Below are 60,289 nucleotides of genomic sequence, written 5' to 3'. Positions count from 1 at the left end.
AAACAGTGGAGGAAACTAGCTTTGCTAGCTTAAGTTAGTGAACAGCTAGCTAACGTTAGCAACTTTAAAATATGAAGACATTTTAACGAACAGTTAGCTCCATAGTTTAAGACCTGCATTTAAGTTATCTGTTCCGTTTCCTCCCGGTGTACCTAACTTACCTGTTGAAATGAATAAATTGACATGAATATTAAAACTCTGTAGCTTGACCCCAGCTAGTTGACATTTCAGTAAGTAACGTTACCTCTTTGACGTGTTTGCGCGAGATTGAACCACTCATTAGTAACAACTTTATTTATTAGCATATTTAAAGTAACAGTAACAGTACGGTAGCTATACTTTTTATAAAAAATAGTGTTTGTAGCTAAATGTTTGCAATGTAAAAATGTAAGCAGGCCAACTATGACAGATGTTTACTGTGAATTATTTTCATTATTCGTTGAGTGTTTTGTGTTTGAAACACGGGAGGATGTGAGTAACGGAACAACAAAGACCTGTGACAAGACTGTCAACTGCCATGGGGGCATAGTGGTAACATCTCTGCTGTGTTGGCAGACAATTCATCTCTGCGCGTCAATGACAGGTTTACAGAGTAAAAACTAAATGTTTTCTATAAAACACAAATAGTAACTGAAGTTTCAATGTATCTGTATCAATTAAAACGGCGATAACCCGCCATCTACCTAAATACAATCTGCTACTCAAAGGAGATGGTCATTAACTCAGTTTTTTTATGCCTCCTATCTGGAATGAACCATTTCAAATCTTTCAGGGGGGACATGGAGCCGACTCGTAACATTACGCGACGATATCATACGAGTCAGTAATTTGCGTAACCTTTCAACTATATATTTTATAAAAACATTTCACAATCAAACGCAATCATTGGCGGAAGTCTTTGTTTTGTTACGGTATAGCCAGTTGTATGTACGGTTACCCTTACTAAATAAATGATCTGTCCCACACCAGACCACCACGGAAAATGGCGACTGTGAAATAGATGGAAGACGAAAGTAAGAAATTATTCAATGCAGCGTTTAAATTGTGCCCTGTCTTCATCCGCACCGCTCAGAGGTAACATTTGTTGGTTTTTCATCATGTTATTGATGTCTGTGTAGTGAGTAGCGAGGGACGATTGTCATGAGCTATAGTTTAGCCTCACGAATAGGTTTTGCTATGGAACAGTCTTATGGAATGATCTGCAAGCAGCATCCAACAACACAGCGTGACATGAACCCCGAAGATATGCAATGGTACCGTTACAGGACATGGTATAAATGATCGAATATGCTCTGTATGTAGGCACGTTTTGAAACGCATCCCAACTGCTGTGGGTTGGTATATAACTGAACTACTGTGTTGAAAGTTGTAACTCTGTACAAAATCCACCACCGCTCATCAAAAACCATTGACGAGGTCTATTTCTTTGCAGTTGTTGTTGCTGCTGTGTAAATGCTATAAACACCTCTCTCTGCCACGGGAGCATTCACTTGGTATGACACTTTTATTGCCCTTCAAATCCCAGACCTCTCACACTTGCGACCTTGTAGTGTTGTAAATGGCCACAATTAATTATCTTAGCAAAGTGTCAAGTGTGTATTATATTTAGCCATATTTATTTAGTATTCAATGAATGCTGTATGAGTCCGGAAGATAACGCTGGAGACATTGCAAGTGACTAGACAATTTAGTTTTACATTATAAAAGCACATTATAACAACTAAGAACTACCTATTGGGAACTGTAGCTCGTAGGTAACATTCTATATTGGACTTATGAAAGCCCAACTATAAATGGTATGCCTGTGACATATGCTAAAGCATGCTAAAAGTTTTAATTATAATCTAATCAGATGGTTGATGGTTGATTAATCTGCCAATTGTTTTGTTATGAAATATCAGAGAACAGTGAAATATATCCCTTGTAATTTCCTTGAATGTGCTAAATTCCAAATTATGAGCATATCTATGATTGAGGGATTGCCTCCACACGGCTCTCAACATGGTGGCAGCTGAGCCAGCGCTAGCAGCTAACAGTGCTAACCGCCCAAACACTCTAAGCAACAGCAACAGTGCTGACAGAGCTAGCAGTAGCCCCTTTCACACTGAGATTCTGCAACACTGCTGTAAAGAACGTCCGCCGTTAATCCGGGTTTGCTTTTTCACATTGGACCAAACAACGGCGGCACAATGCCACCTCAGTGGATGATGCACCCTGGCATCGCGGGAGCAAAAGAGGCGCAACGTTTAACACAACAGTGTCAGCACTCCGCGCACCTGCTGTCCCTTTTCACACAGATGTCGGCTCAGCTCTGTGACTACCCCCGCTGCTGGCTCATCGGCAGAACAACTCCGTCCCCTCAATCTGCTTTCGTACCTTTCATACTGAACAGTGAGTCCCACCATGGGTTGGGACTGCATTATTTAGGGGTTGCCGCTGTTTTAGCTATCCAGTGGGGCACACACTCTAGGACGTGCATGCACACACATGGCCTGACCAAGCCCCCAGGAAGAGCGCCAGGCTTTGAAGCTAATTCCGCATGGTGGACAAACGTTAAAATTACAATTTCCAGGTCCAACAACAAAGAAAAAGCCACGGCAATGTACCCATTCGATTATAAGATATCGTGTGTCCAAAGTTGACATTTCCGGGTGGCGATATAGGGTCATGGAGTGTCAAATATTTTGAGATTTTCTTAAAGGCCCCATTGAGATCGACTTGAGGGCCAATTCATTCCTTTGAATGGAGCCAGTCCGTTGACATAGAGGGTTCCAGCAAAACAACGCAGGGTTATGCAACAAGCCTCTGTGGTAACCAATCAAATGCATGCAAGTACACATACCTGCTAGATTACTTTGTAACACAAACACTGTTTGTCTACTGTTTGTCTCACAATCATTTGTGCCTTCATGACACATTTTTTTGAGTTGTACAACCCTGAAACTATCAAGGCAAAATTCCAAAGGCACAAGAATATTACAAAGGCGATAATTTGACTTTTATAATTTGAACATGGAAAAGCAACAACCTTACCCAGATCTGTTATTGCGCAGAGATCACCTATCTCTGATCGGCTATGCCTTAAATTATAAAGGTTTACGTTTAACTCTTGGGATACAGTGATAACTGTTGGTTTTGTAGTCAAACACGTTTGGGTTAGGGATTATCTAAGAAGGATCTACTTTTGTTTTTCAGGCCATGGCAGCTGAAATGTCATGTCTGACAGGTGTTGATGAAGACGACAAAGATGCAGATCCTGAGATCAATGCCCTCACACTCCTGCAAGAGCCAGTGAGAATGGCACAAGATTCAGCCTGTTGCACCAATTCTTTCGGCAAACCTCTGAAACAAAACAGTGTTCTAGATGTTCTGTCAAACACAGACATGTTGTCCCCGGTTGGCCTGGGAAATGGACCGTCTTCGCATCAGGCTACACAAGCCCATGAACTCAACAACATCTCCACAGAGAAAGAGGAGGCAAAGAGCATCACCCCACTAAAAACTGTGCAGGAAATTGATACTGCAGGAATTTGGGGTTTTGATGTAGACTCACCTGAGAACTCATTGGATAATTTTAGTAGCACCAGTGACCTTCATTGGGACCCTCACAGAGAGTTTATGCAGTTTCTGTGGGAGAACCATGGCGATTCACCTGGTGAGGAGCCTAAAGATGAAGTCTCTTCTGCCAACAGCCAAAGGAGAAGGAAGCGGAAAATGGACATGGTTGTCATGGTGGATCCCTCAGAAGACCTTTATCCTGAACTGAGCCACAAGTCATCTGAGGAATTGTCTGATGCTGAAGACCAAGTAGACTCCATTCCTGTCAGAAATTCAAGAAACTTCTCCCAGTCACAGTCGTCACCAACAGGGAAAGTTTCCACGTATCCCAATGGAACTGTAAAGGCCATCAAGGAAATTCTTTACAATGCACCTGCAAGAAATTCTCATGAGAACAGTATAGGTCATGGGCTTTCACCACTGAAGGGGAGGCTCACCATAAACTCTCGTTCAGAGGAGAAGCCATCATGTTATCCTTGCTCAAAATGTAAGCTAATTTTCAAGAAAGAGCATCATTTGCATCGTCATATGAAGTCTCATGTTGACTCTCCAAATATCTCGCCAAAGCCTTTTATATGCCGAGAATGTGGACAGTCCTTCAGACAAAGTGTTTCACTTATCGAGCACATGTCCATCCACAAAGACAAAACGGCAACATTTACTGAGATTAAAGGCGGGAATGAAAAGAAGAAAGAGGAAAAAAAGAAGCTGTTCTGCCCTCAGTGCACGTTTGTTACAAACTGCCCAAACACATTTGTGCAACATGCGAAAACACATGAGAAGGACAAGAGAAAGTTTAGATGTGACAAATGTAGCTTCAGGACACTGAGTGAGACGGATCTTAGTAGACATAGCCTTATGCCGCATATTACTGTTAGAAAGCAAATCCAGAAGGCTGATGATGACTCTGAAATCTTCTCCTGTAACATTTGTTCTTATAGAGCTTTTAGCAAAGGTGTTTTTCAGAATCACCTTCTGCGCCGTCATCAACAAACTTTAGAGGAAAATGAAGCCGAACAGCATAGTGAGAAAAACGCACAACCATCTAAGGAGCAACACGTGCCTACTACTACAACTTCTGTAGAAGATGCAGAGATTACATCTAAAATCTCTATAAAAAACCAGATCCCCTCCAAAAGAGCTTGTTCACCAAGCGACTCCAATGACATTTCAGACTTATTCAAAAATAGCAAGATTAAGAGAGGTCTCAAGTCTCAACTAACAGAGTCAAAGCTGGACAAATCCATAAATGTTCTCCTGTCCCGACAAAGACATGGAAAGAAAACTCCAGAACAGAGGAAGGAAAGCAATAATCTCATTACATCTGTTCAGGATTCCAAAGGTGACAACGATGACTCTGATCAGCTGCCAGGAACATTGACTATTAAGGTTGAAGATTCAGCTTCATCTCCAAATGGCCATAGGATGTCATCCAATGCTGCCGAAATAGATCAGTCAACAGTCAGAAAGTCACCGTCTAAAAGGAAGATGTCCATCCCATATCGCAACACCTCTGACCAAGCTTCATGCTTCATCTTACCAAAACATCTGCCAAGTCCCAATAAAATGAACCAAGAAGAGGAAGAAGAGGAAGAAGAAGAAGAAGAAGAAGAAGAAGAAGAATTGTCCGACTATCAAGACAAAGACATTTTCCAGTTTAACGATACAGATACGGACACTGACCTTTTTGACAACGGTATCAAGAAAGGAAAACAAAACATAATTTATACCTATAGCAGAAGAATGTCCATGCGGGGTGCCCTGCAGGCGTCTAAAAGGCTATTTGAGAAAATAAAGACTGACGAGCAAGACCAAACCGACCCTGAAATCAAAGAAGAGTGCATAGAAACGGAAGTCTTCCAAGAAACCATTGACTCCCACCAAATACCACTGAGTGGAGACTTCACAGAGGATTTTGATTTGGAGTTGGAACCGGGCAGCAAGAACTGTCCATACTGTCCTGCAGTCTTTGAATCGGGTGTTGGATTGTCCAATCATGTCCGAGGGCATCTTCATAGGGTCGGACTGAGCTACAATGCACGCCATGTAGTGTCTGCTGAGCAGGTGGCATCTCAAGACAGAAGGCCACGAATTCGACGAAAGATTTCAGCCTTCCGGAGATTGAAAAAAGGTAATTGCGTACTTATTGCATGCTCTTCTATTAAAGGGAATCTATGCTTTATTACAACTTGGCTTTTAATTTTATGACTCTGGCCATCCGTGCCATATGTTATTTCTGAGCAACAAGTAATTCCTCTGATTTTGGAACGTGGCATCAGCTCTAAAAATAGGTCCACTAGGGCAACAAACAACAAGGGGTCAAACAATCATACAGGTTGTAAACAAACTCCAGATTGGTCAGTTCTTTGATAAAAAGATAAGAGCTAACAGTAAAATGAGTTTACAGACTGACATCTTAAGTCAACTATTACCTAAGGTACTGAACATAGGCGTGCACACTTTGTTTTTGCTATGAAATGAAAGATTATTGGAGACATTCTTGGTGTGCTAACTTTCGGTTCTACCTCCCAAATGAAATTGTAACTATTCTGGACAAACTCGGCTTGTTATAAACCTACATGATTGTATGTTGCCCCATTGAACCTCTTTTTAGCAATCTATTCATAATCATTTGGGGAGTTCAATGTTCTCACTACCAATTCCACCAATGGACAAGGCAGCGAAAATAAAACCCAAGCTTTGAACTGTAGTTTTCTGCTATATGTACTTAAAAAAAGTTAAGCTGTGTTTAAGATTGTACTTGTTTAAGTTTACGTTTTCTTTGTTTTTTTTCAGCGTTACAGCTGGAGTCAGAATCTGAGACTGTTAAGACCATTCACTCCTGTCCGTTATGTGGGGACTCATTTGATAACAGGACTGGACAGTCCAACCACATACGAGGCCACCTCAAAAAGCTTGGTAGAAGTTTTGCAACAAAAAACAAATCCCCATTATGTTTACTCCGGGAGTTGATGCGCGACAAGAAGGAGTTCCAGCGGGCAATTCAAATCCTGGGAAAGAGACGGAACCATTTCCAATATGGTGCTTCACCAAAGGTGTCCAATGTTGATCGTTTCACGCCGTCACCCATTGGAATCTCAAAAAGTAATTATTTTCCAAGCGTTTGCGCTGATGCCAGAGCAGTGATGCCCACGTTTTCTTTAGTGGAAATAGAATCTGAAAAAAAGCAACTAGACACTAAGTTGGATGTTAAAAATTCACTCTCGGGGACGACTGCCTTGATAGGAATTCTGAAGAAGAGGAAGTGTCAGGAAGACGGCAGAATAAAGGGGTCTTCTCACATGTCAAGAAACATGTTGGCAGTTTCTTCAAACAATGAGCACAGTTCAGGATCAAGACTTGCATCTTCACTGCCAAATTTGCTATGCGGTAAGTAACTTCCTCTAGTAACCAGAAGGTAAGACTAGAAGTGGAATTCTCCACTTAGACACTTGATTAATTTTGTACAGTCTATAACAATCCTGTTATCCTTTTCATATTATTTATTGTCAAAAACTGTGTTGAATATCTCCATTATGATAATAGTCAATCTAATAGCAACTTACTACACAAACATGTATTTAACTTGAAACAAGAAAACTTACATGATACATAAAGAATGCAGTTAATGGGAAGTGTTTTTTAATTTTTGTGTACTTCGATTTTTGTAATATTGGCTTGCCAAGGGTCTGGCTCTATTTTCATGTTTGTGTGGAGACGAGGTTATAAAAAGTAAAAAATAAAGATAAGACGAGTACATAAAAAAGCCAACCATCTACTACTAATATCCTGCATCAGCTTTTAAAGGCTCGGAGGAGGTAATTAAAACCTTTACTCTAAAACCACACTGAGACATTAACATCTGCAGCAGCTGTTTCTAGCAGATATCTGAGTACCGATCATCAGATCTTATGTGTTGTTAAAGTAAGGTGTCATCAGCATGAAGGCATAGAATGACATTATCAAAATACCTTCTGATTATGTGGCCGAAACTGATGAACATATTGCACTAACCTTAATAGCGGAATAGCAGCAATTATACATTCATAGTTTGTTATATTGAACAAAGATATTTTTTTTATCTTACACTGTGGGACTTTTATGAATTATAAACTTGCCAAACAAAGGGAACAAATAAGCACGATGTTATTTAGGATTTCACTTATTTGTTTTTCTTTGTATTTTGTGTTTTTTTTTTACAGAGAAAGGTGAATTCAACAGGAAGGTTTGCGTCCACTGCAATGCAACTTTCCACAGTGGAGTTAGCTTGTCTAATCACCTCCGGGCATACACAAAACGAAAAAGGAATGCCTTACTTGACGGAAACAGTAAGTGTCATCAGCAACAGTTTAAGTTGAAGACAATGAAAACATCCACTTTAAGAGCGTAGAAGCAATCTGTGGCATAATTATCCACAAGCAGTGTTTTGATGAATACATTGGTTGTAGTGAGTTAAATCACATTCATTTATAAAATGGGATGTGCCATTGCTCAGCAAATCAAAACTTTGGTCTTGTGCAGAAGTAAATGTTCCCTCCATCTTCGATCCTGAGGATCCAATCCTGATAGTGGTGTCTCTGGGTTGGTTATGTGTTCCAATTAACACAATTGTTAATGTTTGGAAGGTGGGAAAACCAGTGAAGGTTCTCATCCTTGTTGCTGCACCAGCGACTCATACCAATTAAAACTTCTATTCAGCAACCTGAATGCTCTAGCAATTAGGGGTGGGAATCACCAGAGATCCCGCGATACGATATTATCACGATACTTAGGTCACGATACGATATTATCACGATACTTAGGTCACGATACGATATTATCACGATACTGCGATATTCTGAGTATTGCGATAACATAGGCCTATATTGCGATTTATTACTTTTTTCAACTTCAAACGATGTCCCCAAAAGAAAACTGTGTCAACATGTTTTATCTAATATGATAAAGTTTTCAGTCTGTTCATCTCACTTCAATCATTTTTACTGCAGCAGAATAGGATTGTCAAGCAGACAGACTGACAAACAATGTCATAAATGTTGCATGAACCTGACAAACTGAACTGTTTGTATTACTACATAGTCCAACTTAACTAAATGCAAACGTGTGGACTCAGTATATGAACTATAACTTATATAAGAGTTATATAACTCAGTATAACTTGCGACGCGTGGACGTCGAGGGCAGAGAGACAGTTATGCGCTGCACTCTCCCCATGAGGCGGCTACTGTTGGCAGATTTAACCCCGTTGTGAGGCCAGATGTCTCTCTTTGTTTTGACCAACTTCCGACCAATCACGCTGACCCAGGACCTTTGCTGACCTCACCAGAAAACAACTCAGCACCATCTAGTGGACTGAAAAAGCAATTGATTTGATTTTTCTAGTAATTTATTTATTTTTAATAGTTTATAAAATAAAATATCGATACTTGGCGTTCGTGTATCGATACAATATCGCCACGCAAAACATCGCGATACTATGCTGTGTCGATTTTTTTCCCCACCCCTAGTAGCAATAGAGTTTTCAGAACAGACAGAACGTACCGGAGTTCTTCAAAATCTCAGACTGGGAAATTTGTCAAAACTGGCCCCAAAATTTCACACACGCATGGACCAACCTTTAGGCACAGAAATAAATGATATGAGTTGATATCAACTTACCTAAAGGATACCCTGATGTTTTTATGTAAACAACCACAGTTGTGTTTACATTCACAGTTTCTCATCAAAGCACGTCTTGTGTAACCTTGAGGCCTAAATACGTATTGAATAGATTTCCTTACTCATAAATCAGTATTTTTTGAATATGTCAAAACCTGCGTTGTTTCTATTCATACTGTCTAGCCAGCAGTCTTTTTCCTCCTCCAGCACCACTTCCTGTCAATCAGTGGATGAGCATGAAACCATTGGCAGGAATATGATGTGCCACATCACTTGTGTGCTCAAACAAAACATTGCTCAACAACGTTACTAGTGGTCAAAACCTCCACAGGGTACCTTTAACTCAGGATACAGATTTTGTTTTTAAAGAGACAGGAACACTTGGCATTGTGTCATTGATCCAAGAACAAATAAACACATTCCATGAGAGTCGTCCAACAGCAGTATTTAAATTATTACTGTAGCAAAGGCACATTCACATATGAAGAGTCAGTTCATCCTACTGCTAGTTTAACTTGTATGTCCTGCCCAAAGCATTAAACAATTCTATTTATTTATAGGAAAGGGTAAACAGCAGTGTGTCTTTACAGAAATAATGTCCCAGTTACTCAGGACAGTTTTCATAACGCTTCATCGCTGTTCATTACAATCTCAAGAAACAGACAAGACTTTTCAGCCATTACTTCCTTCACTCAATCTTCCGACCAAAAAATGTTGATGTGATCAGACATGCTGGAGATAAATTCTGCCTACCCAGTTGTACCTGAGTAACCTGATCACTGGTTTGGTTTTTGACAAATGAAATCCATTCACCTCCACTGTGTGGGTATGTCAGCAGAACTCTCAGACCGATACCTCAAGAAAGCTTTAGCCAAAGCTGTCTGTGGGGCCAGATACCACAAGAGGGGTTGTGATGTTATAATTAGTGTACCAGTGGTTATTTGTGTCCTCCCCAAGGTAAGGACCCAGAAGGGCGTCAGCAAGTAAGATATTGCACAGAATTTAATTGTGGAGCTTGGTGGGAGGAGCGACCTCTTCATGGCAGAAAGCTTTCAGGACCTACTTTTCCTTCGGTCACCGATCATCACACTTATATCTGGGGCCTTGTGTCATAACTACTCTTGATTGGGCCAATACAGAAGAGACACAAAGCCAGACCATTCACCTCACTGTCACAAGGCGAAAACATGAGTATGAATAAAGTGAAGGCTGCTAAGATCCAGTCATCCAAACTGTCACTGAACATCCTAACGTTTTAGTGGTTATCATACACTTTGTGTCCATTTCTTAAATGTTAAATTATCAAGGCTGTGCTGTGATCTCAAAGGTAGGGCTGTAAAGTAATGCAGTGAATTCTGTCTTTCAGCATTCGACTGTAAAGCAAGGAGGCAACGCTCAAGGCCTGGCTCAAAGAAGAAGACACTGCCCTTACCACAAACTCCAGAGGAAATGTACAGGCTCACCTGCAGGTAGTGCTTGTATTTTGTTTATAATACTCAGTCTTTTTAAATGGTGGATAATATTGCATCTGCAGTCTAACAGACTTCAACAGTGATTGTTGCCCTGGGTAATTGTGGTCTATTTGCTTCTGTTGCCAATCTACTTTATTTGTAAAACTAAAACTGCCTAGATGACTGAGAGGCCTATTGTCATGGATGTAGCCCAAAAATGGTGACACTGAGAGTGAAATTATGTCTCAAACAATCATTGTGATGATCGTGCATTGTAAAATAACAGCTGAACCAAAACTGGAACAACTAAATCTAAAGAAAGGCCGCAAAACCGCAGAGGCCTGGTAAAAACAAATTGGTTGCACAGACTTTTATAGTAAGTTGACAATAAACACCAAATTTTGCACAATGAACACTGCAGATGACACTAGTAGTAGTTGTCTTTAAAATGAGTTATAAATTTAATCTAAACCTAAGCAATGTATTAAGTGAAGTTCTGATTTTGGCTGGCCTCTCCTGTTCATGTGCGCCAATAGAAGCATTGGAATCATAACAATATGCAGGTATTTGATCGTAAACCAAATTATTATTAAAAATGTAATTTAGACCTCTTGGTGGCACCAGATGAAACATTAATTGATAACTAAAGTTATTGCAATTCATGCTGAGGGGGACATGGCTGACAGTACAGCTTTTCATGGCTTCCAATCACTTTAGTCTGGATCAAAGTGGTGCTGCCGGCCTCAGACCGGTGCTCCTATCCCTAGACATGCTGCTAAGCGTGGCTCAAAACCACTGCGTGTTGATCTGTTATGTTCAATCTCTTCTTCTCTCGACAGGTTCTGTGACCTCGTCTTCCAGGGTCCCTTGTCGGTCCAGGAGGACTGGATCAAACATTTACAGAGACACATTATGAACACTAGTGTCCCTCACACTGGGCTAAGCATGGTAGAGGTCGCCTTGCTGCCCGCGGACTCCCCGACCCTCAAGACTGACCAAGACAGCTCTCTGACAGCCACACATGCTGCTTCATGAAGCCAACGGGGACCTTTTTAGAGTTCACTGACCTGTATGTACATTGGATGTTCTTTCACTTTTTTTTTCTTACAATCACTGACCCAAAAGTACAATATTGCTCAATGAGAGATATTGTGCATGTTTGGACAGATGAAAAAAGTGAATTATTTTGGATATTATTCCTTTTTTCTGTTTTTACATGGTCCATTCTTTTTGGAAATACAATTCCAAATGGACGGACTGTTTTCTTGTTTGATGCAGTCATGTAGTGTGGAATCCATTTCTAATGAAGACAACTTTTACCTCAGATTTCTCATGGTTTGAGTCCGTTTTTGTCAACATTTGGGAGCACCTCTCTTCTGTATCACTATTCACATTTTAAAGATACATAGAATCATTTCTTTTGTATTGAAACCACGTTTAAATCCAAGCCAGAGTTGGTGAGACAAATTCGACTGAAAATGACGGCACCTGAAAGCTCACAATTAACAGTTACAGGAATTGTGAGTGGAAAGGTGAGCTACTGTACAAGAAAAATGTCTGAAAACGTGTTATGCATAGAAAGTGTTTTATAGTATTTCAATAACTGCATTGTTTAATACAAAATGAAAACTGATGGTTAAGAAAAAGACACTCGACACAGCCAGTGCTGACAAAGCCCTTCATACATGTCACCTATATTTAATGTTTAAATATACTGTTTTCAAATAATTTTATTTTAAATGTACTATATCACAAAGATACAATGCTTAAAACATTTGTGTTCTGAATAAAAACAAAAAGAAACAAGTTTTTTTCAATCATTTTTTCACAAATTATAAAAACATTGAATCTGTACATTTAGAACATTTAGACACACTGACGACCTGGGAGCACTAGACTGTACAAAGATGCAAGAAAATCCATATTGTGAGAACAATATGCCTCCATTTTATTTGGACAAATCCTGAATGACACAATCAACGTACTTTGTTCGCAATCTACTGTACTTTAGTGGTGCTTCAGCATTTATGTGTGGTTGTGACTGAAGTTTGAATCGGCCTCTCGGTGTAAACACTATTTTGGAGTCTTCCAACGATTTCCATCATTCAAATGGGCTGCCACCCTGAAAGAAAGGAAACCGTTCAGGAATCTGATCGCTGCATCTGAGGAGTGTGATGTAGTCCAAATGCACTCCATTTTAAAAATAAACACTAGTAACCTTTGGTGGGTACTATTTGCTAGTCCTACTACGGTAATCATATAAAGTGTATCCAAGCAGTCCCTCGTTCAAGTGCCATGTACACACATGGAATGAAAGTGACAATGCTGCTATTTACTTCAGGAAATGAATCAAGTAATATATTAAAGAGAATGCTCTACTAAATTAAATACGTATTCCTGCGTGTGCAAATTCTGAATTTACCAAGAGAGTTCCTCCCTGTTTTTCTAGGCTCTGTTCTTTCTGTTAATTTTTCCATGACGACATTAGTTGTACTGCGTTTTGCTAAATACCTTCAGGAAGTGTTCAAACTGAGGTTTCAGCTCCTTCATCATGGTTTCTGCTTTGTCGAGGCAAGCACGTCTCTGCTGCACTTGAAACTCCTTCAGGAAATCAATCGGCATCACGATCATCATCTCTTCAACTCCTCCCTTCTCGGGCCAATGTTTAATCAACAAATAATGAAAAAAGAATGATGCATTATGCTACTTTACAGCAGTGTTACCTTTATGTTGGTGAGGTGTTCCTGAGAGGCAATGTGGGTGTGCACTGAGGATGCAGACGTGGATACGAAGGCACTGCAAGCTGCACAGCGGAACATTTCAATCTTTGTCATGTGGTCAATTTCCTCCAGAGCTGACAAAACAAAAGTTCAGGCTGTATTCAGGCTGTGCTTGTCTCAAATAGAAAATACAGTAACAAGACAAGTGAGCATCTCTCCCAGTTTTTAAAAGATATTTACCTTGAAGAGAACCATCCTCTATGGCTCGGCTGCACTGATGGCTTTTATACTGCATGACTTCCTATATAAACATAAAAAAAAGAGTTCCATCACCAACCAAGGAGCACCAATGCACCAACATTTGTTCATGTTTCTATGTTATATATTATTTATATATAACAACCATTTGGAAGAAGTAGGACAATACTGCACAGATTGGGGATTCAACCCAGGAATCGTCAACAGGATGTTCAGTATTTAACCACATTATGTATCATCTTACCTGCAGGAAGGCTATAGCCAGATCATCATAGTTATTCTGCTGCTGGATGTGCTCCAGGGTGTCCCAGTGACTCTTGCTCTCCAAGTGATCCTCCAGCTCCCCACCATTGGCTAAGTCAACTTCACAAAGGTCACAAGAGACGAGTCTCCTTAAAGAAAAAGTGTTGCAGAACATTAAAAAGGTCCCATATTATCTTCTTGATTATAAAGCAGGTCTTGGTGCTATATAAATACTGTGAATGTCTGAAAAATGCTCAATCCACGGAGAAATGCACACAGCGTGTACTCTGAAACGGTGCCTGTAAACGAGCAGTCAGGACTTCCATAAGGTTGTGATGTCTATGCTATACAGTCACTGGTAGAAGTGCTGATAAACTCACTAGTGAGTCTCTGGCTTGTTCAACATGTTCAAGAAGAAACCCCAAATTGGTATGAACCTGAAAATAAGCATGATATATCTCCTTAAACTATTCAACAACCAGAAAGCAGACTTTTAAACAGCCTGAAGTCACCATACAAGTCTAAAGTGACAGTTTGTAAGACAAACAGCCAAAAGATTCCTAAATGAGTTCAGTTAAAACATCCATATCAGGTTATAAAGCTGTATTTAAACAAACTCACACTGACCAAACAGGAATTGATCAGAAGTGACGTTTAGCTGCAGAGCAAGTTGAAGCTATGCAACTACAGTGGTGAACAAAGCTAGCAGAGTTGTAAAGATATTGGTGTGAAATCCTATTAGTTTGCACGATGCTGACTATGTTCTCTCTCTCACCGTGGTCTTTACACTGTACCACAAGGTGTTCTTAAGTCCAGTGACTGACATTTGATTTACAACTACCGTAGTTCATTCAATCTGGCAATACGATTAACATTTTAGCTGATGACAGCTAACAACTGGCCCAGCATAGGAACACAGCTGTGTGGATTCCTTCTTCTTGACAACATACGAGTGATAAATCCTGATAATCTCAGGACTGCAACCACAGCGACAGCTGATGCTGCACACCAAGCTGTTGGGACCGACTTTGGCTTCTGTGCAAACAGGCAGTGAAGTGCGTCGTCCATCTATAATGGTTGAGGCTCTACGTTTCAAGTTAGTCCTGCACGATTGTAGCCCGACTGTATCAGAGGACAATATGAAACATGATGAACATGGTTGTCCTTGTTGTCTCTATGGCCAGTGAGCGTGATGCGAATACTCTACACGTAACATCTTTAGACAATCACGTGTCTTTGGTTCTTACTTGTCCATTATTATATTCACGTTCCCGTTTCTTGGATCCTCTGTGAAAGGTGAGACTCGGTTCTGTCCTGTAGAACAATATTATACACAGAATTATTATTCGGCTCACAGAGGAAATACACTACATGTACACATGACAAATATTAAGAACGGTTTCTCCTATATTTATATTAACTTCTACTATATTTAATTTGAAATGGTGAGACATAACACCAATTTACCTGTGCCCAAGTATTTCAACGGTTGATAGTCCTGCTGCAACCTGGGAGGGGATAATCTAACAGCAGTGTGCATCTACAAAGGAGAGAACAGGCTTTAATTAGTATTAGTTCAAATTAATAACAGAGTACAACAAACAGAGCCAGTATGCTGTATTAGTCTACATCTCAAAATTGAATATCACCAAAGAACGCAAACTGTATAAATATGCTAATTCAGAAAACAAACATGACAACTGTGGTATTTTCAGTCTTATTAGTGATACCTCTCTCTCGTATTCTGGGATTATTATCCTCTCCTCCCCTAGATAGTCCTGCTGCAACCTGGGCGGGGATAATCGAACAGCAGTGTGCTTCTACAAAGGAGAGAACAGGCTTTAATTAGTATTAGTTCAAATTAATAACAGAGTACAACAAACAGAGCCAGTATGCTGTATTAGTCTACATCTCAAAATTGAATATCACCAAAGAACGCAAACTGTATAAATATGTTAATTCAGAAAACAAACATGACAACTGTGGTATTTTCAGTCTTATTAGTGATACCTCTCTCTCGTATTCTGGGATTATTATCCTCTCCTCCCCTAGATAGTCCTGCTGCAACCTGGGAGGGGATAATCTAACAGCAGTGTGCATCTACAAAGGCGAGAACAGGCTTTAATTAGTATTAGTTCAAATTAATAACAGAGTACAACAAACAGAGCCAGTGTGCTGTATTAGTCTACATCTCAAAATTGAATATCAACAAAGAACGCAAACTGTATAAATATGTTAATTCAGAAAACAAACATGACAACTGTGGTATTTTCAGTCTTATTAGTGATACCTCTCTCTCGTATTCTGGGATTATTATCCTCTCCTCCCCTAGATAGTCCTGCTGCAACCTGGGAGGGGATAATCGAACAGCAGTGTGCATCTACAAAGGAGAGAACAGGCTTTAATTAGTATTAGTTCAAATTAATAACAGAGTACAACAAACAGAGCCAGTATGCTGTATTAGTCTACATCTCAAAATTGAATATCACCAAAGAACGCAAACTGTATAAATATGTTAATTCAGAAAACAAACATGACAACTGTGGTATTTTCAGCCTTATTAGTGATACCTCTCTCTCGTATTCTGGGATTATTATCCTCTCCTCCCCTAGATAGTCCTGCTGCAACCTGGGAGGGGATAATCTAACAGCAGTGTGCATCTACAAAGTAGAGAACAGGCTTTAATTAGTATTAGTTCAAATTAATAACAGAGTACAACAAACAGAGCCAGTATGCTGTATTAGTCTACATCTCAAAATTGAATATCACCGCAGAACGCAAACTGTATAAATATGTTAATTCAGAAAACAAACATGACAACTGTGGTATTTTCAGCCTTATTAGTGATACCTCTCTCTCGTATTCTGGGATTATTATCCTCTCCTCCCCTAGATAGTCCTGCTGCAACCTGGGAGGGGATAATCTAACAGCAGTGTGCATCTACAAAGGCGGGAACAGGCTTTAATTAGTATTAGTTCAAATTAATAACAGAGTACAACAAACAGAGCCAGTATGCTGTATTAGTCTACATCTCAAAATTGAATATCACCGCAGAACGCAAACTGTATAAATATGCTAATTCAGAAAACAAACATGACAACTGTGGTATTTTCAGTCTTATTATTGATACCTCTCTCTCGTATTCTGGGATTATTATCCTCTCCTCCCCGTCGATCCTCTCTCCTCCATAACATGCAGGAAACTGTTGGGCGGAGGAGGCGTGATTAAGCCTGTCAGGGCTGCACACCCTGTGGTCCAGAGGGCTGCTTATGGAGTCATAACCCGTTTGATCAAGAGATTCCGTGTTGAGGCTATAGGCCTGTTGTTCAGGCAGTCTCTGACCTGGACTGAGACCTTCACTCTGGGTGGGTCCGGTTTCAGGGCTAAAGTCACGTCTGTCGAGGGGGTGGCTCACTGACTCAGAGTAGCATGACCCCCAGCGGCGCTTTTTAGGGAAGCCACTACTTGGAGACGAACACTGGCGTCCCAGGTCGCAATCCTCATCATGAGGGGATTTGTTGTCGTTTTGTAGCATCTCGTGCTCAGAGTCTGACGAGGGAGGGTCGTAAGGATCATACATTTCAACCCTGAGGGAGACAAATGAGGGATTAGTGTGTGTATGTGTGTGTTATGCAATTTACTATTACATAGATCATTTATAAACGGGGATGATACCAATAACCAGAATGTATGTCTGTCATTTACAACAATTAAGAGTAACATATATGATATACACATAAACACAGTCCTGTCTATCTATATGACAATATTAAATAGAGCAAATTAGTGCTGAATGCAAGAGAATGTTGTTATTGATATAGTAATTTGAGTCCCGGCTTGGTTTGAGATCATTCCAGCTGTGCGTCATGCCTCTTTCATTCGCCACGAGTGCCAAAAAGACTTCTGCAAAGGTGTTTCCTCGCTTATGGCTCTTCAGACATGCCTCCTCGCTCCTCAAGACGTATTTTAGGAATTGGGACATCCTTCAAGATGTAGCACAGAGATTGTTTTCCAGGTCACAAACCGAAGGATCGAGGAACGAGGCGGCACGTAATCGAGAAATGAGAAAGGCCCCATGTCAGTATACTGTAGACATCACGGACTGGCTTACCTTTGTGGACTGTCAGTGTTTTTGTCCAGAGAGTCATCTTGTTGTCCTAATGGTTTGAATGAAGACTTCCATTTGTCCTCAGAACGTATCACTGTAAATAACAATGGAGACAACTAAATATATGTTGACAGACTGGTCAGATCAGAAGGATTACAGTTAGCCATACGTACAGCCATACGTACAGCTAAACAACAATGAACTAAAGCCAGCTGTGTTTGGTTCATTTCCGATGACTTTTATTCGTTCCTGGGACACGAATTAACACAACAATCACAAATGATGACTTGGAAAGGGAATCTAAAGACATCTTTTCTGACAGTTTCAGGCAGAGATTGGTTTCTATGGATTTCTGTATGGAATCAAAATCGATCAGCAGACATGAAAATATGAACAAAAGATCAATTCATTGTGATAAATTCCTGTCTGTGTAAGAATTTATACATCATCCAGAAATTAATCAAATCCGGTAATAACAGTAAACAACACTGCAGCATCATTCGTTAAATTGTTAGTTGTGCTGTTAAATCAAAGTAATTTGAAGTGAATGAGATTAGACATGCTAAACCACTGGTATGGCCTCATACGGTGTTAATCAATGTCCACTGGAGTTACCTGCACGTTTCTGGGCTGGTTGTGTCTTAGCAGCCATGGCAGCCAGACTTTTGTGTGTGTGTTTCGCTAGCTTCACTGGGATGTGTAGCATTGCCTCTTTGAAGTCCCGGGGTATTCTGTTCATCACAGAAAAAACAGCTGAAACCATTGAACTGAACATGAATGCTAACATCAAGAAACCAGGCGAGCAAAGTTAGCTCGTTTAGCATGTTGTGCTGTTAGCTTTAGCTACATATAACGTTAGCTAACTAGCTAACGTTAGTAGCCTCACACAGAACAGTTTATTGAAAATAACGTGAGGCAGTAACAAAAACACATTGTCCGACTTTGAAACTAACACAACAGGCGCTTTGCTCGACGTTTATAATGTGAAACTTTCTCAAATAAATGAACGTTCAACACATTCGCTAACGTTAACGTTACCTTCCGAGCGGCTGTTGTGTGCATACTGGAGCTCCTCCTTTAGGTATTGCTAAAGGGTTTAACGTAAAGTTCGTCTGACGATTCATTATTTGGTTGCTTTATAGGAGCAGATATAACATGCAAGATGTGAGGCGCGTTCACCTACAAACTGCTGGTTAACAAACAAATGGCATCACCTTCATACTCCCGACAGATGGCAGCACACTGCAATACATGGCGGACCTGCCTCTGTACTTTTTAAACTGATCCGGACACAGACGAACACCTGTACGTATGTAAGTGTCCTGAACAGCTAAATTAGCTGCAGGGCCGCTATTGAACCAGATTTAAATGAGTCTTTCTGCATTAGGTACAGTTTTTTTGTACGAAAGGCCTACATATACGCACACAATAATTAAAATAGCACAAACCAGTTGACAAGTTGGAGGCCTCTCAGGTTCCTGAAGGAGGACTCAAAGGCCCCAGAGTGTACGTGTTGGTTAAATTGTTTAATTATGTGTTTGAAAATATGTACCACTAAAGTACAATATCATATGACATGATCACAGCTTTAAAGTGGCCCTGCATTAGTCTGTATTGTCCCAATACATCGTATTTCAAATGCAGTTTTCCAAAAATAACAGGATTTCCTTCTGCATCCACATTTTGCAGTTTGCAAGCCAGCATGCAGCAGATACATGAGCAAGAGGGTGAAAGGGTGTCATGTTATAATGAAGTAGAATGTCCCAATTGAATGCATACTGCATGCAACCGTGCGTACTGTGTAAGGGCTTCTGCAGTATGTACTGAAGTAAAGTATGCGATTCTTAACGCAGCTCAAGTGTTTTGTGGAGTGCATCTGAAGTACACGAATAATGATTAGACATTCATCTAAAATCGTGTTTTATTGTGCCATAAAGCTGTGAACTTTAAGCATAGGATCACAAAGGTGGTACAGCAGCTCTGAAGAACACAAACTGTATATATAGGCCGACATAGAAATACATTGAAAAGAATGAAGGCAGATGTGTCGTCATTGTTCAGTTCTGACATGTTAAATAATCAGTCCTACCGGTTTTATTACACATTTCAAACTTCAAAGCATGATTAAAAAGAGTTCCCTTTTATCAGCTCACGTTGGTCTGGGGACATGTTATCACAAAGGACATTCACCGTTCTTTAAATCAATATGTTTTCAATGTGCAAATGAATTACTAAAGGCCTTAGTATACAATCTCTACAACAGGAAGGTAAAGGTTCATTTCTGGTGCTTCGTCTCCACCTGAGTTTTCAACTCTAAACTCATTCCTTTGGCTACAAGATATTGAGAAAAATAAAGGTTACACGATTGAAATTAAAGTTAAAGCTACTGAGAAAGAAGTGTTGCATTGTGTCCTCTTCTATAACATGTAGAAATTGCTCTGTGGATAGTGTATGTATGAAAACCGGACACGAAAACATTAAAAATTCATTTTTGGCCTTGTGTTTGTGAAAGCCCCCTGTAAAAAAAAAGAAAAACAAAAAAAAGCAGCAGTTAAGGCAAAAAAGATTGTTCCCCATGGTTACAATTATACCTGAGTACAAACAACAATGGAAAATCTACATACTGTGTCATTGGAGCAAACAGTTTTGGTCTATAGAGTATTACATAGAGAAGCTAGATTTCTAATGTTTTATTCCTCAAAGCTATGAAAAGCCTAAATGCCAAAGAGTTGCTGAATGACATACTCAGCAACAAGTAAAACTATCTGTACCATTTTTAATACACAAGCAACTTAGACAACTCATTCAAATAATCAAGAAAATGCATTCATTTTTGTGGATATAATAATAATAAAGAGTCTCCTCTTATGCTGCGTTCACAACAAACCCCGGGATATCTGTGACTTCTACAACACGTACTAAGGAGAAATATAGGTTATTTTTTTCATGGTTAATGGCGGACAGTTGAACGGCTTTCAGGGCGATAAGCCCCGCCCCCTCTACGGCGTGTCTAGCGCGATTCACACACACACAAATGGTCCACGGCCTTTTTGACCGGCGTCGCGATGGACGCGAATATGCCGCGCAATGAATTTGCGACGCGTTTGCTGTGAACGCAGCATTACATCCGTTATGCAGGCCTGTCATGACCCCGTGAATCATGAGTCGTGCTTTTTGTGCTATAAGCCGCTCGTAAAGGACGCGTTAGTCTCTCGGCTGAAGTTCTCCTTCACTTCCACAGGCAGTGCGTCAAAGAGATGGTCCTCCACAACCAGGCCGCTTTTGCGCAGCAGGTGGCAGTTTCCCAGCTGGACGGGCAGTCTGTCCAGACAGTTTCCTCTCAGCTCCAGCTGAGTGAGCTGGAGCAGTTGACCCACAGTCTCCGGCAGCACGGTGAGCGCATTGTTCCCCAGACACAGCGCCTTGAGCTTGGTGCATCTGAACAGAGACTTGGGCAGCGCCTCCAGCTTGTTGGAGTTGATGGCAAAGTGCTGCAGATTGTGGAGGAGACCCACATCTGGAGGGAGCACTGAGATAGAGTTGTGGCCCACGTCCAAGTACCGCAGTTTAGGGAGAGTGAACAGGGCCGGAGGCAGGGTCTCCAGTTTATTGTGAGAGAGGTGGAGAGACTCCAGAGACTTGACCTGGCCAATGGAGGATGGGATGGTGATAATTTTGTTGTGCCACAGTTTAAGACACGTCAGCCTCTTGAGATGCTGGAAGCTGATGATCTCCTCGATAGTTCGGATGTTGTTAGATTTCAGGTCGAGTTCCTGCAAGTTGGTCAAGCTGAAAATAGCGTGGGGAATCCTCTCCAGTTCGCAGGTGTGCAGCTCCAGTTCAATAAGATTTGTCATTTTTTTGAGACTATTTAGTACCACCAGCTTTGTACCATCATTGTGCACTACGAGCTTAATCAAATGTGGCGACAGCTCTGTGATGTTTGTAGGCATTTTTGTGAGGTTGCTCTTCAAGCACAATGTCTTTAAATTCCTCAAATCTCGCATGGACTCCAGACCAATCATTTTGTTATTTTCTGAGCTCAAGTTGCCGATTAGGTTAAGTTCCCTTAAACTCCTCAGCAAGTACACCCATCCTGGGATCTCAGCAACGTCAGTGAACTTGACATGAAGGCAGCGAAGATGGTCACGGAGGAAAGCAAACCCTGTTTGCTCTACTTTGGCCGGACAGTGGCAGAGATGCAACTCCAGCAGGCTGGTCATTTGGGAGACCTTTGCCGAAAACCTCACCTCCGGAATCAGCTCCAGTTTCAGCACTTCCAAGTCCGTCAGGTCAAACACTGCATTCGGAAGTCCAGAGAGCATGAAGAGGTGCAGCTCCTGCTGGTCCAGTGCGTTACGGGTCACAAGCTGCCTGAGTTTTTCAAAGGTCCACTCGTGATTGAGGCTGATCTCCCTAAGCTTGTTTTCACTGACCTCAGACAAGAAGACACCAAAGCGTTTGGAGTAGAGTTGGTCATACTGGTCAACCATGTGTAAGAGGAATGCAAAGTCATTTTTGACATCAGGAATGTCACTAAAGCTGCTCTCCTCCCGGACTTTCTCGAATGAGTACTCTTTCAGAGGCCGTCGAAACACCCAGAAGAGAGAGTACAAGCAAGCCATCCCGTAGATCAAAATCAAAGCCATGTAGCTAATAAGCAGCTTGTTCAGCATGAAAGCCATGTTGTGCGTACAGAAGAACTTTGAGTACCCCGTTAGCTGTTTGATATCGGGTTCACAATCGTGCTTGAAATTTATTTTAGCCAAAAAGGTTGAAGTGTAGGATAGTATCAAAATAAACTTGACGGTTTTGACAACGGTCTGTGCTACATAAAGCTTGTAGATGAAATCACTGTCCTCCACATGAGCTCTGAATTTTCTTACTTTCTCAAACAAGGCTTTGGCCTGCTCCCCGTCTTTCTTGTCCAGGATTGTCATACTACTTGGTACCTCTGCGATGGGCTTATCTGCAGAGAACTTCACCCCGAGCATGGGTGTGGACGAGTTGACATTTGTTCCGTCGTCCTTCCCCTCTAAAGACACCTGCTTTGGTGCACTGGAGGTGCCGGTCAACCGTTGTTTGTTCTCCTCAGAGTCCTCACAAGCCGTTTCAGACAAAGCCTTCGTGGTCCAGGGAGACTCAAAGCATCTACCTAGAATCGAAACAAAATGCTCAATCTTTGAGCTCGTTTTGGGGTATTTGAACCAGAAATTGCTACTGACCATGAGAATAATGGTGTGGATGAGTGTGAGGTAAGGAAAGTACTTGGAATACCAGGGCAAGGCAACATGGTAACATATTTGGTTGATGAAGATATATTGTTGATAGTCCAGGTTGGTCCTGACCCCTGTCGGTTGAGGTTGATTGGCATATCTCTCTGCGTGTTGGTGTGTGACGTGGATTTCATGGGCAACTTCGTCTGGTAAGTCCTTAGTGACGAGGGGGAGGGGGGTTGCCACGGTGGTTGCTGTTGAGGCTGCTTTCTGTGCGCTCTGCTGCGTGAAGGAGTTAGGCGTAGCTCCCGAGGGGTCCTCCGGGTCCTCCAGACACGGAAGGCAGGCCACCTGGTCCTTGGTGATCTGCATGGTCATGGCGAATATGGCCAGCATGAGCATGACCAGCCCCAGGTAGTCCATGAAGACGTCCCACCATGGCTTCAGGATGCGGTACGTCGGCTGGATGTCATTCAAGGATGCAACCTCAGTGAGTGAGAACATCACTGCAACGAATAGAGGAGAGTCTGTTAATATACTCTGCTTGTTTAAATGTTAGCATGTAAGAAAACGTCCACCAAATTAGAGATGAAACCAATATTTGATTCATCAATAAGTTGATCAACAGAAAATGAAGTGGCGACTATTTTGAAATTCCAAGCATGCTCTTGTCCCAGTTTCTGCAATGTGAGGTGAAATTGCGGCTTTTCTATCATTGTAAACCGAAATTGCAGACCTCCACCCTCTGATTACAAAGTGTGAACATAAACATTCCGTTGAACACTGAGACCCTTTACTTTCAGTCATCTTCTCGGAAACAACACCGAAAACAACACCGACAAATTCAGAAATAACGCGAGTTTCTAGAGCCCAAACCTACACAGGAAGTTGAAGCTTTCTGGGTCAAATCCACAGCAGGTTGTCAAAAGTGGAAGGCTAGAAACACATTTAACCCCCCAGCTGTACAAGGTGTGAATGTGTAACTGTGAATGCACCGCTGATTGCTCGTGTTCTCCATCATTTCATCTTGGTGTGCTACATTCAGCTCTCACGTGGCAGGGAAGTTTCATTCAGTAATGTTTTCATGATGTTTAAGCACGGAGTCCAGATTGTGCTCAATTCAGACTTATTTTAATATGCTGTCACTGGAACAGTGCAGAGTCCTTTGATGTGGGCAGAGGTCTACCAACTGTTCTGACTCACGAATATATTGGGCACTCATGGATCACTGTTTTCCAATTTAGTGGACGTGGCGTTTGCTTGTATCATCTTTCATCCATTTACTGCTTCTAATCCACACAAACACAATCAAAATGATTCATGCGATTCTCGGAATAATCCATCATGATAGTTTGCTGTTTCTTTAAACCCCGGGACCTGCACTGAAGAGCAATACCGGTAGTTCTGCAACACATGTTCAATATTTCATACTGCACTATGCGCTGAGGCAGATGACCCGTTGAACTGCACTCCAAAAAGGAGGTAGTTCTGAACGTTGCTTGCAAGAAAATCTACATTTAACTTTATATAAATGTTTCGTTTTTTCAAATAAGATAATACTTCAAACTCCATCTTTCTTTTAATCAAATCTTTTTGAGGCTTCAACTGTAGTGTAAACGTAGTGTGTTTTGATAAAGCAAAAATACACAAAGTCACTATATAAAATGCAGAAATGAGTTTCTACTTTGAGGGTGACACCCTTACATGTTATGTGACGGGCTAACAGTTGTTGACTCCCGGTGGCGTTATCTTTAAAAGCCAGCAGTAAGAGATTAAAAAAGTATGGCTAATACGTTTCCTGTGTATTAATCATAATATGTTAATATCTTGAAATTCTTTCTCACAGCTAAAAAATTATTTTATTTCAGATCAGTTAAGTTTCAGTTGATCACTGAGATCCATCAGCCTCCAAACAAGCATATAATATGCAGCCGCTCCTGCATATTAATCATGGATGTCTCAAGCATGAACGAAAGGTCACAAAGGTCTTGCAATACAATTGTTATTCTGCAAATGAAGAATTTAAGAATATTTTTTTTCTACTTTGTTCACAAAGTCAGAGCAGCTTTGCTATTGGTTGACAGACTGTGTTGCGTGTGAAGTAGTGGTGTGGTGCAATGTGTTCCAGTGGGTCTTCACTACAGCCTGACTGATAAATCAGCGGGCTGATATTAACAGCTGACATACGTTTATTACATATATTTTGTATCAGCAGATATGTAAGAAATCGCAGTACCAAAAAAACAAAAATGTCTGATGTCATTTAAAAGCACTGAGAACTAAATTGTTCATTGTTTTTGACCACATTGACCAGACCCTGATAAAAAAAAATGTATGTATTTAAAAAAAAATATATGTATGATTTATTAATTCTCAAATATCAGCATAAGCCTGAAACAATAAAGTGTCTGTCAGGGTATAGTCTTCACATTTATTGTCCCATCTGATTACTGCTGGGCTACACCCAGTGAGTTAACTTCTTGTTTTGGGGAACTTAAAAGTCATGTCTTCTCTCACTGTGACGTGAAAAGCAATCTGTTATGGTCACACCTATAGAGCAGCACACATGGTTGTCACTGTAAAGATGGGGTTATGTTGGTGTTTTCTTTTAGTGCTCTGATATTCAATGATGGGCTTTTTCACGGAAGGCATCTTGACATGTCAGGGGAGTAAATAATTAAATGAATGATGCCTGAATGATATTTTACACGCTTAATGATCTGTCTGGAGAATGCAGCAGCACAGGTGATGTTTGTGTATCGCAACAGTGACAAAGTTGATAGAGGCTCCACAGTGGTTTATAATGATCAACCCCAGTCTCTTCTCACTTAGCAGAGGCAACGCATCTAAACATGAAAAAAGCTGAAAAAAGGGCTTAGTGTGTGGGGGGGGGGGGGGGGGGGGGGCCCAGGGGCAGAACAGTCCCCCTCCTCTGACAATGCTGCCCTGTACAGCCTGCATACAAATGACCTCACCATGTGATAGTAGCCACTGTACTGCCCTGTTAAGTGTTCTTTCATTGCGATAGATTATGAGTAGGGCTGGGCGGTATACCGATTCAACCGGTTCAACCAGTATTGTAACACCAATAATTGTACATTTATAACATTTCCCTCGCTCGCTAACAACAGTCTGCTAACAGCTGGGAGAGGCTTTGTCGCTCCAGTAACGTTACATTCAAGAACAGAAAAGAGCGATGCAGGATGAACAAAGACTGAACAACAAAGGGTATTTTGGTTTCACATATGCAGCGCTGATTACTGTAATTTGTGTGGTATTTGTCATAAATGTACGTTGGTACATACAGGATGATAAGAAGCTGTACTTGGAGGGGCTTAGGACCCAGGGGAATGTAGGTGAAGGAAACAGGAAGTGACGGAACAGAAGACACACCACACAAACAGCTGTTCACCGCTTGCTGGCCAGTTGGCCGGCCGGTTCTTTTCTGCGTTGATTACTTAATGTTTTAACATGAAAAAAAAATACTGTGATATACCGTGAAACCGCCAGAATCTTACAAAATACCGTGATATGCATTTTTGGTCATACCGCCCAGCCCTAATTATGAGTTTAAGGATGGCAACACTTTAGTGTAAACTAAGTTAAAGCCAAGTTTGGGCTCCAGACAGCAAGGAAATTGGTCATACATTGGCCATGTGGGAAACAGGCTATATCGCTTATTTGTTATTCATTCACTGTGGGGTAGACTATTCCCCCACAAGAGGCAGTGCTCGAGGTAGGCCGGCACTTCAACATTTCACTCTTTGGCGCACCGTGACTTTTTCTTGTGCACCGCCATTTATCTCAAGCTGCCGGTACTGTTTTCTGCCCTCTTCATATCAGGTTCTCTGGGTAAAACACGTGTGCTGTAATTTATCGATATAATGTTGACGTGATCTTTTCGTCTTTGTTTATAATTTGTGAACAAATATAATTATATTATAAGTTTTCTGGAACTGTTCTTTTGATTTACATAATCTAGTTTTACAGGGCAAATATTTCCAGAAAAATTCAATGTTAAATGTTCAGACAAAGACTGTGACATGTGTAAATAATAACAACACTATTTAACTGTTTGTTTGCTTTTGGATTGTTATATATGGTAATGATACTGGTTCACAATTATGTACAATTGCATTGTTTTAAGTCAAAAACCTTCAAATCTTCTTGGGGGAGGACCCCCAAAAACAATATCTAGTGTCTTTTATTTACTATAGAAATTCAGAATGTATCCCTTTATCCTGCTGCATCATATGTGCGATCATCCTGAATTGAACCTGCTCCTAAAACTCAGCTGTGCATGCATACCTGTCTGTCTGGCAGGCTGAAGTTGATTCCAGGCAGTATACACATCCTATAATATAGGAGTATTAACACATTGGGTAAACATACAAATACACCACCATAACCATATAACGTTTAAACTGGATTATTATAAGAGTATTATAGACCGACCATTAAAGATGCAAAGCCCAAGTATAATAATAACCATAAAATCACAACAAATTATGACAGGCACAGTATAACATGCTCAACGAAATAATAAATAGACAGGAATAAGCAGCAAGATACTGCTGATGCTGACATGTGAATAAGGGAAGTACTGGCCCTTGTGTTTTCCACTTCCAAGAGGAAATAAGACTCTGTGTTTGGGTGATGAAACGCTCACGTGAGGAGTTCTCGGGCAGTAAGTTCGCGGGTGTAGCGGGTCAGGTGACTTGTTGAAACATGTGAAATTGAAAATAATCATGTCTCCGCAGGCGTTAAACATTCACACCAGGTAACCAGTTTCTTATCTGGAAACCATTATCTACTCGGCCACGCGGGGAGAAACAGTATCAGTCAGGTTATTGATTATTAATTCAAAGAAAAGAGGAAATGCGTTGGTTTAAAGTAAACATTCACAACATAGTTAAGGTAACTATACTTACTGCCTGTGCGGCTTATCTCAATCCAATTATTTCTTCCTCAGCCTGCATGCCACTTTTCGCTCCGGTCGTCAGGTGCGCCTCTAACCTAATTTCTCAGCCGTTATAAACTGTGGGTAAAACAAAGCACTGGAGAACATTTGTCCGTGACAGCTCCTATTGTCGTCCACATCCCTCATACCTGAGACCCCGGGAAGCAGAGCCGGCTGCCTGGCTTGTATATTTGACAATATGCGCAGAAAGACCTCCAGCGCAATGTATTTCTAAGAAAAGGCAGATCCAATATGGAGCCGCACGGACCGCCGTTGTGGGTGTTATGGGTGCTTCCCATTGGTGGACGACGTTATGGCAACTTCCCGAGAACATGGTCTGCGGGTTTATCTGATGTTGCATTCAAACCGTATGGGAAAAAGTGATATAGACGGAGCGGCACAGCCAACCTGCTGAGCTTAAAAAAGAAAATGAGCTGAAAGTGTGCATTTTACCGACATTATGAGCCCCACTGTGACCCCCAGGACTCCGTGGGACTACGTCCGGTCACATACGCACTTACGCAAACCATAGAGGAAAAATCGATTCGTTGATCTTTTTTTTCTTCTTGCCAGCAGAAAGTAAACATATACGAGACCACTAAAATGGTCTCGCCGCGTACATGCTAATCATTTCATGAAGTTAAGTATTCAGCAAGAGGAACAAATGAGATGTAATTCAGAACAAAAACCTGAGGGGAATGCTGTTGAAAATGAGCTTTGCAGAAATACCAACTGAAAACTGAGCTCTCGTGTCTCAGTTCTTCCCAGCGTTACGTGAACGCAGCACAGGCTTCTCCTTTGTTTCAGAGTAGCAGACACCACATGTATCATGGTGTTGAAATAACTTTACTCACTAATTAAGAATTATCATATTTGCCTTTTGTGCACATGCCACATATTTAACACGATGCCTTGTGTTTGTTAGAGTTAAGTTAAACTGTTATTAACATGTGCAACATTGTTAATATTATCTATCTATCTATCTATCTATCTATCTATCTATCTATCTATCTATCTATCTATCTATCTATCTATCTATCTATCTATCTATCTATCTATCTATCTATCTATCTATCTATCTATCTATCTATCTATCTATCTATCTATCTATCTATCTATATATCTATATATCTATCTATCTATATATCTATATATCTATCTGTATTATTGGTATTGAGAAACTCAACAGTCAATAGGACCCTGTGTGCTGAAGCCATGCATCGTTTCCAGCTCTTTCTGGATTTGGTTGATGATGCACTGGGTGGAGGAAGTGTCTCCTCAGTTGCAACCCATACAGGTTTCAACCGGTCCTGGGCTGCTGGCTGCAAGCACTCTGTTCTTACTCACGCTACCCTTGTACTTTGAGAGAAGGAGGGGGAAAAAAAGAAAGAGAAGCAGGTAGCGAGACCGTGTAGTGCGTTAGTCTGGCAGGTTACAAGATCAGATGTGGAGGTGGCGTGTGACCATACATAAACACAAGCAGAACTAGTACACGGATGATTTTATCCGTATTCTTTACAGGCTCTGCAATAGTGTTTTTGCAATAGAGCCAAATATTTGCTTAGAGTTGAGTCGGGCAGTCTTTTGATAGCTGAGTTTATAGTGGCTCCCTTTAAGAATCCCAAACAAAGACAGGGTAGACAAAGTGAAGGAGAAAAGTAGTGGAGTAGTGGATGTGAACCCACTTAACTTGACTGGAGCCTCATGAATTGTTTTCAAACAGTTCCCAGTAACTCCCTCCACAACTTGTTGCCACAACATTGTATGCAGTAAAGTTTTGTATGACATAAATGCTGATGTGAATTTGGTCAATGACTTTATAGCATTAGTAATACTGCTAATGACACTGATTCGGATTACTGTAACCTACAGATGTTTATTTGACTGCGGCGAGACATATGGTTGGTGTGGTGAGGTTACAGGAAAGAAAAAGCTATACAGATTTAATGGTTTGGTTTGTTGTCATACTGGGCAGTAAGAACAGTGGTTGGAGAGTATAGGGTTTCCTGGGGGTGATGGGGTCAACAGCTGGGGACCACAGACACCCCTGGCAACCAGCTCAGTGCGTTGAGAATTGCCTCAATGAGATATAAATAATTCAGCATGGACCTCCCTCTCTGATTTGTAAAGAATATGCTGGGTAGTATCACGCCAACAAACATTTAAATGGCTTAAATGCACACCAGACAGACACATGTGAGTTATATGTGTGGAAGTAGCAAAACAATGCAGCATTATTCAATTTTAGACCAAAGCCACAAACCAACAACAAACCCAAACAAGTGTTCTATGGTAATTAATTTCCTGTAAGCACAATAAGCAGACAATAATTGTCTCACACACACATCCAGTGGAAATTCAGTATTAGGTCAAGGTAAGTGTTTGGTATGTAGTGGGGAGAATGAGTGTGTGTACCAGTGTGTGTGTCAAATAACACACACTGAGCCAGACGTTTGCTTGCATGTGTGGATCCTTTGTTATTACTTGACATACAGCAGAGTCATGAAGAATGATGATGTGGTGTAATATGATGTTGCAGTTGGGAAGCCGCTGAGGCATTGAGGTAGTTAATACTGTGTGAGTTTTTGTTTGTGTGTTTGAGACAAAGAGAGAGCGCCGGAGAACACATCTGACTCCAGCATACTGATCTCTGCTTGCCTTCGTTTTGTTTGATGTAACTGTGATATCTCTCGTGCTGTGACTTGTTCATGTTTATGCAAGTTTAGTTTCCACAGTCTTGTTAAGTCCAGCAGTGGTTTTGTATCATGAATAGTATCCGAAAACACGCATTAAAGATATGTGAATGCTTCTCAGGGACACTTCAGACGAATCAGTTGCAACAGTGTAGTAAAGGAAATAGAATGCTAATCATTTGCAGTCGGGATGAGACGGCTAGTTTTCACCAGGCCAGAATCACTTGCACTGGACCCAGACATCAACATCACTTCGAGCTGCCAACACTTGCCAGACGTCGGATAACATTGCCCAGATGCTGAATACTCAGCAAAATCGGACAAAGATCCGTGTTGGTTGAGTCTCATTTTACTATTCAAACACGTATGATCCCATAGTTATACGTTTCAGTATGTTGCACCACTGAGAGAGAGATCAGTGCCAAATGATCTGTCCATGAAATCTTATCACTGTAATAAGTCAGTTATTTAGCTCCACCTGCTGTTGTCTCGATGCACACTGGCATTCTTGACTGGCACTGTTTAGGTAGTGATAATGCATTACAATCTTCCAGTTAACTATTTTTTCCAAAGAATTTTCTTAAGAAATACGTTTTTAGAAATAAATGTTAGTTGCTGCACATGCTATAAGCAATGTGTTATTCATGTTTATATGATAGTTATTTCAAATGTGAAATTTGCAGACGGATGTAGATTTGTCATTCTGTTCCAAAACTTATCCAAATCAAGTGACTCTTTGTGTCATTGTGTGGTTTCCTTCACAGGCCTGGGAAGTATGATACAGAGGAGCAGTCACAGACTGGTACAGAGTCAGAGACACAGGCTGGCACTCTCAGACATCAATGTCACAGACCCTTTTTTCATAATCGGGCTACTTTGTCATTTGTCATGAAAAACACAAGCATTAATCTTACTGTTGTTAGTTAGTTAGTCATATATACATATAGGCCTGGGAATATCAATATATATAATATATATATAATGCTTTCATATATATATATATATATATATATATATATATATATATATATATATATATATATATAGGCCTGGGAATGTACATATATAATATATATAATGCTTTCATATATATATGTAATATATATATATGAAAGCATTAATCTTGTTGTTGTTGGTTGGTCAATAGGCTACTAAGTGCTTAGTAAGTTCTGTTACTTTATAACTTCTCTCTCTCTCTCTCTCTCTCTCTCTCTCTCTCTCTCTCTCTCTCTCTCTCTCTCTCTCTCTCTCTCTCTCTCTCTCTCAACAAAACATGTTATGCAAACCGAAGGATGTTTCGACTAGTTTGAGCCTTACGGCTCGCCATCCTCCAATGGGGCACGGGATCAGAAAAAGTTATAAATAGAGGTGGAGCATTCGATTGTTTCTTCGACACAGGCGGAGAGAGGAACAACATGGCGTCGACAAGCCGGTGCGTAGCTACGTTAACCAAATATTCCCCTCGTCCTTCTTCATGTGGGCTTTCAGAATGTACATTTGTAAAAGTTATCGAGTCAGACATGACACATGTTACGTCTTTATTCCCACTGTCAGCGGTATGTGTGAGGTGTATTTTGCTCGGTTACTGCCGCTTTGCTATCGTTAGCCAAATTAGCTGCCTAGCGGTTAGATGTTGCCAGAAGTCACTCTCTGTATCACCGTTATATTATCTCACCGCTGTGCTCAATCCCGTCAGTTGATCATCACATTAACGTCGCTTCGCGGCTTGTTTTTCGCCGTTTTAGCTCTTTTTGCGGCTAACAACAGGTAACGGCAATGCTAACGTCCGAGTAGTTTGAAGAACATATGCCTTCATATTGTGTTGCACTCGCTTTGAAGCTAAAACAAGTTCGTCTGGAAAGTTTAGATGCATAATGATGTAATGTTTCTGATATCACGCCCTTTAGGTCATCTGTTGTGCTTTCCACACATCATCGTGACGTGTGGGGTTAGCTAGCTAGCTAGTTCAGGGTTCAACGTAAACATTTAAAAATTATACCTAAAACGATTAGTCGATAAATCAGGTATTTGTATCCATAATATATTTTATTTTATTAGTTTGTGCACATCTGTTCTATATCAAATACACTTGCCACTTTTATAATAGACTTGTTTAACGTACTGTTTGTTCACCATATTTTATTGTAAATTTGAATATTCTATTTTTCAATGAATCCTGGATTGTCGCACTGTGTTTATTGTTGTTATGCACCCTTCACAAAGTCTAGTTCTTTGTATGTGTAACGTACTTGGCAATAAACGGTGCTGATTCTAATTCTAAAAAGTTATTTACAAGTTAAAAGCCACATATTCTGTGACTCCAGCTTTAATGTGAGGGTTTTGTTCTACATAGCTGTAGATTTGATGTCTTGGACATTTTAAAGACGACAATTTAATTTCTGAGATTTTTTTATTGCCCTTTTATACACAAAACAATTGAGAAAACAATTTGCAGATTAATCAATAATGAAAAGAATTGTTAGTTTCAGCCCCAATTAAGACTGTGATGCTTCTTAACTACTGGCTGCTGTTAGGCTTTGCCTTCAGGTTGTTATCCAACTGCTGTTGACTCAGTTCATCATGGATTAATACTAGTATGACCTCTTAGTCTTTGATGATGTTTTACTTCATGTTTGCGTCACATATTGACATTACTCAGGCCAGGTTCAGGCACTTTTGAGCTTTCAGTCTGCTTTCCCCGGGTATTTCTTCTCAACAACAAAAAGGAAGAAAGTAAAGTGCTAAATGTAACATTATATATTTAGATCTTCCTCCCTGTGGTGTTTACAAGTCCTACTCCGCTGGCAGTTTAAATCTTCATTATTACTTCCAGCTCTTGCAGATGAGACCTCAGCTTGAACTCTCGCTCTCTCTCTTTACCTCACCCCATGCCGGTCTGCCTTAATTTTCCTCCATCTTTTTCTTTCCATTTGAGCTGTTTGATCACGTAACTGTTCTGCTTTTGTAGCGGAGATGGCCTGACCCTTCCAAGAGTTCAGTGTCCCAACCACCCTGATGCCATACTGGTGGAGGACTACAGAGCAGGGGACATGATCTGCCCTGAATGCGGCCTTGTAGTTGGTCAGTATACACTATGATTATGTGCACTTTTATCATATTTATTATAGAGTTTTCAGTGTTTGAACTCGTGCTGGGTGGTATACCGACACGATATTGATTTTTCATATACCGCCACATCGGAGAATAGCCTTTAAGGGCACTGGAGTTTGGAAAAGTGGAGAGTACGTTGAGAGGGGACCCCTAATAACTGCATACTCTGTCCAAGAGAAGAGCAGTCTGATTTTGGGAAGTTTTTCAGTTTAAAAAAATCCATCGTAACCACTGTTGTAGCAACTTCCGCCACATAAGCACAAAATGTTTTGGAATACAGACATTGCGATGATGGTCATCAGATTTGAGGCCGTCGGTAGCGCCAGTGAACCAGCAAAGCCAAACATCGTTTAAAGAGTAATTTACCTGAGGCGTTGCAGACGAGAGGAAAAGCAAGTGATGGAGCAACATTACGAACGCAATAAAGATCCGCCTTTCCTAGGAAATGGTGGACAAAGGCTGGTTCAGTGCAAAAAGCACAGATATAAAGTGTATGAAGAAAAACATCCGTTCAAGATGTGATGTAGATTGTGAGACAAAGCTGTAGGGAACAACCAGCTCTCCTCTAACGAGCCCCCCGAGCAGACACCAGGTCAGGTGGGACACGAGAGACGCCAGCTGAAAGGCCCTCTGTTCCTGCTGCCATAGCTTTGGCTGTCCTCGAAGGAGATGAACGTCACTTTGCCTCGAGATGTTAGAGAGTTATGTATGGGGAAAAAAAGCCTAACAGGATTAAAATATCCGAAATCTAATCTTCGGCTCGGCTACACCTTTCCAAGAACAGGCATAACGTGGTAACCAGCAATATGTCCGCCTTTGTCAGACCCGTCATCCTTTTGAACATCTCAGATTTGATGCAATTGAATGCAACATTTGTTTAGATCATATTTTATTATGTATTTCTGCCTTAACAACAACATGAAGAGAAAATGAGAAAGAAGAGAGGGATGATGTGTAAGATGTTAAGCTAGATTCAGAATACTGTACAGCAATAAAACTTAGAGGGCTGTGGATGAGCTGATGAAATACAGTACGGAAGGATTCAAACAATATTTACATTATCTGAGTCGCTGAAGATGTGTTCTCATGCGGGACTTTGTGCTGAATATGGCACCATCTTCTGGTTAATTATTCCGGAGTGATTTATTAGACAGACAGACAGAAGAACACAGGAAAAGCATTTTGTTTGCGTGTGCAGGTTATTCACATTAATCAAACTACCATGTCTGATTTGTTGTTACGTTTCACCTGTCGTGTTTCAGTCATTGACGAATAGAAGGAAATGTGTTTAGAGCAGCAGGTGTAGACATCGGTGCACGATGTTGAAAAACAAGACAGATTGAGTCTGTAAAGGTCTTCAAACCAAAACTCTGGGGCCAAATGTATTACAAATATTAAATGTCTGTTTTCAAAGGTCTTGTGGAAAATAAAGATGTAGTCCCGGGGAGAAAAACTAACTACATGTTGGTTTCTTGTGTCGGCGCTTGGGCTAAAAAAAACATACAATGAACGTTTAAGAAGTTGATCTTGTGCTTTAGGTTTAAACTATTTATTTAAAAGTGTCATACCATTTGTCCTCAGGTGACCGTGTTATCGACGTAGGCTCAGAGTGGAGAACGTTCTCCAATGAGAAAGCCCTCAAAGATCCCTCCAGAGTGGGAGACGCCCAGAACCCGCTGCTCAACGGGGGCGACCTCACCACCATGATCAGCAAGGTGAGGAGGCCGTAGTTTCATTGAGCCGTGTTGTTTGTAGTCGGGTTTAAGCTTTTATATTAATATTATCTGGGGCAGATTTCAGTAGTGAGTTTGGGTCACACAGTGATTCAGAGCACCGCAGTAAACATGTTCCTCAAAGTTATCATGGCGTCTCTTGAAATAAGACGACGTGGAATGTTACTGATAAACGTCCACCGTTTCCACCACAGGGAACCGGCGCAGCTAGTTTTGATGAATTCGGTAACTCAAAGTACCAGAACCGGCGGACCATGAGCAGCTCTGACCGGGCCATGCTCAACGCCTTCAAAGAAATCAGCACCATGGCCGATCGCATCAACCTGCCAAGGAACATCATCGTAAGTAAAAAAAGATCCTTAAACGAGTGTTGCTGAGCAGTCAAAATACAAAAGCTGAATCTCTTTAGAGAGAAATGCAAACCACACAGCTGTGGCCAAAGCATGGTGAGGAAGGGAACAAGAGAAATGAAAGTGAACTTCATGTGCTAGTTATGTAATTCTGTGGTTAATCATTGAAGTGGAAACTAAACTGCAGACCAGAGTTTAGATGTTCATCATGTGTGTGTCTCCAGGATAAAAGGGAACACGAGGTCTTTAAGCTGCAGACATGGCCTCAATAATGTACATGATGATGATCGTAAAATTGTATTTCATTAAATGTAAAAGACAAAGAGAAATGGAGTGAATATGTGATTTAAAGGAGTTACGTATGCAGTCACACACAGGTTAGCCTCGCTTATACTCGGTCTTCATGACTTGCCATCTTGTTTTAGTTCAACAACATTAAAAAGTGTTTAAAAAAAGTCTCGCTCAATTTATATAGATGTTTATAATTCACCTTCCACACACTGTTACAACAAACACTTTATTTTGGGTTTTTGAAACGTGTACGTGTGATTGTATTTGGGAAGCTTGTCATTCAGACCTTTTTATTATAGGGATGCAAATAATAATGTTTCTGTAAATGTTTTTGCTCTGCAGGACAGAACAAACAACTTATTCAAGCAGGTTTATGAACAGAAGAGCCTGAAGGGCCGAGCCAACGATGCCATCGCCTCGGCCTGTCTCTACATCGCCTGCAGACAAGAAGGTGTACCGAGAACATTCAAAGGTCACAACAAACACTTCTGTTTTATTAAGCTCTCTGCCATATCATTAGGGTTACGACCGCTCTCGAGGAACGATTGATGGCACAAAATCAAAACTAATTGTGGTACGTCCTAATATATTGTAACGAGTAACACCAAGTCCTTTGTTGACAAAACACCTCTGAGACAAAAATCACTCAGAAATGTAAGAATTGTCCATTAAATGATGTTATAGATAGAGGATAGGACATTATAGATTGTTGAATTAATCCTGTATTGTCTGACTAGTAAAAACATTTCAAAGCATCAGGAACAAATTATGGATATATGACAGTACATTGATATATATAATCTTTGAAAATGTTTCTTACCTTTTTTCCTGGAAAAGTACCACACACAAAAATCCTGACATTTCTCAATGGGATCTGATCTGTGGTCTGTATTTTGCCACCATTAGCGAAGGTATTGTGACTCCCAGCCCTATGGTCTCTATTTAGAGAAGTAATGGATGCAGGATTGGTGAAGTTTCTTTTTTTAAAATGTTAATATGGCGTTCAGTGGAGATTCCACACAGAAAGAAATGTCTGAAAGGATATTTCTTTGACGTCTCTCCTTCCCGACACAGAGATCTGTGCCGTCTCTCGGATCTCCAAGAAGGAGATCGGCAGGTGCTTCAAGCTGATCCTGAAGGCGCTGGAGACCAGCGTGGACCTCATCACCACCGGAGACTTCATGTCTCGTTTCTGCTCAAACCTGGGTCTCCCCAAGCAGGTGCAGATGGCGGCCACCTACATCGCCAGGAAGGCCGTGGAGCTCGACCTGGTGCCCGGCAGGAGCCCCATCTCAGTGGCTGCAGCCGCCATCTACATGGCCTCCCAGGCCTCCGCAGAGAAGAAGACCCAGAAGGGTGAGTGCTCTAATGATACTGTTGGACACGTTTTGTTTTGACACCAGAGGGGGAAAAAAAAGTGTATTTGGAAGTTGTTTTGGCCATATAAGTTTTCAGATTGTACACGATTGAAGAGTTGAAGCTGGTCTTCGATGTGTTCACAGAAATCGGGGATATCGCCGGTGTTGCAGATGTTACGATCCGACAGTCATACCGACTCATCTACCCACGCGCTGTAGAACTCTTCCCTCCGGACTTCAAATTCGACACACCTGTCGACAAGCTGCCCCAACTGTGAAGATGTTTTTCTGCTGTACTTACAGGATTGTAGTCTTTCTTTAAAAACAAATCGTGATTGTGTTGGGTTTGGAAGATTTCCCTTGTCCCTCCTCAGACTTCTTGCCTTTTGTCGAGGCATCCTCACAGGAATAAAACGGACACATTCCAGCGCTTAAATAAACAGCTTGCAGACTGTACCGGTGTATACTGAATCATGTATGTATGTCCAAGTTGGAAAATGTAATTGATGCGTGCAATTCTAGGCTGGTTTCATACTGTATACATAATACTTTTGTTTTTGTAGAAAAATGACCTGGTTCTATTTTGTTAGTTTGAATTGTTCTAAGTAATTTAAAAGAAATAAAAGGCACGGTAATGAGCTCATGGTTTGAATAACATTAAACATTTGTTTACTTTGAACCTGTTTTACTACTCTGGTCCTTCAAAGATTGAAACGCATCGAAACTGCCTCAACGAAAGGCAGATCAGATTCTAAACACCCAGTGTATTCATTGACTTGTACAAATAAAAGCAAATCCGCTATTACAAATGTTTAATTTGTGCATTTATGATGGGCAACGACTGCAGAAATGCCTTTTTGTTGTTTTTTTTACACCGGTAATCTGTAACAGTTGTGACTGAGTATTTGTGTACCATCTATAAAGTCTTCTGTTCTGGCAACATGCACAAGCAAAGAATAAAAAACAACTTTGTACAATCTATTTTCGTCATTAACAAATGTAGATAATTAAAACTAGATACAATTAGTGCTTTCAGCTTGTGTACATACAGTATGTATATATAATATACCCGGCCCTCCCCTGTAGTGATTCGTATCAACAGCTCTCCAACATGAGTCACTTTATATTTAACATGCAAATGAACATGTCATCAGCTGGTTCCTCTGTCAGATTGAAAAATAACTGATCACAGAACGGCGTGGGCAGCATTTAAATGACATTTTGACAGAAACCTGGAACAGCTGAGCTTCATAGGTTCCCAAATAACAGCTCAGCGCTTTCTTATGGATTTCTGCACAACACATCTTTGCTTCTTGTCAGTCCAGATATTTTTTACCACAAGAGGTAAAAGGTCTGCTGCTTCAAGACGGACAGGAGGAATTTGGTTTCGATAGCTTTTAACTGCAAAACACTGTTTTCACTTTGAGGAAACAAGAAAAATGCTTTCAGGTTCACTGAGGAAAAAATAGAAAATTGACATCAAACTGAACTTCGCTCTAAAATATTCAGCATTTCTTCCGGCCAACAGGCCTTTTAAATGATCAAATTTCCAACAATAGTAACGTGTTTCATTTCATTTAACACTAGATGGAATACTGTTTTATACTCAAAGAATATTATTATGTGGGTTATTGTATGCAGACCTGGAAGCAAAGTGAGGAAAAAAAGTGTTAAACCAGATTGTGGACAAAGAGGAGCTGAGGGTGAAGACCGTTTCTTTGATTTCAAGTCGAGAAGCAGCAGCCGTAGTAGTCAAGATGTCTGTAGTTGACCGCTCAGTGAGAATGCTTTGAGCACTTCAAAATGTACAGTGAGATTAAATGTCCTTAAACTGTGGCGAGGGCTTTGCAAATAAAGAAAGGAAAACACACAAAAATAAAATATATATATATACGACTGAATATAATCTGTACAGATCAAAAAAACAACAACTGACGACAGTGACGCTGAATAACATGATTGTGATGTTGCCGTCTTCTCAGAGTTCATATGAAAAACATTCTCAGTGGTCAGACAATGGACACGACGACAAGGTGTGCAGGAGGACAAAGCATTCCTCCTCGTTCACTCTCCAACAACAGAGTTTCTTTTGTTTTCTTTTTCTTAAAAAAGAAAAGAAAAAGAAAACGTTCTTCATGTGGATTATAAAATAAGTGGGAGTCCTCTGGAGGCTTCTGGACTTTTCTTCTCAATGGCACAAAGTTTTGCCCGGAAGGCTTCGGGGAGCCGCCGTTTTGGGCAAGGATGAGGAAAGTTTAAAAAAAAAAATGTTGTGAGCTACAGTCATTGCTGTGTTGGTTGGTTCACAGTGTGTGTGTGTGTAGACGGGAAGCTAACACCAGTCAGCGATGTAATCAAAGTCAGAGAACATGTTCTGCTCGTCGGAGTTCAGCGGTCGGGGTTCCCTGGGCGGGGTTAAGATCGGAGCCTCTGAGGTAAATTCATCGTCGAAGTTGCTGACGTCGGTGGCGTCGTGAATAGTCGGCACGAACGGCGGCTTCACCTTCTTAGCCAATAGTCCGTTCCAATCCATGTTCTGCCAAGAAACACACAGGCTCACGTTAAAAATGTTTTGTTTTGTTGTTCATTGCAAATGGTGGCTTCGTTTCTTACCCTGAAGAATAGATGTTTCTTAACCTCCTCTGCATCCTTATCTCCTGCTCCCAGTCGTCTTTCTGGATTCCTTCTTAAAAGCTGAGCACAAGGAGAAGCAGATATAGAGTGAATATTAAACTGATACACTACCAGGGACACACACACACACACACACGATGTAATCTCATCGTGTGTGTCATCATTCAATCACCGACTCCTTCCTTCTCAGAGCATCACTACACACCCTCCTCATGACGGAGATGGCCTCGGTCGAGAGGAATCGTGGGTAGCGGACCTCATCGTTGACGATGCTGTCAAACACCTCCTCCTCATCGTCACCGGGGAAGGGCGACTGAAAACAGGACAAAATGAAAATTCAGCATGAATCAAATGGAATCACAGAATGCAACGACACGAGGTTACCGAACGTTTGTTACAGCACTCACCTCCCCAACCAGCATCTCAAAGATGAGGACGCCCAGCCCCCACCAATCCACAGCGCGAGTGTACGACGTTTCAGTCAAAACCTCAGGAGCTAGAAACTCCGGCGTGCCACAAAACGTGCTGGTGCGGTCCTGGAAACCCATTCCTGGAAGCAACACAGACGCCGTTTAAAACTGTCACTACCTCTCTCGTTTGGGAACACCCAGAACTGATATGTTGAGAATATTCAGCGCGGCGGTTTTCATTTTGATGCTGCACGAGATTGGTCAGGAGATTCTCTTTCAATGTTCTTGTTTAATCTAAAAGGTAAAAAAGCCTTCAGTATAACGTGGTTCTCCATTTTACCTTCTTTGCAAAGCCCAAAGTCAGCAATCTTTACATAGCCCTCTGTGTCCAGGAGCAGGTTATCCAGCTTCAGATCTCTGCAAAATAAAAAAAAAAGGTGTGTTGAGGACTTCATGCTCCCGACAGATGTGGGACTAAATGGAATGACTTTAAACGGCTTACCTGTACACAATCTTATGGTCGTGTAAGAACTGTAATCCCAATACGACGCAGGCTGCATAAAATCTGCACGGGAACAAAACAGCCACTGTATTAGATTACAAGTATTACACACTGAGAATTCCTATCGAGAGACGTTTAGACACTCACATGGCCCGGGGCTCGGAGAAAACATCAGCGTGGATGTGCATCATCAGGTCGCCTCCCGCTGCGTACTCCATGACGAAACAAACGTGCTCCTGCGTCTGGAAACACGCAAACAGGTTGACCAGGAACGGGTGGCGGACGCTGTTGACCGCTTCGAAAATCCTCTTCTCGCACATCAGACTGGCAAAGAGAAGAGGAGGAGGAAGAGGAAGAGGCCGTGTGAGTCACAGCAGCGCTTCCCAGTGCAGCCTTGCAGTGTATTTGGCTGAGGAGAACTTTTAAAACATTTACCTGTCCACCTCATCGCGGGCCACAATGTCTCCTTTCTTCAGCGCTTTGATAGCGAACATCTCACCTGTGCTTTTGTATTCTGCTAACAACACCTGAGGAGGGGAGGCAGAGGAAAGTTACAGCTTCTCAAACGTGAGGATTTGGTGCTTTTCATTTTCACATTTGAGATATAAACTGAATAAATGACTGTCGGCCACATAAAACAAGCATGATGTCATCGTCAACTAATTTTGACTACTTTCTGGTCAATTTTAGACATTACAATCAAGCAGGGAAAATAAGAGAGAGATTAACCGATTGTGAAAAGACCAAATGAAACGTACCTTTCCGAAGTGACCACGTCCGAGGACCGCCACACATTTGAAGTCTTGGAGACTGAAGTGGAACTGATCTTCCTCCCTGGAAAAGAATCAGTGTTTGTATTAGTTTCCATTGTGAATGAATGTTGAGACGACAGCTAAACTCAAAGCCAGGGGGCAGTGTCAACACCCATGTTACTATTTCAGCCCAGTCAGAACATTAGGACTGAGCAGATGGGTGTCAAAGAGTGAAACAACAAAAAGCAATAATGGTGACACACGCTGCTCAAAACAACATGTCAAGATATTCTTCTCTTCGTTTGAAATGTACTTGAAGCTTTGACAGGACCACAGACGAGACGAGCACACGGCTCTCCTACCTGATCTCAGAGTCTTTCGGGATGGCAATGAGCTCCAGGTCCGGATGCTGCATCTCCTGCTCCACCGATCCGTCCAGGTCCGGCTTCACCGCCATGCTGTTCCTGTTGTTCAAGAAGTCAAATGAGGCGAGTGCATCCTGCAGAGAGGGAAGGACAGAACGGTGAAGAAATGTAAGGTTTTGGTCAACTAGAAAAGATGAAGAATTATTTACTACTGGAAGACGTTGTGTCTTCATATTAATAATCACAAATACACTCTGACAATCACTTTAAACTAAGATCTGCAGGACTCCATTCATCTGCAGGGACACATAAACAATGGAGAACATTTTGTTGTTAAATTAAATGAACCATCCATAAAACGACATAGTTTAGTCTTACACAGCCTGTGACTATGACTCCACTAAGTGCTTCTTTGGTTGTGGATGATGATCAGAGGTGACACACGTACTGAGGGGAACATGAGCCAATAAATAAGAAAGGTCTTCTATGAAGTTCTTTGGTTTATATATCCATGTGGCTACCAGAGCATTTTATGAGAAGACAGCGGTCAAAAACTGTGAATCGTTTTGTTTAGCTCGCCCCAACATGAACCGACTTTATGAATGTCTCTCACACAATACCAGTACTTCCTAGATCACTGTACCTGTACCTCCTCTTTGTCGGGCATCTTGTCCTGCACCAGCGGTTCTCGGTTGTCGTCGGGTGCTGGGTAGTGTTTGGGTCCTGGGGTGGGCTCTTTGTCAAAGTCCAGCTTGGTCACCAGCGGGTCACTGTGAATCGGCAGAGTTGTTGATTAGTTTTGAACAGCCTCAGATGTGTGTGTACGAGGATGTGTGCTTTAGTACCTGCAGGGTGTGGGTGAACCAGGCAGGCTGCTGGTCCCAGTCTCAGCCGCCTGCGGGCTGAAGGAGTTGGTGCTGACGGTCGGTATGGCTCTTCTCACCAGGCGGCCCCAGGTGGCGATGTTGATGTTCATCTGAGGGGCTCGCAGGAAGGTTTTACCTGACAACGAAGAGGCAAATGAGACAAAGAGGGGATGACGTTTGTAAAGAACTGTGAGGAACGGATGGAGAACAGGGAACACATGTCAACATTACAAAGTAATGTCTCCTTTTCCCTGGAAAGATGAATCCTGTATTTAGTGGATCCAGGAACCATAATATCAACATCATAAGGTACACCGTCCAAGCATCTTTAAACAAATGTAGAATGAGAATAAGTGTGAGGTCATGTTGAATGATGACTCACCTTGCTGCTTCGAGAAAATCTTCTTTTGTCTTTGCAACTTTGGTCGTCTCTCAATGACGGGATTGAAAAATGTCACCTGTACAAGAGAATTCAAAATTTAGACAACACAGAAAGCTGGTGCAACTGCATGGGCAGTAGGAAACACTTCCATCATAGACACATGCATATATTTATGAATAGACATACATATATATTCATGTATATACATACATATATATAACACTGTAGTTGGTGTGTGTATGTGAGTTTGTGCGCACCTCAGCAAACAGCATCCCCTGTGGCTCCAGGTACAGACACATCCCATGACGCTGGTTGTCCAGGAAGTCCTCCAGTCGCAGGAACTTGACAGCGCAGAGCGAACGCCAGTCACGCCAGTACACCGAGATCTCCAGCTCACGAGACTACAGGACAGAGCCACACACACGCACGCACACAAAACCGATGTGAAACACACTGAATGTGTTGCTCAAACACAACACTGTGTTTGTTCACAGTCAACAACACAGACGAGGGTCAAGGGCAGAAATGTGTGCGTGTTACCCGGTCCAGCTCCAATGTAAACTTCTGGTCCCAGGCCTGGTTACTGACCGACCTCCAGCTTGTTTGGCCGACGACCGTGTTGTCCAGCTTCAATACTGCGCTGATCTCATCTGAGGGAAACGTATGCACTCGTTCTTTATCAAGTACTGATGTATTAACAATGCCCCGAGCGCGACTGCAATTCAGTTGGTATTACAGACGAGGTCGTTTCTCAGGACTACTTTTCAACCTTCTTATCTTCCGGACAGTGCCCGAGGTCTACTCACTGGAGAGCTCCTCGCTCTTCGTCAGGTTCCGTGAGCTCACGCCGCGGTTTCGGTTCGCTCGGCTGATGAAGGATGAGCGCGTCTCGCTGGGGCTCCAGCCGGGCAGCGGGACAGACGCAGCTTTGGAACGACCGGGGACGTTTTCCAGAAGGTCCTGGCAGCCCATGAGTCTGACGTCTAACGTGCCTGGAGGTGAGGTGGGAAGACACACAGACCTGTAGCACGCAATCCGTCTTGCTCACAGTTGTTCAGTTATCCTATTTTGCCCATTAGAACTGGTCAAGGCATTTTAAAAGTGTTTTCCAAAATGAAAGGTGAAGGTTTGTTCTTTGGGTAATAATAACAGGAGACGCAGTGATGAGAAGTGAGCTGTGTCTCTGTAAAGCTACTAACCGGTTCATAACTAACAAGTGGTGTCAAACAGAAGCCCCCGAAATAATGAATGGACGTAGTAAGGGACAATTTAACTTTTTCCTCAAAGTAATGAGAGAAAATGGGAGAGATCGTCTTGTATCTTGTCTTGATACATCAAAGGACAACATGGACATCAAGACAGGAGAGCAAGAAATTTATTTTTTGATTAAAAAAAAAATTACGATTCATTGAAAATGAATCCTACAAAAGCTTTGCAAGATTAACTGACGCATCTCTCGTTGTCCAACAAGCTTTAATAGATTGTTGTGTGACTGAAGGAAGTATGCAATAATAAATATTATATATAAACTAATACACATGCCAAGCTCCAATATCCACACTTGAACAGTTGGTATTGTTTGGTGGTTAAGAAGAATAGGATGATGCTGCTGTATCAAAAAGTGTATATTACCTCAAATGATCAACGCGCTACCAATAACCATCACTGCGTCTCTGCTCCAGTTACCTGTGAGTGCAGCGGGCTTGGTCACGGTGCTGTACTGGTTCTGCGTGGAGATGAGGCTGGATCTGGGGCTGAGGACCGGTGAGGACAGCAGGGACAGCTCCTCCACGATGCTGCTGCTGCGAGGGTGGTTTTTAGGCAACTCGTTGAGGCGCTGCTCCAAGGAATACCGCAGGAGGTCGAGCTTTTGACTGGACTCATTAAAACGAGCCTGGGCCTGGAGAGAGGACGGAGGGAAGGAAGTACAAAAAGAAAGCAAAGGAGGGTGGGAGGAAAGGAAACAGAGAAGGATAGAAACATCAGTTATAAGGTCCAGTCTACTTTAATAGAGCGGATCAGTTTCATTGAAAGGCCATGAAAGTGTCCTGCAGGTCTAAAGTGATGGGAATCCTATTCCCCCTCGTTTTAAACGGACATAAAACTCAAATACATGCAAAACACAAACATCTACCTCCGAATGTGCTTTCTTCTCTGTGACTTTTCCCGAGCCCAGGAGTTTCATGACGTTCTTGGCTCCCTCTGCCACGGCGGACTCTATCTTGGCGTGGTGACACAGCTCCTCCACCCGAAGGTCCAGCGGGCTGATGATGGGCTTGTCTGGAGGACGAGGAAGGAAACGATTCTTTCATTGAGACGGAATTGTTCAGAAGACCTTGTGTGCACTCACGCAGGCCAATTCTAAAAAGGGATCACCGAGCGCAGGCGGAGGCTCACCCATCACGTCGTTGTTGTCGAAGCTCAGCTCGCTGGCCTGGCTGGACTTGAGGATCTGCATCCGGATGAACTCTATCTTCGTCTTGCTGTCCTGGAGCATCTGCTGGGCGGTCGCTAGCAACTTACGATCCTAAGAAAAAAAATTTGAAATGAAACTGTTGATGGGGGAATATCACACGATAAAAACACACATTATACATTAATGCTTGAATTGGAATGTTTTGTCTTCGTTAAAATAACTGGATGTCAGGACTTTACAGAGGACCCTCACAGCACACCATCCCTCACCACTTTTTGTGTTTTGATGTTGTGAGCATGTAACACAAACAGCCAGGACGCCAGTTCATGCCCTTAATTGGAGCCAAAAGAACGAGAGTGACCACATGGAAAATCTTAATCATCAAAAAACAAAAGTGGAATCTGATTATGTGTCATAATGTGCCATTACACACACAAACACACACACAGTGGTGTAAGCAAACTCCACCCCAAATTCCCCTGAAGTTTAAATCCTGGTTGTTGATGGCGGCGGCGCCGCGCGCAGGAAAGACCTCCAGCAGGCATTTCCTCTCTGACATCAGGACTATTTCCATCTGGAAGGTGCCTCCGTCTGTCTGTCTGACCCTCCGTCTGTCTGTCCCTCTGTCTGTCTGACCGGGGGAGGTCGGAGTGTTTTGTAAGCGACCTTCCCCGGTCAGACAGAGGCTCCTTCTCGACAGACAGTGGGGATCATGTGACAGTTCTACACCGAGGCTCTCTCTTCTCCAAACAATACTCACATGAACACACAGTCAGACAACTTCTGTGTTATTGAGCAAATTGAAGGACTTATGTCTGGTTAAAATTAGATATGACATGAACCCAAGTTAGACACCATCGAGTTTAGAGTCTTTCCAAAATTGTTCTTGTTAATGTAGAACTGGTCACATATTCGCACACATTTCCATTACAGGACAGTTACAGTTCTGAGAGCATGGTGCGGATCTTGTTACATTTGGACGGAGCCGGGCTTCAACTCGAGAAGGAGAATTAAAGTATTTCCACAAGTGTCAAACTATCCCTTTAAAAAGGATTCTCACTTTCTCACCGGCTAAGCAGAGACTCACGACTGAAACACTACACTATACTAAACCGTCTACTACAAAGTGGCTTCGATTACTGCCGAGACGGACACAGGAGCCGAGACGAGCGGCTCGCGGTGCTCCAGCTGTTGTTATCCGTTCTGGTAACGTACACACAACCTCCCGGCTAAATGATAGTTCTCCTCGCTCTGCGCATTAGAGGAGCCACAGAGAGCTTTGTGAACAAACAGCGGTGCATATGACACACAGGATGTGTCAGCGCCTTCTCATGTTTCCTCCTCCCCTACAGCGACGCTGTACACGCAAAGCCAACATGGATCATCCTACCACCTGCAGACCGGATTGAGCCTTTAACATACTAAGACTCTTATCATGACGAAATAAATAAGCATTGTGATTACCCGCATTATCGGGAGCATGTAGATCCGGAGAATTTTGCTACATTTTTGGCATTTTTTCGTGTTTATCACCAATGGCATATGACAGAATACATTCATCAACATCTGAAAAGGAAGGGTGGGGATTGGATTAAGTGCAGCGGACTTTTGAGACGAGCACCGCCCACGGCCGACCAACCAGCCAGGCCTGCCGGTTCAAACGCCACCAACCTGCCCCGGGGAGGAGAGCCAAGATGGAAGCTAAGCTAACCCAGCTGGGACCCAAGGCTACTCCACTACCCAGCCCACTGCTGGATGTCTGAGGCACAATCGCAGAAAAGAAAAAATAAGATGGATGACAGCATGATGATGGACAATGCTTTCCTCAATGCTAAGATGTCGGCCATATTATCTGCCCAGAGAATTGTTTATGTTGCTGCGGTTTACGTCACTTATGATGCAAATTCAAGTCTTTTTTTCCTAGTTTTGGCAACGATCAGTTATGATTACACGGCACAGGACACAGAACTTTGTGTGGAGGTTTATTTGTAAACTGTGACAATAAACTGAAGGATTTATAAACCAGATAGTTTGGACGTTATTTTTACTATTCAGCCTCATTTTCTGACCCTGACTGCTCGCATTTCTATTTCTATTTTAGTGGCGATGTCACAATGTTGCTAATGTCACAACACATTACCTACAGAAGTAAGACGCAGCTTGAATGAATCATCCTCAACACACAGCACAAACGCTGAGTCTGCTTTATAGCGAGTCTTACCTTGGAGGGCCCGTTGGAGTACATGAGAATCATGTTCTCTGCTCCCTGCTTGACTTTGAGCTCGATGTCATTCTGTCTCTTCAGGGCGGCCAGGTGGCTGCTGCTGTTGCACATCCTCGCCTCACTGTTGGGCGTATCGGGGGTCAAAGGGCATTCTAGGGAAAGGCAAAGAAAAAAAAAGCACAGGTTTTAACTTCATGGCTCACATATATCACTCTGTGTGCTGACTGAGTTTGTCACAAACATACACGTAAATAGTATCTTAGCATGCGTGTGCTGTTCATCGGCTGCCATTTTGGAGTTTTAAAGTCCTGCAGCACTAACTTTGCTTCCAGAAAAACGTCAGGAAGCGACTTCAGTGGTCACATAATATATCGACTGTTTATTATTTAATAAGGTTTGTTCACAAAATACTCCAATTGACTCTCAACACAAATAATAACTACACAAGCCAACAACGTTAGGATTTGGATCGGGAGTCTGACACAAAGTAGAATTTCAGTTTATTAAATGGTGTCAGAAGGAGACTGGAAGCGTCTTTTTTGCTCTATTTTGCAGAAACGAAAGATAGAAACATGCGATTACACATTAATAGTAAACCCAGCGCACACAAATATTCTGTTTAATTTGTTATGATACTTTGATTTTCAGGAACTATTATTCAAAAAGGCAATCGCTGCCAATTCAAATGCATTTTCTGTTATGTCATCGACCCGCTCCTGAGCTCACTGTTTAGTCGTGTCGGGACTCGAAAGGTGGCGAGAAAACCCCTCCCCAGGCTGATCGCTGCAGCACAGAGCGAAAACATTTATTCTCACACACACACACACACACACGCACACGCGCACACAGGTGAGGTGGGCAAGAAAACCTGCCTGACTTCTCCTGACTTGATTTGCAAGTTCAGTTTCAGTTGTTATGGCGTCATGAAGCAACCGCTCTCAGAAAAGGACCCAAAGAGCACACACCACATCCAGAACACACGCCATGCCATTTCCTACGCCAGGACTTGCTAAATAGTAGGTCCACTATGTACACAACTGAACGTTATTCAGCTCAATTCTCTTCTTTTTCATTTTTAAAGTCCACTCGAGTCCACTCGAGACAAAAAAGCAAGTCACATGACACAACGACTTCAAGCAGACTTCCCTAAAGGAGTCTTGAGTTCATCTAATTGAGCCTGAACAGCGTTAACTAAAATAACAGCGGTGAGGAAAACCATTTATTCTGGAAGACGCTGTCAAACACAGATAATAATAACCAGCAGGCGGGTCTGTGATTCATGAATTGTGAATGTTTCATCAAAACACTGTCTAAGGATTCCTTTGAACACCTGCGGGACATGGGCAAAAAGGAAGCATGTGACTCTTTGAACTGAACGCCGAAATGATTCATCTAATGACCCTCAATGAGCCGAGAAGACATCACTGATGAGGCTTCGGTGCACGAGGGGAGGAAGTTAGCCTTCCTGGGGCAACCCCTCTTGTGTGTATGTGTGCGTGTGTGTGTATATATATATATATATATATATATATATATATATATATATATATATATATATATATATATATATACATATACATACACATACACACACACACACCACACACACACACTGAGGGAAGCAGGGCTAGACGGGAAAACAGAGCGGGCACTTGTAGATTCTCATCCAAACCACATATGTGTAGAAAAGCATGTGGAGCAAGGTGAGTATTTACTTGGGGACTTGGGGCAAAACTAACTTTAGTGTTCGTAGAATCCACATTTCACAGTCAAGAGTCTGTAGTGTCACAGCCATTACATTTATAACACTGTCATGAGCGAGTCATGAGTCCTTTGTGAAAAAGACAAAAGGCCCGCCGAGAAACACACGTGCGGCAGTGCAGCACGTGTCATCCCGTCTACGGTCGGGGCTTTCCTCTCTGTGTGAAGGGGGTGTGGTTTGGTCAAGGTCTTGCAGAGCCAAGAATTCAAGGACCCCCCCCCCCCCCCTCCCCCTCTTTCTCAGCAGTTCAGCCCACGCTGAGGCCAGAGGACAAGATACTGAGCTACTGAATAGCTGCAGGGCTGATGTCACTGCTGGACAGCTGACAGGGGGAACCCTCCCTCAGACGAACCCAATCTGTATCTGATGAGAAGGCAATGAGGAACATGCCAACAATACTCTGGTAACAATTACATCATGGTTTGGCGAGCTGGAGAACTAAAACTGGCGTGGGTGTTTTGCCATTTCAGATGTGATACGACAACTGGAGGGAAAACAGACTGGACTTGTATTCAGGGACAGGGATGACCCGATCCGACACCTGGGGTTAGAGTATCGGCCGACGCCTAGTACCGATCCAACACCATTGTGAGAATATTAAGCCGTGTGCCTCACTGTGTGGAAGAGATCTTCTTCCTATGAGTGAGGAAACATCAGGCTTGACATAAACATTGAAAATGTAAGAAAGAAATTCTTAAATATAAACTTACTGAATTGTCATTTACCAGTAAATCGTACACCAACAACTTCAAAAACTTGAATGGAAATTCCGGTCAATAACGTATAAAGCATATAAATCACAGAACTGAATTGGATAGATCAGCCCCTATTGTCACGATACCCGATCAAGCTTTTTGTGTCAGTATTGCCCAATATCTGATCCACAATCAGGGAGTAAACTGCTGCTCTTGGGGCAAGCGTCTTTATGAGTGAGCTCATATGTGACAGAGGGAGCTGACTGGTGACCCTGGAGTCAGAGCTGCCGCTGCTCCCAGACAGCACACGAGAGCGAGTCGGTCCATTTCTGGCCTCAGCTGAGTGGCGGAGAATAACCAGAGCCCCCCCTCAACGCTCTCCTGGAACAAAACACACATTCTGGCTGCTCGCAGAGGCAGAGCAACTCCTTCCTACTAATTCAGGAAACAAGTGCCGTCTCTTGCGGATTCGAGAGCAATTTCAACAAGTTGTCTCGTGACCGTGGAGCCGAGCGGCCCTCGGTCCCTCTCCATCATTTTGCGATGGCCAGCGACATTCCGCTGGCGTCGCGTCACTTAAAAAGAAAGCCCTCGTTCATCAGATTGAGAGTCAGTGAGTCAGGCTAAATTTGTTCCCACTTAAAGATAACCATTTACCAAGACGACCTCCCTTCCCTGCCCCCTCATCTACTTCCTAATGTCAACTGAACCGGGGGGGGATGTGATGCTAACAACTAGACAAATAGCATTCCTTCTAATCCTGAATCCACACCAGACACTCGCCACCAACGAATGCATAAGGCAACTAATGTAACCAAACTATATTGTGCTGCGGGTAACTCGCTACAAGTGTCATTGTTGTCGACAGACGCACAGGAGCAGGCTTTCAACGGCCTCTGAGGGGAACAATCGGCAGCTCATTGTAACCGTCGGTGGAATGTGGAATGCAACAATGTCAGCCGCTGGAGAGCGAGTCACCTCCAAACACTCAATGATCTCTGTGTGTGTGTGTGTTCGTACAGGTGTTGCTCTGACGAGACACTGACAAAAGTTATTTACTCAGCGATGCTTTGCATTTACAAAAAAAACTGTATCTGGGAGAGAACGATGAAGAGATAGTGACACTATTTGGAAGGGAAATTGCTGCTTTGTGACATGACACAGATAAGTAATGAAAATATGTAAAGCAATGCAAAAACTGTATTTTAGCTTTAATTTGAGCAATATATAACTAACCCTAATTCAATGCTTAGATACAAGGAATAAGGAGCTAAATGTAAAAGAGCACAACTACAACAATGTATAGAAGTGACGTGTAGTATAGACTTGGTCCCTGTTCACTACATCCTCCGGGGCTACTTTGATAGAGATAGATAGATAGATAGATAGATAGATAGATAGATAGATAGATAGATAGATAGATAGATAGATAGATCGATAGATCGATATATAGATCGATAGATATAGCCTATCTATCTGCTGTAATGTTTCGGTTGTTACCTAGCAGTTCTTCAGGGTCTTTGACCACGATGTGGGCGTTGAGCTCTTGCAGCTCCTGGTGAAGCTCCTCAACCTTCTTGTTAGATTTTTTCAGCATGTTGTCAACATAAGCCAGGCTCTTCTTGTCTGTGGTGACCTGAGAGGAGAGGAGAGAAAATGGGACAATTTATCGAATGGCAAAGATTTAAAGAGGGACTCCTCATTAACAATGTCGGGTTACTCGTGATGGGACTCTTCAGCTGGTGAAAACGGTTGTAAAACGTCTTTGATTGTGAACTTTGATCAGTCTCTTATGAGTTACCCAAATTTTATGGAAGTAAATATCATCATACAGCTTTGAGAGAAAGACTCTCCGCAAGATATTCAGCGGTTTTACCTTTCGGAGGTTCTCTGCACCTTCTTTGATCTTCAGCTCCTTGCGGATCTCGCGTCGGATCTGCTCCTTGATCTCGTCCAGCTTCTGCTGAACCATGGTGTCGGACAGTTCCAGGTTGTGTCCCAGACCCAGTCGCTCCGCCACCAGCTGGCCCCTGGCATCCCCCTGAAGGAGGACAACAGAGGAGGAGGAGGAGGAAAAAAAGAGGAGATGAGAGGAAGATGTGGAATGTATTTAAGAAGAGGTCAGCAAGGGAGGAAGAGAAGGGATAATAGAGAAAGAGGAGAGGACATGCAGAGTTCAGTGACTCAGTCAACAAGTAGACCGGCATTATTTGAGCGGCAACTAACCAACAGGACTTATCAATGTAAATGCAAAACAGCTGAGGCTATTAACACACACACACAAAAAAAAAAAAAGCATTTCCGTTTTGTCATGAGTGTCAGCTCACAGCAGTAAGGAAGCGATAAAAACAGAGGAGCTCCAGAGATCTCATAATAACCACCAACATCTTTGTGAAACATTAGTTGTACAAGGAACATATTTCAAATGAATGACGCTATAACAACTTCAATGCACTGACGATATGTTGTGGCAGCCATAGCCGGAGTATTGTGAGGTCAGCCCGGCGTGGTGGTGTGTTCTGAACTTGAGCTCACCTCTGCACACAGTGTTTTCACTGCTACCGTCAGTCACCATTTAACTTGCATCCTTAAAGCCTTCTAAAGAGGGATTAGAGGTCCCATCTTGAATGGCTTCAGCTTTAAAAAAAAAGGTTATCATGAATACAGTGGTGCACTCGTTATGATCCACTAGTTGCGATGAAGACTTTCATTACACAAGTCGTCATAGTTCTCTGGTTTGAAAATATGTTGTTGGGTAATATAACCGTTTAATTGAATTACATGGGTCCTACTATTAAAACCACAACATTTCAAAACGATGAGTCATCAAAGCTCAAACCAAATTACAAACCTAAATATAAAGCCTGCCCTCACTGTGGTACCGTGCCAATAATTGCGCAATTACTTATGTTGTTCAACATCTGTGACAGTCGATGTTTTGGTAAAATCATCGGTGTAAAGCGCGGTCACTCAATCAAACCACAGCATCAACAGGCACAATAAAAAGGTGATCCAGAACTCGCTGGAAGCCTCTAAAGTGGTCACACCTAAATTTAAATATTGAGACTTAACGCAATTAGCTTCAATTTAGTGGGCCACTGTTAAAAAGCACAGTTGCCTGATGAGAGGCTGGTAAAAAAAAAATGATGAATCAATGCAACGAGACATAACATCTAGGTTTAAGTTACCTGAACTTCATCGGTTTCAGCCAACTCCATCTCCAGATCAAATGAACCGACCCGTCCTCGCATGTTCTGCTGACCAGCACTAACTATCATGATTCTGTTTCGGTGAAATGATATCCTGCTCCACAAAAAGGTTCGGCTACACGATATCTGGCTCAGTCCGAAGCCACACTCGTTCACTCCGCCGCTATCCGATGTTCTGCAGCTCTGTCGTTCTGCTCTCTCTTTCTCACACAGGCCGGTGACATCAACGAGGAAGATAAACCGTCTGAGCAGCGACAGCCAAATCCCTCTTAGCTTCAAACTCTGTGAGGTCAGAGCAGCCCGGAATGGGACCTAATCTAACTCCAGGGAGAGGACTGTGTCTAAAATTAACCCAAGTTAAAAACACAACACTGGCTGTCTATTGTGCCCCCCCCCCTCCCCTCTGGAAAGCAACTTGTGTGGAAGAGGAGAAGCTGTGAAACGACGACACCCCCACAACTGTAAGAAAGGTTCAACAGGCCATATTTCCGATCATTAAGTTCTCCTCTATGGAGTGGTCTCGTGTGACGTCACAGTTTAGCTGTCGGCCATGTTGGAGTACACACAAAGCCACTGGCATGCACGGCTGAGTCGCATAACCTATCGGTGGTGAACTTTTGTGCTGTCTTTGGTTGTGGCAGCAGAGCTGATAGAGACAAGAAATCATTCTTTCGTTTGCCAGCGGTCATTACACATCAAGGAAATGACACGAAGGAGCTATCCAAGCGACGTCGCGAGAAATATCTCTCGAGATATAAAGGAATGGAATTTGGCGTACACTAGAGTATGTGCGGATCACTTTATAAGTGGTCAGTGATTTTATTTGCAAATTCGTTTGTTAACAGTATTTAATAAAGGAAATATAAATTAAACTTGGACATGAGAAGGTTACTGAAGCTTCATCGGCCCGTGACAGCAGTCGGTGCCAGAGACGTGTCGAGCGTGTACAACAGGCGGAACACATAGATGCAGCCTCAGCATTGCTTGATATCAGTTTAACGTCGGATCATATATATATATATGTATATGTATATATATATATATATATATGTGTGGGGGGGGGATGAAGTTAGGAGTTAGTTGAAAGTGAATTCCTACACACACGCACACAATGACATGCATGTACAATGTAAACAAACACACGTGTCTGTTTGCACTGAGTAAACATTGAATATTGCTAAATATCGGACCAGATCTGTATATATTTACCCTCCCAATGACGAGATGAGAATTGTCGACGACCGTTGCTTTGACGTCTCGGACCCATCCACTGACAAACTGATTATAAGCGTCGAGCCCTTTGTAGCACTCCAACTCGTCTTTTGTGTAAGGACTGGGGGTGTTCACGAGATACGTGTAGATGTTGGCGTAGTTTACCGATGGAAGATAAGTAGGATCGGCACTGAAACGATCTGCACTCATCGTATAGGGATCCAAGTTACCAATAACCTTCAATTTGGCCAGGTAGCGAACCTTTGATGCACTATCCAGTGATTCAAAGTATGGTATTTTCGCCGCACTTCCTTGTTTACTCGCCGCCATGTAGGATCTGTATGTACTCCAACATGGCCGACCGACCTCGTAACTAAGGAGATCGTGACGTCGGTGAGACCACTCCATAGGTGCTCCCTTCAGAGGACACTATATATCACACATATGCTGGATTTGAGGCTGCTTGATGACTCACAGGTAAAATGGAGGTCACAACTCCTGGAAGTGGAAGAACAGTGTGTGTGTGTGTGTGTGGGGGGGGGGGGGGCAGCTCTCTTCTTCAGCTCTCTGCCCTGCTGAACTTGTTTGCACTGTAGCTGTGTTTAACCAATGCGGTGCGAGGACAGCATGAGGACACCCTAAAGAGCTTATTTTACTGCGCAACAATGCAAGGAAATCCACGAAAAGGCCGATCAGATAAGGTGGAAATAAATCAGCCAGTAGACCCGCAAGGGTCTGCGTTTTAACTTGAGATCAAAGACAGAAACTACAGCAGAAGAAGGTGAGCAGGGGCCTCATTTTGCAGGATTGCTTTCACCTCTCGTTTCTCTCAAACTGCTGTACTTCCTTGAGTTGCTCGTTTACCTGCATGACCCTTATCATTTCTTACCGCTTGAACGCATTGCCCTGTCAGGGGAGTGACGCCGCACGGAGAACTCCAGACTTACTCGGTTCAAACTTTAAAGACGAGTGAAGCAGGAATTGTAAGCAAATGTTTCCACTCATAGCACAAGGCAAACACTTTGTGATGGATTGAGGGAACTTGTTCTTGTCGGTGTGGCTCTGCTTGCTGCTCTGTGGATTCTTAAAGGCTCACAACAGAGGAAAAGACTACACGCTGCGTTTAATATTACAAAAATGAAATGCTTCATTTTTTAGGTGACTAAAAAAAGCAATTCTTCATCTCCACAAAATAAAAACAATAAGCTATAGCTAAGAAGTGCATTATACAACTTTAGTGCCCAAGAACATGAAAGGAAACTGTGAGGTAAAAGCAAACATGAGGTCGGAGCCTCAAGTGTAAGCAGGTTAACTTGCTCTTTAAGCCCGAAAGCTCCAAGTCCAACAACAAGAGCTCCATTCAGACAATAGGACAATGGAAAAGGTTGAGGCCACTATCCAGGCTCATGCGTAAAAAGCCAAGCCCTCGCCATTTCTGCATGAGGCCTATATCTCAAACCTACAACCTGACACCCGGCTGTCTCCCCCCACAGCTGGCTGCAGAGTATTGGCCACAGCCTGGCGCTTTGCTGCCACCAGAAATAGCAACACGGGCTAATAAACACGGATCCTACAAACGCAGCCTTCACACGGGCCTGAGACATATCCCATGGCAAGTCAAACTTTTAGGTAATGTCTTGCACTTCAGGTCAATGGTCATTTCTGAGACGGACAGACAGTAGATTTATTGTGTGTCCACAACTGTCACAAAAGGACAACGAGCAATAACTGCACTGAAGCACCTGTTTCTCTGCTGACTGGTTCCACTCACTATAAACCCCCGTGGTGATATCTGTTAAAGCTCAGCTGGCTTCTACGACCTCAGCTAAACATAGAAATATATATTCTAACAGAGAAAGAATGACTTCCACACGGCAATCTTTAAATCCTAATATGCTAAACGCACTACGATCTCATTAAGTAATAAAACATAGGGCTGGGCTTGTGTTATTGTTATGTATTATTATTGAACCACAACAGTTCTTGCAGTTGGGCTCTAAATATTTCTGGGTGGCTGTTTTTTCTTTGGGCCTCCTGCAGTCTACTCAGTAGTAACATTGAATTGGTTTAACCCTCCACTCACCTTCTATTTCTGTTGTGCAGTTTTAAGAACAGCTTTGCTTTTGCAAAACACACCTGTTCATATTTCAGCTTGTTACAGGCATCATTGTGCACCAGACACTGAAACAGGAACTGCTCCTATTCAAATCTGCACACAGTTTCTTTTACCAATGACTGATGATTTCTTATATTCTCATTCAACTGCTGCTCAGAGGGATGTTTGTCTCTTTCTGCCTCTTCGATTGTCAGTGTGGTTGAACCGTTCGACAACGTTTTCTTCGAAATAATATAGAGTAGTCCACTCATACATCTGAGTAAAGAATCAAGCTTTTGTGGCAGGTGACTACAAACTTTTTGATTTATCAACTCTAAATCATACTCGTGTGTTTGCAATATATAATGTGATCAATCACTATCGGCCAGCTCTGATGGTAAAATAGTATGTAACACTTTACATCACCTAGTCTGGCTTATTTATAAACCAATACTATGATGAGATCCCAAATAAAGGACCTCTTTATCCATGTCTGTCCTCATACTCAAGAGGACATAGGTGGTCTAGCCTACAGCTTATGGTTATCATACTCTGACTATTAAAAACGCAATACATCCATCGTATAAAATAGACATTTTAATATTAAACTGGTTCAGTGAAGGCATCACCTACATGACAACAGGACAGGTCATCCCCACCTGTTGCTCAATCTACAACAGCAGCAAGGATCAAATGAATAAAAACACATTTGGACTAATACTTCTCACAAGTCTTAGCTTCCTTATCTGCTGTAAACCATTCTCCTGTAAAGATGAATAATAGCGTGTGAGTTATCAGACTGACATGAGTACAGTTTGGGGAAGATATTGCTAAATGCTAGACTGCACTTCAACAGGGATTAGGGAAAGTTGTGGATGAGTTGTAGGTCTGTAGACAATGTTTTTGTCAGAAAGACTTACTTCAGGTCTGACGTCACTCAAGTGAAACCACATTAAATCAGTGAGTCACGACTTGTTCGTGGAGAAATATGAAACACGACTGTAATGCCGGGTTGCACTTTGGTCCTTATTTAAAATAGAAAAATGACCTTTGGCATGTTAGAGTAGTGACTTTCTGACTTATTTTACATCGCTAATGCTGATGTAGTAAGTTCATCCGGTCTGTAACGTGTTCGATAACTTAAAGTCAAACAAACCAGCCCTTTATAAAAAACAATTTGACGATTTTAACTGTATTCATATTGTGCATGAACATATTAAAAATGAAAAATATGACGTTGTCGGTAACTTAAAGTTACATCAACACACAGAGGGCACTGTTTATTTTTTTTAAAGTAACGCAGGTTAACTTAACGTTAGCTGTAAGTTAACGTTTAACTACTATTATTTGACTTGATCTACAGCAACACTGACGTTATAACGTTTTACGTCAACGGCCGTTACATGAATTAACACAGCAGCTTCCGCCCAAATCTACCGGTTTAAAAACTTGGAATATTTCAGGATAAATTACTTTGGATAATTGTTTCCCAGGCCCCAATCCATGGATAATTCCCAGGCAACTCTTTGGGATCCAACGTTAGCACAAGCCCATAACATAAATACAACACTACCGACTCACAGCGACTCGACTTTGACAAAATAAGGCTGTTTACTAACTCATGGTTGAACCTCTGGAGCAAGTTTGCGCACTTTTCGCAACAGTTGTCAACTTTTCCTACCTGCACGGAGTCGGCGGCCATCTTGGTTTTCGCCTTTGAATCAAATCCTACGGGGAGAGAGGAGGGGAGGTGGAACTCCAAAAACAAGCCTTGTTTTAAGTTTCCCTCTCTGGCGACAAACAAATAAGTGATTATGTGGACCAAATCATCGGTCATCTCGGGTACATGGGGCTTCCCATGTCGTCTTCACACTTCATTGACGCGGTCGCGCCGTTCTAGAGGGGTCCTGGAGGGTGGACTGGTGTTCATAAATACAAAAAAAAGCTGAGGCATAAATCTGTCCCAGTGCAGTTGGAGAAAGAGGCGGTGGTTAGCGTGGAAGCGTCCGCCCAGAGGAGCTGTAGTGCTGCTGTTGGGCTGCTCTCAGCCCGGGACAGTCAGCTCACACGTGATTCAAAACTTTATTTAGCCTGGCCTCACATCACGCTAATAACCTGAAATCATCCCGGGGTCAAATAGAGAGAGAGAAAACAACAACAACATGTGTCTCACGTCAGGGGGATTCAAATTCAGGCTAAAATACGGTGAAATGAATGTGCAGACATTACTAAAGATGGATAATCCTAACTTCTTAGATGTTTGATTTCATCAGTGGTGGACAACGTAGGCCTTGTGAGAATATCACTGAAAAATGCTTAATTAGTAGTGAAAGTGCTATAATAAGAACAGTATCAAAAGTAAAAGTACCTCATGCGGAATGGCTTTGGTCTCTCAATATGAGTACATAAAAGTATTTACAAAATGCTATAAATATTACATTATTATTTTCTTTTAAACATTAACATTTAGGCAGTATCATTATAGTTAGTGAAGGTGGCGATAACTGCAACTGTTAACTGTCTATTCCATAGCAATGCATCCTATTTCATGAATATGTAAAATCTTAATTTGCAAAGTAACTGCCAGGTATCTGTAATGGGGTAAAAAAAGTATAATATTTCCCTCTGAAATGTATTGAAGTACTTCTATAAAGTGCCATAAAATAGAAGTGCTGCACTCAAATAAAGTATAGGTGCCTCAAAATATTTAGCTTGAGTAAGCTGCAGAAGACTGCATCCATTTAGTATTGATAATTCAAATCAAAAGGATCATGCAGATGCTGTACGAACTTGCTAACAACCAGAGCTGCAGTGCAAACAAAAGCTGCTGTATGAAATGCTGCAAGAGTCACAGTTTGCTTTTGAGCCGCCGAGCCAGATGAGAATGAAATGATCCTATGGAGAAAAAAAAACACACAGGACAAACGCTGAACTCTTCTCCACTGGGGCCGGAGCATGACATGTCACACCTCAGTGAGAAGACTTACTGCTGCCTTACATAACCCTCAGGGACACAGTCGTCACAGGCCATATGTCTCAGAGACTGGGCACTCTCTG

At 42.1% G+C, this 60,289-nt stretch overlaps 6 protein-coding genes across 10 annotated transcripts; 2 read left to right on the top strand and 4 right to left on the bottom strand.

Moving 5' to 3' along the window:
* The first annotated feature begins 976 nt into the window (after positions 1 to 976).
* znf644a (zinc finger protein 644a) lies at positions 977 to 11,744 on the top strand. Of its 2 annotated transcripts, none has more exons than XM_079284678.1 (6): positions 977 to 1,074; positions 3,196 to 5,689; positions 6,355 to 6,948; positions 7,761 to 7,886; positions 10,583 to 10,685; positions 11,507 to 11,744. In XM_079284678.1, the coding sequence occupies exons 2-6, from the start codon at positions 3,199 to 3,201 to the stop codon at positions 11,700 to 11,702; spliced, it is 3,510 nt and encodes a 1,169-aa protein (XP_079140804.1). In that variant the 5' UTR covers positions 977 to 1,074; positions 3,196 to 3,198; the 3' UTR covers positions 11,703 to 11,744. The 2 variants fall into 2 exon arrangements, with proteins under 2 accessions (XP_079140804.1, XP_079140805.1); XM_079284679.1 differs by having other exon boundaries at positions 978 to 1,013.
* Positions 11,745 to 11,804: 60 nt separating this feature from the next.
* Positions 11,805 to 15,984, bottom strand: znf326 (zinc finger protein 326). Its single transcript, XM_079284680.1, has 9 exons — positions 15,899 to 15,984; positions 15,619 to 15,708; positions 15,356 to 15,428; positions 15,136 to 15,202; positions 13,890 to 14,037; positions 13,628 to 13,688; positions 13,391 to 13,521; positions 13,179 to 13,268; positions 11,805 to 12,789 (listed from the first exon to the last, which is right to left on the bottom strand). The coding sequence occupies exons 3-9, from the start codon at positions 15,426 to 15,428 to the stop codon at positions 12,769 to 12,771; spliced, it is 591 nt and encodes a 196-aa protein (XP_079140806.1). The 5' UTR covers positions 15,619 to 15,708; positions 15,899 to 15,984; the 3' UTR covers positions 11,805 to 12,768.
* Positions 15,985 to 16,073: 89 nt separating this feature from the next.
* On the bottom strand, positions 16,074 to 19,176 carry LOC306789806 (uncharacterized protein; the record flags this gene model as incomplete). Its single annotated transcript, XM_079285875.1, has 7 exons — positions 19,035 to 19,176; positions 18,612 to 18,727; positions 18,000 to 18,090; positions 17,019 to 17,475; positions 16,739 to 16,828; positions 16,459 to 16,548; positions 16,074 to 16,268 (listed from the first exon to the last, which is right to left on the bottom strand). Exons 1-7 carry the CDS (start codon positions 19,118 to 19,120, stop codon positions 16,074 to 16,076), a joined length of 1,125 nt encoding a protein of 374 aa, XP_079142001.1. The 5' UTR covers positions 19,121 to 19,176.
* A 741-nt stretch (positions 19,177 to 19,917) lies between these two features.
* lrrc8da (leucine rich repeat containing 8 VRAC subunit Da) lies at positions 19,918 to 28,381 on the bottom strand. Of its 3 annotated transcripts, XM_079285704.1 has the most exons (3): positions 28,144 to 28,381; positions 27,521 to 27,566; positions 19,918 to 23,718 (listed from the first exon to the last, which is right to left on the bottom strand). In XM_079285704.1, exon 3 carries the CDS (start codon positions 23,714 to 23,716, stop codon positions 21,176 to 21,178), a length of 2,541 nt encoding a protein of 846 aa, XP_079141830.1. In that variant the 5' UTR covers positions 23,717 to 23,718; positions 27,521 to 27,566; positions 28,144 to 28,381; the 3' UTR covers positions 19,918 to 21,175. The 3 variants fall into 3 exon arrangements, with proteins under 3 accessions (XP_079141830.1, XP_079141829.1, XP_079141831.1); XM_079285703.1 differs by lacking the exon at positions 27,521 to 27,566; XM_079285705.1 differs by lacking the exons at positions 27,521 to 27,566; positions 28,144 to 28,381 and having other exon boundaries at positions 19,918 to 23,151; positions 23,222 to 23,426.
* A 3,866-nt stretch (positions 28,382 to 32,247) lies between these two features.
* Positions 32,248 to 38,387, top strand: gtf2b (general transcription factor IIB). Its single transcript, XM_079284908.1, has 7 exons — positions 32,248 to 32,297; positions 33,834 to 33,946; positions 35,558 to 35,691; positions 35,904 to 36,050; positions 36,693 to 36,822; positions 37,425 to 37,706; positions 37,853 to 38,387. The coding sequence occupies exons 1-7, from the start codon at positions 32,281 to 32,283 to the stop codon at positions 37,984 to 37,986; spliced, it is 957 nt and encodes a 318-aa protein (XP_079141034.1). The 5' UTR covers positions 32,248 to 32,280; the 3' UTR covers positions 37,987 to 38,387.
* A 118-nt stretch (positions 38,388 to 38,505) lies between these two features.
* Positions 38,506 to 59,150, bottom strand: pkn2a (protein kinase N2a). 2 transcript variants are annotated; one of them, XM_079284906.1, is made up of 23 exons: positions 58,914 to 59,150; positions 52,593 to 52,757; positions 52,217 to 52,352; positions 48,257 to 48,411; positions 46,017 to 46,146; positions 45,754 to 45,899; positions 45,306 to 45,519; positions 44,426 to 44,611; positions 44,160 to 44,269; positions 43,877 to 44,020; positions 43,620 to 43,695; positions 43,217 to 43,373; positions 43,015 to 43,141; positions 42,369 to 42,505; positions 42,013 to 42,088; positions 41,690 to 41,781; positions 41,402 to 41,578; positions 41,255 to 41,317; positions 41,093 to 41,169; positions 40,750 to 40,892; positions 40,548 to 40,655; positions 40,322 to 40,402; positions 38,506 to 40,244 (listed from the first exon to the last, which is right to left on the bottom strand). In XM_079284906.1, exons 1-23 carry the CDS (start codon positions 59,067 to 59,069, stop codon positions 40,041 to 40,043), a joined length of 3,060 nt encoding a protein of 1,019 aa, XP_079141032.1. In that variant the 5' UTR covers positions 59,070 to 59,150; the 3' UTR covers positions 38,506 to 40,040. The 2 variants fall into 2 exon arrangements, with proteins under 2 accessions (XP_079141032.1, XP_079141033.1); XM_079284907.1 differs by having other exon boundaries at positions 43,021 to 43,141.
* Positions 59,151 to 60,289: the final 1,139 nt, after the last annotated feature.

This window comes from Melanostigma gelatinosum, assembly GCF_949748355.1.
Source record: "Melanostigma gelatinosum genome assembly, chromosome: 15".
NCBI classification, from domain to species: Eukaryota; Metazoa; Chordata; class Actinopteri; order Perciformes; family Zoarcidae; genus Melanostigma; species Melanostigma gelatinosum.
Note: the sequence above shows the minus strand (reverse complement) of the source record. Positions and strands in the feature narration are given on the sequence as shown.

What these genes read in the sequence shown, in the direction of transcription:
- znf326 (XM_079284680.1), bottom strand. Translation starts at nt 15,428, where the DNA reads ATGCACACTGCTGTTAGATTATCCCCTCCCAGGTTGCAGCAGGACTAT. An exon ending in GTTGAAATACTTGGGCACAG is followed by an intron (nt 15,203 to 15,355) that starts GTAAATTGGTGT and finishes ATTGTTCTACAG; the next exon opens with GACAGAACCGAGTCTCACCT. An exon ending in AGAGGATGGTTCTCTTCAAG is followed by an intron (nt 13,522 to 13,627) that starts GTAAATATCTTT and finishes TTGTTTTGTCAG; the next exon opens with CTCTGGAGGAAATTGACCAC.
- znf644a (XM_079284678.1), top strand. Translation starts at nt 3,199, where the DNA reads ATGGCAGCTGAAATGTCATGTCTGACAGGTGTTGATGAAGACGACAAA. An exon ending in CTTCCGGAGATTGAAAAAAG is followed by an intron (nt 5,690 to 6,354) that starts GTAATTGCGTAC and finishes GTTTTTTTTCAG; the next exon opens with CGTTACAGCTGGAGTCAGAA. An exon ending in ATGTACAGGCTCACCTGCAG is followed by an intron (nt 10,686 to 11,506) that starts GTAGTGCTTGTA and finishes TTCTCTCGACAG; the next exon opens with GTTCTGTGACCTCGTCTTCC.
- pkn2a (XM_079284906.1), bottom strand. Translation starts at nt 59,069, where the DNA reads ATGACCGATGATTTGGTCCACATAATCACTTATTTGTTTGTCGCCAGA. An exon ending in AGAAGAAAGCACATTCGGAG is followed by an intron (nt 45,520 to 45,753) that starts GTAGATGTTTGT and finishes TCCTCTCTCCAG; the next exon opens with GCCCAGGCTCGTTTTAATGA. An exon ending in CTTTGGGCTTTGCAAAGAAG is followed by an intron (nt 40,893 to 41,092) that starts GTAAAATGGAGA and finishes TGTTGCTTCCAG; the next exon opens with GAATGGGTTTCCAGGACCGC.
- gtf2b (XM_079284908.1), top strand. An exon ending in ACCTGCCAAGGAACATCATC is followed by an intron (nt 36,051 to 36,692) that starts GTAAGTAAAAAA and finishes TTTGCTCTGCAG; the next exon opens with GACAGAACAAACAACTTATT. An exon ending in AGAGAAGAAGACCCAGAAGG is followed by an intron (nt 37,707 to 37,852) that starts GTGAGTGCTCTA and finishes ATGTGTTCACAG; the next exon opens with AAATCGGGGATATCGCCGGT.